We start from the raw sequence: 72,089 nt of genomic DNA, 5'->3' as shown, positions 1-72,089 counted from the left end.
GTGCCCAGATACTTGCGAACTAACGGATTTTGTTTCTGAAGACACCTTTTTACCTGCAATCATCAAGTTGTCTTCTAACTGGATTGCATTGGCAGTGACTGCTTCCCACGTTGTAAGACCTCTAATGACTAGGCCATTGTAAATGTCCTCGTGGCGCAATCCTCGGATGAATCTATCGAGGAGTTGGTTGTTATTGAAGCGTTCATCGGGAGTGCAGCGAGAATTTAGATGCTTCAATCGACTTATAAAGTCTCTCACTGACTCCCCTTCCTCACGTTCAGCTTTTTGGAGTTGAGATGCTACTCCCCAAAGCACGCCCTCACGTATGTATTCTTTCAAGAACAATCTCTTGAGAGTGGGGTAGTGAGTGCGCTCTTCAACCCTTAAGGTTCGATACCAATCTCCGGCCTTCCCACTCAAGGTTAAGCCTAGGGCTTTACACTTATGCAGCTCATTGTGCTCTTCCAAGGAATCACACACGTGTTCAAAGACTTCAATGTGCTTCCTAACATCTTCGTTACCACTGAAGTTTTGAGTGAGCTTAGCCACTTGTACTGCCTTGCTTCTAGGTTCTCTCTCAGGCATGCCTCGCATGTTTTCCGCAATGGATCGTCCGATCGTCTGAGCAAATGCTGCGAGATCACCTAAGTGAGCAGGCATAGTTGGTGGAGGCACTTCTGGGATAGCCTGGCTGATAGGAGTTGGCGTTGGTCTGAGTATGTTGGCAAACGACGTAGGATATGATATGTGACTAGGCCTAGCTCCTCTTGGATAATGGTTATGATAAGGTGGTCGTGGAGCATACGCCATTGGCATACTAAGAGGCGTAGGAGCTACATGAGCATGAGTAGCGATAGGTACATATGGTTGATAGGCACTGGTACGCACTGTTGTAGGTACTGTTCCACTAGGTAGTGGTGTCGTACTAACTACAGCGGTAACAGGTGCACTTTCAGCTATGCTCATCATTGGGGTAGGCATTGCGAATTCCCTAATGGAAAGTTGAGCCAAGGTTGGAAAGCTAAAGTTACTACTCGTGGGCTCAACCTGCATTGAGACTCCAGGCGAAACAACATATGAAGGGTCTATGGGACTCACCGAGGGAGTCTCCAATTGTGATAGGGTTGGTTGTTTGGCCTTGCCCGTATCCAAAAACCTCATAGGGCCAGTGGAAACTAGGTCCACTCCCCTATTTTGCCTCTCAATTTGGATAATTCTATGAATAACCTCACATATCATTTGTTGTTGCTCTTCTAGATTAGTGGCGCTAGATGTAGATCGTAGGACTTCTAACCAACCTACATGGTATGTGTAACCCGTGTATAGGTCCGTTAGAGTCTCTGTGTGTAGATCATATTCCCAATTTTCATTGAGAAATATCCCATCTAGACTTGGTGTGCCAAACGGTTCTCTTGAAGTGGACGCAATGTCACTTCTTATGGATTGGCTTCTAGGGACCTCTTCTTTAGGAAGAGCATCGGAATGTGGTAGCTTAGTAGGGCCCTCATTAAACGAAGTGGGTAGAATATCCACATGGACACTCTTTGGGAGGGTAGGGTCTACATGAGATGTGAATGGCGAATCTACTACCCCTCCTTCCTCATTTACTTCGCTTGTCGCATGTTCAGAGCGTGTAGCTCTACTAAAGGTCTCTATTAGGCGACTAAACATGCTAGATCCGGGTTGTGGGTGTAAGATCCCTGTTCCCACCGAGCAACGGATTCGGGGTACTGGCACAGCGGAAGTAGCGCTTCTCGCGCGGGACAGGGGTCCCACACTCGGGGCCTCGCCCACGGATATCCGGATAAGAGACTAATCCGTCGGTTGTTCCAAAACCGAACCCGGAAAAACTTTCTTAACCGGAAGCACGGGCGATTCCACCAGGATAACTTTTTACTCTAACGTAGTCAAGATCATTTCTGATCGAGATGATCCAATTACATCTATAAGATACTTAGTCAGTTCAAGGAAGAAACTTGCACTTGGATCATTGGGATCAACGCTTTTTTCCCCATTCAAGAGGCACAGCCGTTGATTCCTATCCATAGAATAGTTACTGTCCGGGATTTTTTTTTTCTATCGTAAAAACAAAAGTTTGAGTCTCGATTTACGGATCCATCAGTCCAGCCTAACCCCATCCAGTCCCATGGGTTAGCCAACCGCCCAACCACTGTAGTGATGGGATCCAATTAAAAATTTGGTTAGGTTTTGTCCCGGGTACCAAGGAAAAGAGTTCCAAGGCCCCCTAGCCGGATGTTCATGCAAAATAAAACTAGTCACACCACTCACACACCCAATATGAAATTGCCTTTTCACAGATTCAACCAGTTTAAAACAATCCTTTAATAAAACCATGGTATCACTGATCACCATCTTCCAATTTATCCAGTTGATTCTTAATTTTTCCATCATTCCTTCATCAGAGTATCTATGGCATCATTGGCAACTAGGACGCTCACCACCTGTCCACTCAGGGGCCGTTTCTTAGTTCCTAGCCCTTAATACTCGGTAATATAATCACTTATCAAGATGGACTCTCGTTGAAGATCAGCAAGATCAACCAACGGATCCATATAAGGAGCCATGGACTCATCCATTGAAGACCAGCAAGGTCAATCAACCAGATCCATGCTCGATTTCAGAAAACAACTCCAACTCTGTTCCAATATCTTCCTCGATGCACGCGTGGGTATCCTAGGCGACCCAGAGCCCGAGCACCGTATGGTCAGCACCCTCTAGGATCCTTCGCAGGTGACCTAGCGCTTCACTCATAGGCCGCTTCCTTGGCCCCTCATCCACCGTACCGGAAGCTCACCATTTTAATCGCACCGAGGCTGGTCAAGACCTCGGCCGACCTTGCTACGTGAGACGTCCTTCATTGACTCTCCGTCAGCAGTTACAACATTATCAGTTAGGTCTCACGACCTTAATCATAAGATAGTCACAATGCTCCCCCAGCAATCTTGACATAAAACAGTCATTTACAAACAGCATTTACAAACAGTTTATAATACATTTTCTATTTTTACTTTCATTCTTCCACATTATCCCTCATCAATCCACATTACTTATTCCATATTCCATTTATATGTATACTCATCCCATCACATCATTTTCCATCTCAACACTTCATATTCCTTCACATCACATATCGTATATTCACATCCATACATATATCCACATCCACATCTACATCCACATTCACATCCACACATCCACATCTACATCCATACATCTAATTTCACATCCACATCTACATGCACATTCATGCATCCACATCCATACATCCACATCTACATGCACATTCACATCCATACATCCACATCTATATGCGTACATTCTCATCTACATGCATACATCCACATCTCTATGCATACATCCACATCCACATCCACTTCACATTCTCCTCATACATCTACATCTACATGCATACATCCACCTCCACATTCACATCCACATCTATACATCTACATCTACATGCATACATCCACCTCCACATCCACATCCACATCTACATCTACATGTATACATCCACCTCCACATCCACATCCACATCTATACATCTACATCTACATGCATACATCCACATCCACATCTATACATCTACATCTACATCCACATGCATACATCTACATCTCCATTCACATCCACATCTATACATCTACATCTACATGCATCCATCCACATCTCTATTTACATCCTCATCTATACATCTACTTCTACATGCATACATCCACCTCCACATTCATACTCACATCCATACATCTACATCTACATGCAACATCCACATCTCCATGTATAATAAAAAAAATTTAAATAATCTAGGATGATAGTTCCTAGAATATGGTAGGAAGTCCTCTTTTTATGCTTTGAAAGAATTTATTTTATGCGTAATTTCTGTAAAAATTTTGCCATAGCTCCGCTACTATGACTGATAAATCTCAATTTTTTTCTAAGGGATAAAGCTTATCATTAAGGATATAATTAGAATGGTCTCTAATTGGGTCATCAATCCATAAGGGATTGAATCATCAATATGCATAAACTAAAAGAATAGAAAAAAAAGTCATTAAGTTGGCCTCAAGCATAGCTTAATCTTGGATTAAGGAAAAGCTTTATGAAAAGCTTCATTTGGATTGAGAATGGGTCATAAGTATGACCATTTCTTGAGTGAGAGAGAGAAATTACATAAAAACCATTAGAATTTAAATATAAATGGAAATTAACTTCTATAGCATTTATTAAATTATGTAACTCTTCACTACTATTCACCAATTAACTTCAATAGCATTTAAAAAACCATACCAATTAAACTTCTCAAGCTTGAGAGGGGTTGAGAAGAGAGAATCATTGAGAAATTATAGAAAGATCAAAATTCAATATACTTACCTTATAATTTGCTTGATTCTTTATTCACGGTAGAGGCCCCCAACCAATCAATTGGTTTAGTATGTTGATGGAGCCACCAATGGGGATTGAAGAAAGAGAGAAGTATCAAAAACTAGTGAATTATTAAAGAATTCACAGCTCTTGGCTTAGGTAGAGTAGAGTAACAATGCATAAGACACTCTATATTTTGGCTTAGGTGGAGTAGAGTAACAAAGCATAAGACACTACATATTTTGGCTTAGGTGGAGTAGAGTAACAAAGCATAAGACACTATATGTTTGGCTTAGGTGGAGTAGAGTAACAAAGCATAAGACCTGTATGTTTGGCTTAGGTGGAGTAGAGTAACAAAGCATAAGACACTATATGTTTGGCTTAGGTGGAGTAGAGTAACAAAGCATAAGACCTATATGTTTGGCTTAGGTGGAGTAGAGTAACAAAGCATAAGACACAAGGGAAGGCTTCTATTTATAGGAAAATTTGAGCTCCTAACCAAACAAACTGATTCTAGAATTTTCCAAGTCAGTTTGGTCACTTTTTGACCATTTTTAGGTCAGTTAAGCTAACTTTTTGGAACTAGACTTGAATGAGGAGAGAGGAGAGATAAAATATCTCAATTTTTATGAGTTTAAAATTTATTCAAGCATGTGAAATATGCACCTCCTTTAAAGAATTCCCCTTCCTTACATATGTGTCATAATGGAATCATTTTAATATTGCTCATAGTTTTTTACTATTAAGCCTTGTACATTTTCAACTCTTCATCTTATGTGAGCATTTAAGGGACTCCCCTTCCTTACATATGTGTCATAATAAAATCATTATTCCCAAAATATCTCATATTTTTAATATTGCTCATAGTTTTTTATTAATAAACCTTGTACATTTTTAACTCTTCATCTTATGTGAAATATGCACCTCCTTTAAAGAACTCTCCTTCCTTACATATGTGTCATAATGGAATCATTTTAATATTGCTCATAGTTTTTTACTAATAAACCTTGTACATTTTCAACTCTTCATCTTATGTGAGCATTTAAGGGACTCCCCTTCCTTACATATGTGTCATAATAAAATCATTATTCCCAAAATATCTCATATTTTTAATATAGTTTTTTACTAATAAACCTTGTACATTTTCAACTCTTCACTTCATGTGAGCATTTACTCATTTTTGGGTATTTTCTTTTTACAATTTGGATTTATCTCCTCCCTACACATGGATTGATGCTATTGGCCCATAGGAACCTTAATTGGACCATAGTCTAAAGATTTATGAAAATCTAGACCCTTAGGCTAAGGTTCTTTATACCTATTTCCAATTAATTCCAATTGCACATTGGAAAATTCTTTTTAAATTTCTGTTTCAGGGGAACTCATCTGAATTATAAGAGATATTTTTCTATCCAGAAATATTCAAAATCTGAATATTCTCTCTCTAGAATATTTTCTCTCTCTAGGTTAAAACAGTCACAAACAAGATCTCTTATATTTCAGAAAAGGAATTGATTACAGGGGAATATACTAGACGTCAAAAGGGGTTGGGGGAGGAATCTTACAGTGGGGCCCACACTGGCATGTTTTGTCTTGTCTCCTCAGGATTCTTGGTAGGGTGCCCTTCCATGGCTTCTGAGTCGTCAGAGGATGAGTCACTATCCACTATTCGTGGATCTTGGGCTGCACTCCCTTGGGTTCCAGCCGAAGGCCAAGATGCTAACGTGGAGGGATGGTGTGAGCCTGCGTAAACTAAAACACTTTCTAGTGGTTCAGGCTCTAGCACCCGACCAGAACGTAGATGCATGTGACGTGGGTACCCTATGTGCGTTGGTGACTACCCTTGAAACTCACACAAGTGGTTTCTTAGGTGTTTCGCACCCCGTTTTTACTTGTTTTTAGATTGTTTTTAACCCGTTTTTGACCCCCTTACTTACGGTCGAACCTGGACTAGGGCGTGTGATAGCTCAAAACGAGCGTATCGTTCAAAGGGTCCTAGTGTGCTTTACAGCACCGTGTTCACCTATCTAGAGCTCCTTTAGTCCTCAAAACAGTCCGTTTCCCTTGGGGGGAAGGGGCAAAAGCCTATTTGCTTGTGGAGGAAAGGGTGAGGGCTTTATCCCACATGCTCACTTTACTCCTTGGGGAGTGGGCTACATATAGGGCACAACTTCTCGTAAGCTCTCACTTGAAAGAAAGCTATGGAGGCTCACTCTCCTATATATATATATCAAAAGACCGAGTCCGAGGCCGGGGCTGGGGCCGGGGCCGGGGCCGGGGCCGGGGCCGGGGTCGTGGGTCAATTGGGGTTCTTTCTTTTCAAAAAAATTTTCTCCAATTAGAAAAGCTTTCCTCTCCACACGTTTGGTTCTTTCTTTAAAAATAAAATTTAATTTTTTATTTTTTATTTTTTTCTGGATTTTTATTTTCTATTTTTTTTAAGATAAGTTTTCTAGGGTTTCTTTAGTGTTCAACCTTGGCCGCGACGCAGTTCGCATACGCACACAGCTGGGGATTCAGAAATCCCCCTGCACTCAGATAACCAGATAACAGAACGCACGCCCACGGGAAAAATAACAAAAGGAACAGAAATGCGGAAGACAAATTACAAAAGACAGATTGCAAAACACAGAAACAACAAACACACAGTCTCTTTTCTGCAGTGTAGATTAAACTTCACTCAGCAGCCGAGCTGCAAACTGGAGCTTGGTGCAGGGCAACTCCCCGGCAGCGGTGCCAAAAATGTGCGCTTTTGCCGCACAGGTCATGGCTGGGGACTTGCCGAACACCGTATGCGAGCCACGAATGGCTGCAAGCATACAACCAGGGAAGGCAAGCTCAAACAGAATGCAAAAGGTGTGTCACTCACCGCTTGACTGCCGCCTTGAAGGATTCCCGCGTCGCAGCCGCGAAGGAGGAGCCGCCGTCGCGCCGCTCTACCGCCTCGCCACCGCCGCCGTGCCGCTACACAGTGCGCTCGATCGCTCTCTCACTCTCTCTCTCTCTCTCTCTCTCTCACACGCAGGAGAAGGAAACCAAGGAGATAAGGCAAGAGCACTCTTGTATTCACAACACATGAGAATGAGGATTTTAGGGTTACATTTGACTCTTATAGCTGACTTGGCCGTTCACACTTGGGCGCCCATACATGGCCGGTCGATCCTAACCCTTATCCTACTGATATTCAAGGTGCGCCTCTCATTGGCAATCACCCAATCCCTTCATCCTTAACATATGGTGCCGACAAGCCCGGCCCATGACTCAGAATATTTAAATTAATGACGTAAAACATAATACGTCTCAATGTCCGTCATCATAGGTTAACAATCACTTACTATTCTCCCGGGTAGGCTATGCAATCTGAAGATTTCTTTGAGGAACACTCTGGCCACATCCACTGCAGTGTAGGTTTCTTTTACTGGGATCAGATGGGCAACTTTGGTTAGTTTGTCTCAACTACCACAAAAATGGAGTTGTAACCTGATTGCACTGAAGGTAATCCAGTAATAAAGTCCATACTGATACATTCCCACTTCATCTGGGGGATGTCTAATGGATGTAACTTCTCAAGCATTTTTACTCTTTCAGCTTTGACTTTCTGGCCTGTCAGACATTGACGTACATGATTCAGTGCATCCTTTTTTAGACCAAGCCAAAAGAAGCTTTTCTTTACAAACATATAGGTCTTGATAAAACCTGGATGTCCTGCAATAAGGCTGTCATGGGCTTCTTTCAGAATTTGGTCCTTGGTTCCCTCATCATTGGGAATGCATAGCCTACGATTATAATACATAATGCCATCATCCAGGCTGTACCCTTGAACTCTGTTCAACTCCTGAGAGGAGTTTTGCTTTCCTGCATAAGTAGGGTAGCAATAGGGCCAAAGAATCTATCCTGTATGATCTTCTCTCTTGCTTCAATAATCAAAAGATTTGACACTACAGTAATTGCCATTTCAAAATCAAATTCATGCAGGGTCTGCATCCACCTTCTTTGGCGCATGTTGAGATCCTTCAGAGTGAAGATCCACTTTAAGCTCTGATGAGTGATCAGTCACATCAAAGTGAATCTCTGACCCAGTAGGTAATGTCTCCACAATTTCAGAGCATATACTACTGAAAGTAGTTCCAAGTCGTGGACAGCATAATTCCTTTCATGCGTTCTGAGTTTTCGGGATTCATAGGCCACTGCATGACCTTCCTACATGAGTGCACCTCCCAGGGCAAAACCACTAGCATCAGTTCCTACCTCAAAGGGTAGAGAGAAATCTGGCAGCTTCATAACGGGATTGGTTACCAAGGCAGTCTTTAGCTTATCAAAAGCCCTCTGGCACTTGGCAGACCATTGAAACGGAATATTCTTCTTGAGAAAATTAGTCAGGGGGGAAGCTATGAGAGCATACTTTGGTATATAAATTCTATACTAACCAGTCAATCCCAAGAATCCTCTGACTTCTTTCACTGTCTTTGGTTCAGGCCAATCTATGACTGCTTGGACTTTTGCAGAATCTGGAGAAATTTCATCTTTTGATACCAGAAAGCCCAAGTATTCAACATGGTCGACAGAAAAAGTGCATTTGCTCTTTTTGGCAAAGAGTTGGTGGTTCCTTAGAATCTCAAGAACTTTTCTGACATGAGCTTCATGGTCAGCTGCATTCTTTGAGTAAATCAGAATATCATCAAAGAAAACAAGAACAAAATCATCCAAGTATTCTCTGAGAATGTCCTGCATTAAGCGATTGAATGTAGCTGGGGCATTTGTCAATCCAAACAGCATGACAATGAATTCATAATGCTGCCCATATCGAGTATTGATGGCTGTCTTCGGGATATCTTGCTCATTAATCCTGATCTGATAATACCCCAATTCGAGATCTATCTTTGTGAAGATCTGGGCTTCACTTAGCCTGTCCAGAAGCTCATCAATTCTGGGGATAGGGTACTTATTCTTAACTGTCAGTTGATTTAGACCTCTGTAGTCCACACAGAGTCTTAGCATTCCATCTTTATTTTTCTGAAAAAGAACTGGCACACCCCAAGGTGAAACACTGGGTCTTACAAACCCTTGTTCCAACAGTTGTCTAAGCTGTTCCTTGAGTTTGATGGCTTCAGGAAGAACTGGCATTTTGTACGTGCGCAGGGCTACTTGGCTGAGCTCTTGGGGTCAATTCTATCACATGATCTACTTCCCGTATTGGAGGCATCTCTGCTCTGCTGGGAATAAATCATCATATTCACTTAACCATTCAGGTTCTTTAGCTTTTAACTTTAAGTCTACTGAATTCATTTTGACAAGATAAATGCACTATTTCTTTCTAAGTCCTTTTAGTAACTTAGAAGCCTTTACTAACTGCAGACTTGGGGATCTTGAAATTCTGGTTCCTTGAACTTTGTTTCCGTGAAGGTCACGGAAGGAAATGGTTCCATTATGACAGTGAATGTCAGCTTGATTTTTGTGGAGCCAATCCATTCCAAGGATCCTATCAAAAACTCCCAAAGATATAACTCTGAACTGACAGCAGTCAGTTAAATTCCCATCTAGATGAAACTGAATACGATCTGTCTCAAGGTGAGTGAAAAGAATCTTCCCACTTGCCAATTCAACTTGCATAGATTTCCCTGATTTCTGATCTAAGACTAGCTTACGCAAGCATCCAGGGGAAATGAAAGAATGAGTACTGCCTGAATCAATCAAAAGCTTAAAAGGCTTACCCTGATACTCAGCTGGAGTATTGATGATGGAGAATTGACGGTTTGGCCCTTGATTTTCAATTGTTGCATAAATCTGGCCTCTTTCTTCTTCCACTACTTCTGCTATTGTGACTGCTCTGTCTGCTGCACTGTTATATGTACATTATGTGTGCTATGTTATATACACATTATGTGTGCATATACTAGGAGGCTAACCCACATTAGGCTTGTGAGCATGGGAGCATGGGAACAAGCTCTAGTGGAGCATGGGTTAGGACTAACCTTAAGGTTTAAGGTTAGGGTCAGGCATCCAAGGGTCACACATGAGGAATGGAAAGTCAAGAGTCACTTGAGGACCCTCCTATATAATAGGGGCATGGGGCACACTCAAGGGAGCTTGGGGGCTTGGAGGCTAGGAAGCTTGAGGCTTATGCTATGGTCTCTTGTGTAGAGATCCATATCTACTCTTCTACCATTTCACACTATAGCTACATGCTATTGGATCGGAGTTATACCTCTTGATGGTATGGGACATCAAGGTAGAGGTATGATGTATTTCATTCATTATTCATGTGTGCATCCCTTGGGCTCGGGGGTGGTTGGGTGGTTGAGTTTATGCCTGATTTATGCATGTTTATGCATAACAATTATCTAGAGAGATCTTAGGGTTTTAACAGTGGTATCAGAGCAATCTCTATTTAATTGTTGTTGATTTTTTTTAGTAAATTTTAATATTTACTAATAAAATGTTATTTTTTGTTGATTTGTGTTGATGAATTGCACATGGATCATCGATTTGGTGATTGGAACATGTGTTACTACAATTCAATGGACGAATCGACATTGCGGGGGAATACCGTGAGTTAATGCTATTTTTCTCTATTCTTTATGGTTAAAATCAAGCATTAATGGAATTTTTTTCAAAAATACCATAAATTTTATGGTGGATATTTTTGAGAGAATGGATTCCCTGGATTTTTTTAACATTAATCATAATTATGATTAAGATATGTTAATTAAAAAGCTTAATTAAAGATTAAGCTAATCTCTCTCTGATTAACAGAGAGAGAGAAGAGATTGGAGGAGAGATGGAAATGGAGAGGAAAGGGAGGAGAGAGGGGAGAAGAGAGAATCCATCTCTCTCTTCTCCATGCGCAGGCGACGGGAGGGGGGGGCTGCGCACAGCAACCGGCGGAAAAAAACGCCCCCCCCTAAAAAAATCAAATAGGTGATAAGCTATAAAAGCTTATTTTTCATTTTTTTTAAAATGAGTTTTTTATTAAAAAAAAGGCTTTTGAATATATTTCAGAAAAAAGCTTGAAAATAGCCTGGAAAATACTGAAAAATAGGGGATTTGAGAAAAAAATCTCTAAAAATTCTCTGAAAATGTTTTCTTAAAATTTCTTGGCTTTTCATCTTCCGGAAAACCTTTGGCTTTCCGTTTTCCCAAAACCTTTTGGCTTTCCGAATTCCGGAAAAACTTTTGACCTTCCGTATTCCGGAAACCTTTGACCTTTCACATTCCGAATTTTTTTTGTCTTTTCATTTTCCCAAAACTTTTGGCTTTCCGTATTCCGAGAAAACCGTTGGAATTCCGAAATTTTTTGACCGTTTGTATTCAAATGCGTTCGGGGTAATTTAAAAATTTCAAAAAATTCCTGAAAATTAGACAAAGGTTATTTTAAATTTCGGGAAAATGTGGGGTTGGTGTTTGGCATGTGGTGTGTCCATTCGGGCGCCCATGACCATTCCCCCCAGACATTTGTGGGCGAGGCCCTGAGTGAGAAACCTTGCCCCGCGTATGAGGGGGCTGCTCTCGTTGTCAGCTACCGGGAGTCCGCCGGTGCGTGGAGGGGGCAGAGTGATCTCACAGTTGGTATCAGAGCGCTATTGTAAAATTTACGTAACAATAGCATAAATTGCTTAAAATTTTGAGAAATAATGTTTTTCGCTTGCTAATAGTATGTTGAATAAACTTCAAAAAAATTAAAAACTTATAAATTGAATTGGAAATTATAGATGGAAGTTCCATACTTATCCGGTATTCCTGACCTCACCCAGTCACAAGATATGGTTGCGTTCGCCTTCAAGCATCTCATCTCTTCCGCTTCTACTCGAACAAGCCGAGCAAGACTCGCAAGCCATTTCAAGGAATTATATTTTCCTGACCCAGCGGAGAGACGACAGCATAAGTGGTTTATAGGGTAGTATGTCCACGCCTCTTGTGACCGGCGTGCAATGTTAAGGTAGAACCTCTCATTGGCAATGATTCTGTTAAAGCTGAAAATGGTGCGTGGTGTCATTCTATATCATTCGATGCCTCAAAATTTCAGACTTTCATGTCAAGTCTACAGACTCTTTAGTTGCTTTATTCCTAAGTGGAAGATAATAGCTCCCTTGTCAGTAAGTGGACGTTTGTATCAGGGCATGGCTATGGCCCAGTACCATCGTCATATGCGTCTACCGAGGAGATTTTGAATTCTAGAGCCGAGCTGCTCTATGTACATATTGCAACTTATATATAAATAAAGAAATGTTTTCTGGAGAAAAAAATCCCTGTTGTATAAGTGATTGTTTATAGACGATCTAATAAAGAAAAATCTGTTATCAGACATATGTCATAGATCTCCAATAAGATCATTGTCTTGTTTAAGAAATTGATTTCCGAATCTCTTAAGTCTTAGGATCTCACGACGATATCAATATAAAAATTTAATAATATATAATTTTTGGCAGAGTCATGAGATGAGGAAACCGTGGCCGTCAGCCAGATCCTCTCTCTGAAGATGATGAGCTTGACCCTGATGTTTGTAAGGCTCAGCCAGGACCCTTCAAAGGAGAAGGGGAGAACCTAGGCGAGGCTGTGGAGAAATGGGTGGAAGCCATGGAAGAATATTTTGATGTCACAGGTTACAATGAGCGGAGCAAAATGGCTCTTGCCAGGCTGAAAATAGTGGAAACAGCCCGGGTAGCATGGAGGAACCACTGTGACACCAACCGTCTGGACAGAAATACTCAGTCCTGGACCGACCTAAAAACCTATTTGAGAAAGAGATTTTGTCCCCCTGGATTTTTGGAAACCGAAATGAACGAATTCTTAGAGCTAAAGCAGGGGAGCAAAACCATCAAGGAATATCACCAGGCCTTTGCTCTTCTACTCAAATATTTACCACCTCTTGATGAAGAGCAACTCATGGCAAGGTTCATTCGGGGAATGAACAAACCCTTGGACACATTGGTCAAAAATGCCAAGCCAGTGTCCATGGCTGAAGCTGTCAGAATGGCAAAGGACTTTGCCAAAGCCTTCATCGTAAAAGTCCCGCCAAAGCCAGCTCCCTCATCCTTCAAGAGATTTCAAACCCCAGGAACTTCTTTCAACTTTCCGCCTCCAAAGAGACTCCAAGGTCCTAACCAGAATGTGGAGACAGGAAGCTTTAGAAATGAAGGGAGACCTTTCCCCCCTGAAGTACATTCTCCGGAACTCCGGCTCTCTCCAAAATGCAAAGAGAAGACCTTCGAAGCAAGAACAGATGCTTCGGATGTCAAGGTCTTGGGCACCAGCTCAAGGACTACCCATCTCCTTCTGTGGGCTAAGGAAGCCAAGTCCGAGAGTTCCGAGACAGACTCCTTCTTATCAGTCCAATTAGGGTCCCCCATGCCAGAATCAGGGAAATATGAGGAGAACTCCACGTCAGCCATCTGCCTCTGTCCAGAGTAGCCTCAGAACTCCTTCCCAGAACTGGGGCAACCAAAGAGAAAGAGCTCCGCCTCAGAGTGCATGTTAAAACCCTAATATCTCTCTAGATAATTGTTATGCATAAACATGCATAAATCAGGCATAAACTCAACCACCCAACCACCCCCGAGCCCAAGGGATGCACACATGAATAATGAATGAAATACATCATACATCTACCTTGATGTCCCATACCATCAAGAGGTATAACTCCAATCCAATAGCATGTAGCTATAGTGTGAAATGGTAGAAGAGTAGATATGGAACTCTACACAAGAGACCATAGCATAAGCCTCAAGCTTCCTAGCCTCCAAGTCCCCAAGCTCCCTTGAGTGTGCCCCATGCCCCTATTATATAGGAGGGCCCTCAAGTGACTCTTGACTTTCCATTCCTCATGTGTGACCCTTGGATGCCTGACCCTAACCTTAAACCTTAAGGTTAGTCCTAACCCATGCTCCACTAGAGCTTGTTCCCATGCTCCCATGCTCACAAGCCTAATGTGGGTTAGCCTCCTAGTATATGCACACATAATGTGTATATAACATAGCACACATAATGTACATATAACATACTTCCCCTCTCTCAAAACATTGCACTCTTGCAATGAAAAGAAGGAGAACTACGTTGAACAATCTCAACCGACTCCCAAGTCGAATTCTAATTTTAACCTCAGGGATTAGTCAACTACAAACTTTCCTTTCCCTGAATTCAAGTACCTTATCAGGTTCATGTGGAACATAGGATAATTCATCGACTTGAACGAGTTCTTGAGGAGTGACTGTGTCATCCTCACCTCCCAGTTTCCCTTTCGATCTATCGATATGAAAGACTGGATGAACTCTAACAATTGGAGATAGTTTTAGTTCATATAACAATTGGAGATAGTTTTAGTTCATACGCAACCGTGCCAATCCGATATATAACTCGAAATGGACCACAATATCTAGGAGATAAATTCGAGCATTTTTCCATTGACAAAGTCTGAGAATCTTTAGGAACATTAAAATAAACCAACACTCCTGGTTCAAAAGACCGAGATGAGCGTCCCCTATCAGCATAAAATCGTGCGCTATCATGAGCACTCCTGATAGCATCCCGAGCTCCGGTCAGCATTTCCTGCATATTTCGCAAGAAATCCCACGATGCATCAAGCTCGATGTCCTTAAGACCGACATCAATAGGTGCCCTGGGTTAATACCCATAATAAGTATGCACGGACTAAAATAATAGCCGTAAATTTAAAACTATTATAGGAAAATTCCATCATTGGAAGATATTTTTCCCAATATGATGATTTTCTAGAGACATATACATGAAGCATATACTCTACAATCTGATTCATACACTCTGTTTGCCCATCAGAGTGCGGATGATCAGAGCAATTCACATTCAAAGTAACTTCCTTGTTGTAAACCATTCGGAATAAAGTAGGAAAACATGGCATTATAACAGCAGAAACCAGGGATTCATCGGCGCCCCGACATACCCACATCTGCATATGGAATAATCGACGTCTCGAGTTACCCATATCAACATAGAGAGTCATCAACGTCTCGATGAGACACATATGTCCATCCATAAACCTATCAGGTTGATTGTCTAAATCACCTAAAGTACGAAACTAGAGAAAGAAATGCCAACAAAGGAAGAATCCAAATTTTCTTATCCGAACACAACAAGATAAACTTGTTTGAACTTTAAAGAAAGAGATTTCAACAAGTGAAAATGTCGACGAGATTACCCTCATCAAAATATTCAGGCTATAGATAAAAGAAGTTTATCTAGAGAATGCCCACACTATAACTTCTAGTGAATTTAGAAAATAAGATTGTCTTTGAATGTTGAGGTCAACATGCTAAGTGATGTAAGCAAAGCAACAATCTTGAGCCCAAATTATCCCATAAGATAATATATGTGAGGGATCACTAGCGTCCCATACCACCATGATACCACCCATACATACCTTAACAATTTGAAACTCCCTAGTATGCCGTCTAGAAAAATATGAACAAATTCTTATATAAAAGGAATAAGATGGCCTTATCCAGACTTTCACATACTAAACCTGTCTCTATATACTTGAGACTACATCAAGGAATAACTCCTTCCGAGTACATCATTTAGAAAAGAAATTGAATTATTGGCGCCTTTCTAATGATAACTACCCAAAACACAATAAAGTTAGGGTAGAAAAATAACTCACCTAGATATATAAGCAACTAGGTATCCGAGTTAGAATATATACAAGAGTATAAGAAATATACTCCAAAATTATGTGCAAAAAACTAAGGCAAATGCTACCTTCAAGGCACATAGAATTATCCAAAAGATCAAAAGATCCTTATAAAACCATGGATAAAAGCATAGAAGCTCCTTAAATCCATAAAGACCATAGTTGATCATAAAAATCAATGCATACCATCTAATGGACATTAATCATGCCAAAAGAAGCATTAAAATTGGTGGCCAACTCATCAATCCGGAGTATATGAACGTTGTGTTGTTCAAATAAGACTCCAAAGTAAGAAAGTGAAACACATGTGTGTAGCACTCAATAAGAAAACCCTAGACATAAGTGATCTAGGCAGAACCTGATGAGTCCATATAAAACTTGGAAAACATCCAATAAAATCCACCAAAACAAACCGATCAACTGACCCATGATAGAATTTATCTTAGGCTTAAGAAATTAAGCACAATCCACACTTAAATAAGTGCAAAATAAATGATCATGAAAAAGTGTCAAAGGTGAAACACACTTTGAACATAAATTATAGCCATCAAAAGAAATTAAGGAACATGTCCAAAAAGAATTTCTAAACAATGGTAAAAAATCATGAATACATCGTTTAGAATTAATCCAAACATAAATATCCATTAATACGAGGTATAATCGTATTAATAAAATATGTGAATAACTCGCATCTATCTAATGTCAGTACGAGAAAACGTACTTCAACATTAAATAACCCTCGAAAATATTAAATTCTCGAGAAAAAGAATTATCATGATTTTTTTCTAATTTTTCCTAATTTTTAGGGCCTCAAAATATAATAATTTTGAATTCCACCAAACCTATCTTATGGCATTTCAAACCTATATTTTTCTAGAAAATTTTTAGCAATTAATTTTGCCAAAATATCATTGATATTTTAAAAAAATACCAATTATTAGGATTTCTAAAAATAATATCTAGAATATTCCTAATTTTACCCGAGAATCCCATCGTTCACGAAATTTTCAATTCCGCCCGACAATTCTCAAATCCAATGAAAATTTTTAATTTTAATGGATTTTTCTAATTTTTTGGATCAATAAGAAATAGGAAGTGATAGGAGGGTAGTGGGATTTGTGAGAAAATATGAGTGGGATTACACACTTTCATTTTCAAAATCAAGAGCCTTACTTTGGCCAACCATTTCCACACATGAATAAAAAATCTAGACCTTCTTTCTCTTTGGCTCCTTAAGTGAGGTGTGAGTTCTAGAGTCGAGATTCTCAAAGGTGGGATATATCATCAGTTAAAGAGTAAGAAGTAGAGTGAAGCTAATATGATTTGGGGTAGATAGCATCAAAGTGTTAACACCCATCCCTTATTAAAGCACTAGTTCTTCTAGGTGATAGACATGAAAGGGAGGAATGGGTCATGTCAGCACCCCATAAGACACCTTTTGCCTTGTCCATCCACACCATAATAGCATCAAAGTGTTAACACCCATCCCTTATTATACTACTAGTTCTTCTACTACTAGTTCTTCTAGAGTCGAGATTCTCAAAGGTGGGATATATCATCAGTTAAAGAGTAAGAAGTAGAGTGAAGCTAATATGATTTGGGGTAGATAGCATCAAAGTGTTAACACCCATCCCTTATTAAAGCACTAGTTCTTCTAGGTGATAGACACGAAAGGGAGGAATGGGTCATGTCAGCACCCCATAAGACACCTTTTGCCTTGTCCATCCACACCATAATAGCATCAAAGTGTTAGCACCCATCCCTTATTATACTACTAGTTCTTCTAGGTGATACATACGAAAGGGAGGATTGGGTCATGTCAGCACCCCATAAGACACCTTTTGCCTTGTCCATCCACACCATAATAGTGCATACTACTTTACCTAAAAAGAAAAATAAATTTGTGCTTTCATAAACATGAGTGGGTTAACAAACTTGACTATGACTTGAAGACACCATCTTATAAAAAGGCTAAAGTTAAACCATACCAATGATCCATATATTTCCTATTAAATTAAAAGACAACAAAAGTATTAAACACGTAGTTCCTTGAAACTAATAGTGTTTCTAAATAATAATCTAGGTGTTAAATTTTTGTTTGAAAAATGTGTGTCATCAAGTCTCAATGGTGTCAAACCTTATTGTTTAGGATTAAAACCTAAATAAAACTTCCTTTAATAAGTTGCTTTGTGGAATCCCTGGGTTGGGTTCCTCAATTGGAGGAGTAAATGGTGGAATCCCTTGCTTGGAGAAAGGGAGTTGGGTTCCTCAATTGGAGGAATAAATGGAGGAATTCTTGGCTCAAGATGCTTTTTTGAGAGGGGCCTATAAATAAGATTTTATAATTACCTTTTAATTGATGTAATTGAGTAAAATTATGTGTTTTATTTGTGCAAATTATTTGGACCATTGTCTTTATTGTAGTATGAACATTCTCTCATTGTTTTGCATTAATTTATGATTGATTTTGTGCTCTTCTTCTTCTTTAAAAGTTATTGGTTCTTAAGTTGGTATCAAAGCCTCCCTTCCTTAGAAGTTCTTTGATCATGGTTGAGTGTAGTATCTTCTTTGTGCTTAAGGTTTATCTTCTTTGTGGGTAAGGTTCATCTTCTATGCGAGAGTTTAGTGGAACCTAGTTGTCTTTTCTTTGTATTATGAGAGAGCTCTTCTTTGTGTGTGTGTGTGTGTGTGGAGAGAGAGAGAAAAAGAGAGAGAGAGCTTAGTGGTTTTAGAAGAAAAATAATGCTTATGTGGATACCTTTTTGAGAAGCATCAAACTATGTTAACAATATGCGGTTTGCATGTAAGTCTTCGCATGACAAAGAAGAAATAGTGGCCATCATTTATATGGAAGGTGAAAATTCTTTGTGTGGCATCTATTTAGGCAATTTTTCCAATATTTCATATCTGTGGGAAGGGTGGCATTGCTACAATGTGGAAGATAGAAAATGTGTGGATCTCTTAGTATCGGCGGATAAGCCTAATATTTTTTATGTTTACATATAAGTGACATTAACGGAAATTCGGACTCAAAGTAGGCCCTTTAAGGATTTCTACACATTCTCTCTCTACAAAAATGGGCACATGGTGAAATTTTTACAAATCAACTCAGAGGTGATCAGAGTTGAGACATTTCAAATATACTCTTCGAGACCTTTCCAATTATATATATAGCATGATGGGTAATTTTGCATATTCAAGAAATCCCCAAATTTGGTGATGACATGGCATGTAACATACCACATCATCACCAAATTTGGTCTCAAATATGCAAAATTTCCCATCATACTATATATTATTGGAAAGGTCTCAAAGAGTAGATTCCAAATGTCCAAACTCTGCTCACTTCTGAGTAGTTAACTGGCAAAAATTTCAACGTGCACCCATTTTTGTAGAGAGAGAATGTGTAGTAATCCTTAAAGGGCCCAATTTGAGTCCAAATTTCACGTAATGTATGCTAAGGTTACTTTCATAGGCATAGAAAATATATATTTTCCATGCCACCTATACTTCAACCATGATAATAGACTCTTATATTACACTAGAGTGAACTGTAAAAAGCATCACAAAGCAATGAAAAGCAAGAGAAATAATTTGCAAAGTAAGATAATACATGTGAGGCCCATTAAAAAAGTAGAGAAATTAAGTTACATACAAGTGGATAGTATAAGTTATGGGCCGTTCACACTTGCTATTGTGCTAAAGCCATCTTAAGCCTTAGTTTAATTTTTATTTTACTTATTTCTTATTGTTTATGTACAATTATTATAGCCTAGGCTCCTCTTAGCGTATACCTTAGCACCATCATGGGCTCCAATTATAAAGACAAAATGGGTTTTTATCATGCATTGTAGTTCCATAAATTTGGAATCATAAAATAATCATTGGTAGTTGTGGTTGCTTGATTCACATTAGCTTTTATGGATCTGCAATGTGAACCCTTCCGAGGTGCATGATGCCAACTTTTTGTGATGTACAATGATTCACATTAACTTTGATGGATCTGTAATGTGAAACCTTTTGAGGTGTGTGCCCAGTTTGTACAATTATTTATGTATAATTATTATAGCCTAGGCTCCTCTTAGCATATACCCTAGTGCCATCATGGGCTCTAATTATAAAGACAAAATGGGTTTTTATCATGCATTGTAGCTCCATAAATTTGGAATCATAAAATAATCCTTGGTAGTTGTGGGTGCTTGATTCACATTATCTTTATGGATTTGCGATGTGAAACCTTCTGAGGTGCATGCTAAATTTGTATGATGGTGCCTACATGCTCAAAAAATCAATATCATATGATGTTAAAATTAGCCCAAATGTTAACCATGAACTAACCTTAGCATTGCAAATACTGGGTGGTGGATAGTAAGAAAGTTGTCAAGATGTAGAAGTAGCACCACGTGGTACATGCCATTGGGGTTGTCCACACCAAGGTTCCTCCAACAAAATTTAAGGTTGAATGCTTGCTTGAATAATTTTCTTGGATTCTTTACCTTGAAACCACGTGGAACCCAAGTCTATGGGCAAATCTTGCAAATGAGCCAACTCCCGATTATAGCACATCCAATCATTTTCTATACTTATACAATGTCGACAAAGCTCCTTGCATGCCTTAGCCATGACACCAATCCTCCCTGCAAAGCAATCCAGTACTAATTCCTCTTCCATTGTGAAAGTACCAAAAAGGAGCCACTTGCCAAAATGAAGAAAAACTTAAGATCAATGTCTTACATTATATTGAATCATTACCAATAAAAAATGTGTAGTGTTTATTCTATACCTTGTAGTATCAACGGGTCGCTTAGCTACACCCCGTAGTGGTTGATTATTTGTCCCTCTAATACTTGTGGACAAAGTGTTTAGGTTATATAGGTAGTAGAAAGTGTGATTGCATGATTGTAGGATGTGAAAAAGGTGTACTTGCACCATCATTTTTTTCAACAAGGTCCCATGTTGCAGGGATAACTAGTCAAATGATGTGGTTTTGCAATAATAACATCATGCATACATGGGTTGTGGACAAGAACATTGACCATCCCCCACACAATGTGCCTATTATATGGCCAGTGGTGGCTGAAGGCACAAATTTGATAGTTGAGGAGGTAAATGCATTGGTTCTTGAAAGGTATAACTTACAGAGTAAGCCATTGGGAAGGGAGCAACAAACTCCATTGAGCTCAAGTTAACCAGAAGTGCCTAGAAGAGAGGCAAACACATTCAAAAATGAAAATATGTTTAGAGATGGTCATTGCACAAGATACAAAACAGGCATTTCAGAGAAGAAGTTGCAAAAAGGATCAAGGAAGCACTAGACATAAATGCACAAGTTAGACAAGTGTAGGTGTTTCAATCTTCCGAACATGAGGCTTTCACCCCATTGAGACTTTTGGATAAGGTTCTCATGTGGAAAGTTATGATGTGTAGATCAAAATGCATCCATTATGCTTATGTCCAAATTTTTTGGGAAGGGTCAACCAGCAAAAACCCTACTTAGCATGTAAGCACTTGTACTTTGTGTACATTAGAGTCATGGGATTGAGACAAAATGAAAATATGTTTATTCACCAACCAATTTTGATAGAAAGGGAGAGAACAAACCTACCCTGAATTGGTTTAGTGGAAAACTCATGTTCCTAATTTAACTTCAGAATGTATGGGATGTGCAAAATTGTTTTGGGGTGCATTTTATTGGAACAATTTCAATGGAGTAAATTTATTTGAGCTTGTATTGGAGTAATTTTATTTTGCTATTGACACAGACTCAGAGAGATAGATAAGAGAGACAAAAATAGAGAGAGAGAGAGAGAGAGAGAGAGACAAAGAGAGAAGGAGAAAGAGAGAGAGATGGATTTTGTATTCAATGTCAGATAGAGATATATATATATATATATATATATATAAAGAGATAGAGAGAGAGAGAGAGAGATAAAACAGAGAGAAAGAGAAAGAGAGAGAGACAGATACAGAGAGAGAATAGATCGAGAGCCCCCCATTATTAAAAAATTGTTCGCCATATTTGGGTTTATGCTCACCTGTAATTGCTTGCCAAAAAAATCCCCCACACACCTCAAATAGAGCTTAATTATAGATATGATCACACTAGGCTAAGAAAGGATCAAACTTTAGCACCTATCTATCCAGCAAACTCACATAGAATGTAAACCAATTATGATTTTACCACTCACTTTTAAATATTCTTCCCAACATACACACGCACATTTATTAACCACTCAAAGAAATAACATTTAAAAATAACACGTTATTTCAAATCCAACAATAACAAACATAAATTTCAAATACACCTTTTGTCATGTCTTTTGCTCTTTTGCTCCAACTTATCGTCATTCATAAATACTACGCAATGTATTCTCTCTCAAAACAATGGGAAATTTCCTTCATTCTTTATCTGTTGACTTTCCCCTCCTAATTCCCTTCATTCATAACTCTCTATTTCATCATGGGAGCGCTCTCACATAGCCTTTATTGACTACTAACTCTTGGGAGCGCTCTCACATAGCCTTTATTGACTACTAACTCTTGGGTATGACATATATGCTCTTACACAATAATCTCGTCTATTTCCCTTAAATCCTCTTCTAAAAGTATTATCTCTTCTCAATGATGCTCATCTATTCTCTTACTAAATCCTAATTATGTCGAGCTTCTAGTAAAGCCTCTCCTTTTTCTATCTCCAATTTTGAAATCTTAGCAAGTGCATCCCTCTCTCTACTATCTCTGTTGTGGACCTCTCCTACTCTAATTGTTGATAACAAAGTTTCCTAACCATTTGTGCATTCATATTTCCTATATTTTCTTCTACTAACATTTCTTTTCCATCATTCGCAACATAATCTTCCTTTAATAAAGTACTCTTACTCTCCACACCACAAATTTGACTCTTTGCTTAACTCTTGCTTTCATTAGTGCATATTTAGCTACTAACTTCTCCTATTCTAGCTCATCACACAACTCCTTAAACATGTTTACATTATAACTCTCGACTGTGCCACTTTCTATTTCATCCACAACATCCCCTATTCCTTTTACAACATTGACTCTTTGATTCTACCCATCTGTGTACCCTATTATAGGATTTTCACTATAGTTTATCTTCACTATACACTCATCTTTCTCCAAGGTTTACACTTCTTGCGATTCACAATCCTCCCCACAACCGTCAAATGGACTCCTCGCATCTCTTGTACCCACTAATATTTACTTTTCTTCTTGCTTACACTCTCTAACTTACTCCCCATCAACAATTTCTAAATCTTCCACTTCACTCTCACTATTTTCAACTACACTTTCTATCATCAAACAATTAGTATTCCATTCTTCTAATGTGGATAACCAATTAGTGATATCACTATTTGAATCATTCCTTGATGAGTAATGCACTTCATATTCACCTAATCCCTTTTGTTTTACATAATTTTGCTAGTGAACTGTATTAACTTCCACTTTATCTTCCAAAAGAGATACACTACAGCCCTTATCACCCAACCATCAATATGGTGATTTACCTTTAGAGATCCTATCCTCACTTGTGCTTGCTACCTCTTCTTTAGAGACATCCCCACCATAACCTGTGGTATCCTCCTTGATAATATCATTAAGCCACTACTTATACACCGCTCTTACTTTAACTCGGTCATCTCAAGGATCAATTGTTATCAAACCCTTATGCCAACTTTGGTCATAATGGTCTTGTAAAAATCACGATCATCCCAGTATCTAATAGGATATGATGTAACATGAGAAGTGTGATTTACCAAATAAGAGAATAATCCTAAAGTCAAGTCACAACATGGGCTTGTAAAAGCCATGATCATCTTAGTAGAATAGGATATGACATGACATGAGAAGTGAGATGTACCACTAAGAAACTAGTCTTGAATTCAACGCCCGCAATAATGGTATTTATGGTTCGCAACACCCTTAAGGGTGGTTTGAGTCTATGTTGATCAGCCAACTGCAAAACTAAGTTAGTAGGCTCTAAAATCTTTGATCCTAACTCTTCCATAGTTTTCTCTATCATTAGATTGACATCTGATCCACCATTTAATTGTGCTCTAGGAATTGACACATTACCTATGGTTACATCTATAATAGGGGCTTATATGTCTAGGAAAAGATCCATTATACGCATATCTTTTGCCTCCCTTGGCTTAGGGTTTAATCTATCAATTTCCCCTCTAACTCTACGTGCTCTTCTTCTTACCATTTTTTGGTAGAGCTATTATCTGGAAGACCTTTAGCCTTGATCATACTTCTTGCCATCTCAACAATCACCCTGTTTTTACGTTCAGCAACTCCATTTTGTTGAGGTGTATGGGATATAGTAAGCTATCGCTTAATCCCATGGCTCTTGCAATACTCTGCAAATTCACCTGCTGATGTGAATTCTCCTCCTCTGTCTAATCTGAGTTTCTTCAGCTTCTTGCCAACTTCATTCTCCACCAAGGCATGCCATTCTTTAAAATTCACAAAAGCTTGGTCTTTACTCTTCAGGAAATATACCCATATCCCCCTACTCCACCTCAGCTTGAGCATTGTTGCTTGACTCCTTTGTTGAAGTAGAGGACTTCAACGTTCCATTCTTCTCATCTGTAGCCTTCTTTCGACATTCTGTTTGAATGTGACCAGGCTTCTTACAGTAGAAGCACTTTATCTTCTTCTTCTTATCCTTTGTAGAAGAAGAGGGGCTACTAGAGTCTTTACCTTTTCCTTTCTTTGAACCTGCAGAGAGAAGGCGGAATCATCTCCTTGCAACCTCTTCTTTCGTAGCTCTTCCTCTTGTAGCATCGCACAAAAATCCTCAAAATTGAGTGGAGGAACTCTCACCTGAGTATTCAGAGAAGTTGCCAAACTATCATACTTTGGAGGAAGAATGCGAATACACCATCTAGCAAGATCTTCACTCTTGATAGCAACACCAATTGCTGCCATCTGATCTCTCAAGTTCTTCACCCTTGTAATGAATTGCTCCACAGACTCTGTCTCGGACAATTTCTCATTCGCCAGTTGATTTTCAAGATTCTGCTTTCTTGTTTCATTGGTTGTCTCATACTGGTGTTTGAGAATTGTCCACGCTTCTACAGTAGTATCCACATGCTGAATTAACGTCAAAACATTATCTTTGACGCTTGTGACAATTGAGCATAAGGTGTCTGCATCCCTTCGACTCCAGGCTTGGACTTCAGCCGGATCAGGTTGAATGATTTGACTAGGGTCATTAAGATCTAGCATAGGAACAGGCTTCTGATCTGCTCTAGTAGTAGTATCCCAAAGCTCATAAGCATTGAGAATCGCTTTCATCTTGAACCTCCATAGAGTATAGTTAGATCCATCTAACTTTCCTTCAGTACCCCATGCTGGGAGCCGCACACGTGAAGGTGCGTTTGCTGCGGGTTGAGCCATCTCTCCTAATCTCCTTAGACAAAACCTTCTTGTCTAGAGCCTATGCTCTGATACCATGTAAGAAATTACGAAACAATAGAAGCCAAGATCTTTGTAGTAGACAAGAGAAAACACAGAGATATGGAGAATCAAAAATTTTTGATTACTGTATGCAATTACAATAGATAGCTACCGCTTCCCAGCCATGTGCTTCGGTGAAGAAGCTTTGATAGCTGACTGGCGAAGGCTATATGCAAAAAGCGTGGGTGAAGAGTGATTTTAGTGGAAAAGACCGTCTCACTAAATAGGCTTTGCGTGCATGATTTTTCATCATGCAATCATAAATGACCACCGAATCTATATTCCGGTTGGCCTGCAAAGTCTGCATGGAGTTTAGCGTAAACGGCCCTTCGGGCCCGGGGGGAGTCATCTCCCCCCCGGACTCCCTGCAGAGAGGCGCCCTTGCCCCCCTCCGCACCTTCCCCCAAGTAGGCTGGTGTGAAACTGTGCGCCGCAACGGACCGAAAATTTATAGCCCATATGTAGTATGTGTATAATAACTCAGGGCATATGCATGTAGCCTAGTTGGCAGTGTGCCAACCTTCTCCAGAATCGTCTCATGCTATCTAGCCACAATCGGCCACCATCCGATGTTTAAACCGGGACCTACTAGTAGGCGACCCGTGCTACTCATAAATGCCTTCTCCTCATATAGGGGGGCTCACAGAGTAGAGTTAGTCGGTGCGCCTGCGTAGTTACCTGAGGGAAGAGCACTAATATCCAACACCCCCCCTCAATGTCCAAGGTGAACTACCATTGCAGCCCAATGCCGAGTTGTTGTAGATGTCGCTCAGGGTCTTTCTCCCAAAAGCCTTAGTGAAGATGTCACTCCAGGGTCTTTCTCCCAAGCGCCTCAGTGAAGATGTCTGCACAATTGTCCTCTGTTGGACAATAAACCAAATCCACCACTTCATCCATGATAAGCTCTCGCACAAAGTGATACCTGAACTTCAATATGTTTTGTACGAGCATGAAACACAGGATTTCGTGCAATCGCCATGCAACTCTGGTTGTCACATAGTAACTCTGTAGGTTGCTCCTGGACTGCTCCTATGTCTGCCAAAAGCCTCCTCATGCCTCACATGAGGCAAAACATGCTGCTTTGTATTTAGCCTCCTCAACCATAATGCCTCACATGAGGTAAAACATAATGCTTTGTATTTAGCCTTAGTAGAAGAAAGAGCAACAGTAGGTTGCTTCTTACTAATCCATGAGATAACTCCAGATCCAAGTGAAAAACAATAGCCTATCACTGATCTCCTGCTATCTATGTCTCTTGCCGAATCTGAATCACAATATCCTATCAAGGTGGTTTCTCTGCCTCTCCTGTAAGTGATTCCATAATCCAAAGTACCACTGATGTACTTTAGAACACGCTTACCTTCTTTCCAATGGCTTTCTCGAGGCTTATTAGAAAACCTGCTTAACTAGCTTCACAAATGTCAGGGCGAAGCTTCAAGTTAACTTCAAAAGGAGTACTTACGGACTTACACTCAGACATACCAAATGCTTTTAGTAATTCAATGGCATACTTCTTCTGTGAGAGATGAAGATTCTATCTAACTTCTGCCAAACTTCAATTCCCAAACAAAAGTGCATAAGTCTGAGATCTGTCATCTCAAACTCCATACATAATGCTGACTTTGTTTGAGCAATCTTCTCTTCATGATCTCCAGTAAGAGTAAGAACATCCACATAAACAGCAATCAACATGTACCTGCCATTCTCTTCAAAAATGTACAAACTTGCATCAGAAAGACTTCTTTTAAAACTGATACTTATCAAGTACCTGTCAATCCGCTGATTCCATGCACGTGGGGCTTGCTTTCGCCTGTACAATGCTTTCTTGAGTCTGCAAACTTTATCTTCTGAGCCTGGGACCTCAAAGCCTTCCGGTTGTTCCACATACACCTCTTCCTTGAGGTAACCATTCAGAAAAGTGGATTTCACATCCATTTGCATGACTGACCATCCTCTCTATGCTGCTAATGCTAGGATGGTGCGGATAATAGTCAATCAGGCTGTGGGAGCAAAAGTGTCCTTGTAATCAAAACCTTCTACCTATGCAAACCCTTTAGCTAATACAAGTCGAGCCTTGTACTTATCCAATGAACCATCAGATTTGTACTTAGCTTTATACACCCACTTGGATCCAATTACCTTGCGTTTCTTTGGACGATCCACAAGATCCCAAGTGTGGTTACGCATTATGGAATCATACTCTGTTTGCATGGCTTCCATCCACTTTGCATCTATTTCAGCTTCTTTAAAGCTGGTGGGCTCCTGAACTTTCTGCAACTCTGCCATAAGAGCATAATTAACAAGATGCTCCTAAGCCCTCCTTTGCTCCTCTATTCTCTTGGAACAGCGAATTTCAGAAGGCCCCTCATCAATGGCTGGAGGCTCATTGCCGTCCAAAAGTTGTGTCACCCATTTAGGCAATGGCTTCTTCCTGTTGGGTTCTTCAGGCTCATCCTCATCTTTTTCATCATGTTGAACTTCTTGTGGTCTCCTGGTGGTCGTGGTTGATGGGCAGGGGTTTCTTGGTTATCTGAAGAAGGACCCTCCTCCTCCATTTGATGCGGTTGCTCCACAAATACCACATCTCGACTCACAATGATCTTCTTATGAACAGGATCATAGAGTCGGTAACCCTTCGACTCTTCACTATATCCCACAAAGATACATTTCTGGCTTTTGAAGTCCCACTTGGTTTTGGAAGCATCTGGCACATGCACAAAACAATCACATCCGAAAATTCTGAAATGTGCAACTGAAGGCTTCTTACCAGAAAAGGCTTGTTGAGGGGTCACCCCTTTCACTGCTTTGGTGTAGCTTCGATTCAAGATGTACACAGCAGTGTTTACTACTTCAGCCCAAAAAATATGTGGAAGACCTTTAGCCTTGATCATACTTCTTGCCATCTCAACAATCACCCTGTTTTTACGTTCAACAACTTCATTTTGTTGAGGTGTATGGGATGTAGTAAGCTGTCGCTTAATCCCATGGCTCTTGCAATACTCTGCAAATTCACCTGATGTGAATTCTCCTCCTCTGTCTGATCGAAGTTTCTTCAGCTTCTTGCCAACTTCATTCTCCACCAATGCATGCCATTCTTTAAACTTCACAAAAGCTTGGTCTTTACTCTTCAGGAAATATACCCATATCCTTCTACTGTAGTTGTCGACTCGATCAGCGTCATGAAGTAAGAGGAACCACACCCAGTGCTGTCATGTTCATCTTTCCGTAGAGATCTGTGTGGACGAGTTGAAGAGGAGCTTGTGCTTTGCTTGCTTCTTGGAAAGGGTTGCCGATGCTACTTGCCCATCATACAAGCTTCACATGCATCTGGCAAATCACTTAAAAACTGTAGATCTGCCACCATCTCAGATTTGCACATCTCTTTCAAGAGAACAAGACTAAGGTGACCAAATCTTTCATGCCATAGCATACTTGTATTCACATTACCAACTGCTGTTGTGAAAGCTGTAAGCTGATATAGGTTGTTGCTTCTAGTTTTGCCGACAAGTGTACCATCAAAATTCAGAATTTCTGCACCACTCTTGTCAAAGTGAACCTTCAGATCACGATCTGTCATGGCCGCAACTAATAACAGATTCCTTTTGATATCTGGCACATAAAGCACATCTGACAGCACCATCATTTGACAAAAAAGAAATAGTACCTGAACCTTTTGCTGGGCATTTGGCATCATTCCCAAGTGCTACCGTGATGTCATCTCCCACTGGTTGTAGGGAGGAATACCAATCTTTATGTTGACTGGTCATGTGTCGGGTCGCACCACTATCGATGATCCAATGATCATCAGTTCTAGTTGTATGAGTTGCACAGATTTCTTGAATAGCAACCCATAACTCCACCTCAGCTTAAGCATTGTTGCTTGACTCCTTTGTTGAAGTAGAGGACTTCAACGTTCCATTCTTCTCATCTACAGTCTTCTTCCAACATTTTGTTTGAATGTGACCAGGCTTCTTGCAATAGAAGCACTTTATCTTCTTCTTCTTTTTATCCTCTGCAGAGAAGAAGAGGGTTACTAGAGTCTTTAGCTTTTCCTTTCTTTGAACCTGCAGAGAAGGCAGAATCCTCTCCTTGCAACCTCTTCTTTCGCAGCTCTTCCTCTTGTAGCATGGCACAAAAATCCTCAAAACTAAGTGGAGGAACTCTCACATGAGTATTCAGAGAAGTTGCCAAACTGTCATACTTCGGAGGAAGAATGTAAATACACTGTCTAGCAAGATCTTCACTCTTGATAGCAACACCAATTGCTACCATCTGATCTCTCAAGTTCTTCACCCTTGTGATGAACTGCTCTACAGACTCTGTCTCGGACAATTTCTCATTCGCCAGTTGATTTTCAAGATTCTACTTTCTTGTTTCATTGGTTGTCTCATACTGGTTTTTAAGAATTGTCCACGCTTCTACAGCAGTATCCACATGCTGAATTAACGTCAAAACATTATCTTTGATGCTTGTGACAATTGAGCATAGGGTGTGCATCCCTTCGACTCCAGGCTTGGACTTCAGCCGGATCAAGTTGAATGATTTGACTGGGGTCATTAAGATCTAGCATAGGAACAAGCTTCTGATTTGCTCCAGTAGCAGTATCCCAAAGCTCATAAGCATTGAGAATCGCTTTCATCTTGAACCTCCATAGAGTATAGTTAGATCCATCTAACTTTCCTTCAGTACCCCATGTTGGGAGCCACACACGTGAAGGTGCGTTTGCTGTGGGTTGAGCCATCTCTCCTAATCTCCTTAAATCTTCTTGTCTAGAGCCTATGCTCTGATACCATGTAAGAAATTACGAAACAATAGAAGCCAAGATCTTTGTAGACAAAAGAAAACACAGAGATATGGAGAATCAAAAATTTGTGATCTGTATGCAATTACAATAGATAGCTATCGCTTCCCAGCCGTGTGCTTCGGTGAAGAAGCTTTGATAGCTGACTGGAAGAAGTGAGAGCGAAGGCTATATGCAAAAAGCATGGGTGAAGAGTGATTTTAGTGGAAAAGACCGTCTCGCTAAATAGAGCTTTGCGTGCATGATTTTTCATCATGCAATCATAAATGACCACCGAATCTATATTCCGGTTGGCCCGCAAAGTCTGGATGGACTTTAGCGACATAAACGGCCCTTCGAGCCGGGGGGAGTCATCTTCCCCCCGGACTCCCTACAGAGAGGGGCTCACGCCCCCCTCCGCACCTTCCCCCAAGTAGGCTGGTGTGAAACTGCGTGCCGCACAACGGGCCCAAAATTTACAACCCATATACAGTATGTCTATAATAACTCACCGCATATGGCAGTGTGCCGACCTTCTCCAAAATCATCTCATGCTATCTGGCCACAATCGGCCACCATCCGGTGTTTAAAGCGGGACCTACTAGGTGACCCGTGCTACTCATAAATGCCTTCTCCTCATATAGGGGGGATCACAAAGTAGAGTTAGCCGGTGCCTGCGTAGTTACCCTCCTGAGGGAGGAGCAGTGATATCCAACACCCCCCGAAGGTGAACTACCATTTCCGCCCAATGCCGAGTTGTTGTAGATGTCGCTCCAGGCTCTTTCTCCCAAGCGCCTTAGTAAAGATGTCTGCACAATCGTCCTTTGTTAGACAATAAACCAAATCCACCACTTCATCCATAATAAGCTCTCGCACAAAGTGATACTGAACTTCAATATGTTTTGTACGAGCATGAAACACAGGATTTCGTGCAATCGCCATGCAACTCTGGTTGTCACATAGTAACTTTGTAGGTTGCTCCTGGACTACTCCTATGTCTGCCAAACGCCTCCTCAACCATAATGCCTCACATGAGGCAAAACATGCTGCTTTGTATTCAGCCTCGGTAGTAGAAGAAAGAGCAATAGTAGGTTGCTTCTTACTAATCCATGAGATAACTCCAGATCCAAGTGAAAAACAATAGCCTATTTCACTGATCTCCTGCTATCTCTGTCTCTTGCCCAATCTGAATCATAATATCCTGTCAAGGTGGTTTCTCCACCTCTCCTGTAAGTGATTCCATAATCCAAAGTACCACTGATGTACTTTAGAACACGCTTACCTTCTTTCCAATGGCTTTCCTGAGGCTTATTGGAAAACCTGCTTAGAACTAGCTTCACAAATGTCAGGACGAGTGTTACACAAGTAGATAAGACCTCCCATAAGTCTCATGTACAATTCTACCAATGCAGATGCATCTTCCTTTGAAAGCTTCAAGTTAACTTCAAAAGGAGTACTTACGGACTTACACTCAGACATACCAAATGCTTTTAGTAATTCAATGGCATACTTCTTATGTGAGATGAAGATTCTATCTGACTCCTACCAAACTTCAATTCCCAAACAAAAGTGCATAAGTCGGAGATCTATCATCTCAAACTCCATACATAATGCTGACTTTGTTTGAGCAATCTTCTCTTCATGATCTCCAGTAAGAGTAAGATCATCCACATAAATAGCAATCAACATGTACCTGCCATTCTCTTCAAAAATGTACAAACTTGCATCAGAAAGACTTCTTTTAAAATTGATACTTGTCAATCCACTAATTCCATGCACGTGGGGCTTGCTTCTGCGCATACAATGCTTTTCTGAGTCAAAAAACTTTATCTTCTGAGCCTGGGACCTCAAAGCCTTCTGGTTGTTCCACATACACCTCCTCTTCCTTGAGGTAACCCTTCAGAAAAGTGGATTTCACATCCATTTGCGTGACTGACCATCCTCTCTATGTTGCTAATGCTAGGATGGTGCGAATAGTAGTCAATCTGGCTGTGGGAGCAAAAGTGTCCTTGTAATCAAAACCTTCTACTTGTGCAAACCCTTTAGCTACAAGTCGAGCCTTGTACTTATTCAATGAACCATCAGATTTGTACTTAGCTTTATACACCCACTTGGATCCAATTACCTTGCATTTCTTTGGATGATCCACAAGATCCCAAGTGTGGGTACACATGATGGAATCATACTCTGTTTGCATGGCTTCCATCCACTTTGCATCTATTTCAGCTTCTTTAAAGCTGGTGGGCTCCTAAACTTTCTGCAACTCTGCCATAAGAGCATAATTAACAAGATGCTCCTGAGCCCTCCTTTGCTCCTCTATTCTCTTGGAACGGCGAATTTCAAAAGGCCCCTCATCAATGGCTGGAGGCTCATTCCCGTCCAAAAGTTGTGTCACCCATTTAGGTAATGGCTTCTTCCTGTTGGGTTCTTCAGGCTCATCCTCATCTTTTTCATCACCATGTTGAACTTCTTGTGGTCTCCTCATCGCTGCAGGGACCGGTTGAACTGCTACTACTGGTGGTCGTGGTTGATGGGCAGGGGTTTCTTGGTTATCTGAAGAAGGACCCTCCTCCTCCATTTGATGGGGTTGCTCCACAAATACCACATCTCAACTCATAATGATCTTCTTATGAGAACAGGATCATAGAGTCGGTAACCCTTCGACTCTTCACTATATCCCACAAAGATACATTTCTGGCTTTTGGAGTCCCACTTGGTTCTTGAAGCATCTGGCACATGCACAAAACAATCACATCCAAAAATTCTGAAATGTGCAACTGAAGGCTTCTTACCAGAAAAGGCTTGTAGAGGGGTCATCCCTTTCACTGCTTTGGTGTAGCTTTGATTCAAGATATACACATCAGTGTTTACTGCTTCAGCGCCCAAAAAGTATCTGGAAGACCTTTAGCCTTGATCATACTTCTTACCATCTCAACAATCACCCTATTTTTACGTTCAGCAACTCATTTTGTTGAGGTGTATGGGATGTAGTAATCTATCGTCATTGAAGGCTTGCACAGTTATAAATCACCCCCTTAGCATAATTTAACAATCCAAGTTATGGATATCTTTAATTGCCTGCCAATGCTTAGTTCCTAGGCAATGCATGAACTTTAAAAGTTGTGACACACCATATTGGATGTCTGGCTGTGAGTAACATAAATAGATTAGGCATTTAAAAGCTTAATTGTAAGTGGTTATTGTTGAATGGTTCACTAGCATCCTATAGACTAAGCTTTACACTAGGTTCCATTGGTGTAGAGATTAGTTTGCAACTTTGCATATTTAACCTCTTGAGCAATGCCTTGATGTGAGTAGTAGTGCAAAAGACCAACATCTCAAATCTCAAAATTTAAGGCAAGGTCAGCCTTGAAAGCTATAATAAAATCCTCATTGGTGCTTGTCTCACCAGCATGTCACCTACATAGAGAATGACAAAAAGAAAATCATGCTTGTCCTTCTTCACATACAAAGTGCTTTTGCGCAGAATTGTTTTGAAATCCTTATCCAATTAAGTAGGTATGAATCTTCTGGTATACCAAGCTCTAGGAGCTTGTTTCAAACCATATAAAGCTTTATTAAGCTTGAATATCTTCTTGACTAGGCTAGGCAAAACCATTGGTTGAATCACATAAACTTCTTTCTACAAGTCACCATTCAAGAACGCTATTTTGATGTGTAATTAGTGCCCTTTCCATCCATGATGGGGTTGCCAAAGCAATAACGAATTGAATAGTGGTCATTTGAGAAGTGGGAGCAAAAATTTAATCATAATCAATCCTGTTCTACTGGTCATAACCTTTTGCAACAATTCTGGCCTTGAATCTATCAACGGATTCATCTTCCTTTCTTTTGATTTTGAAAACCCACTTAGTACCAATAGCTTTCTTGCAAAGTGGTAGATCCACTAAATCTAAGTACCATTTTCTAAATGGTATTAATTTCTTCTTACATGGCTTTCACCTTATTTAGATCTTCTTGAGCCTCTTCAAAAGACTCAAGTTTATCTATATCATGTAGAGAAATAAGAAACACAAAGTCAACAATATCTGTTGAAGAAGTGGTTCTAGCATCGAATCAGGTTCTACTCTACAACGAAGTAGACAATTTTCTATCCTACAAAGTGCTTTTAACCCATTAGACATAAGCCTAGATTCAATGATTCATTAATGAAGTTGGTGCATTAAATCCTTGAGCATTCCCCCCTTTCAACAAGCAAGGATCAACAGATGTAGTACTACTATATATCTAACAATCTAAATGGAAAGGGTAAGTTGTTGAACCTCCTAGTTAAATGCACTTATGGCCGAAATCATCTAGAAAGTATGACACTTAAGGAATGGGGGTATTAATTTATTCCAACAAGAGATCATCACATAGAGACGAAAGAAATACAACACACGACTACTTTTAAGCAAAATATCATAGAGTTGCGATTTATTCAGTGTAATGATCTTTGACTGATTCCCAATCAACACTAGCAGAATGGTGAAGATAGCTAAGAAGCCTAGAAAGGAGGGAAAAAATATCACAGATTAGGGGGTAAGATAGGAAAAGGTCCACTTCAAGCCAAAAGTAGCTCTTGGGCAAGCTAGTCAAACAAATTATCATGCAAGAAGCTTGTTGCGCATGATCGTAATATTTGACCATTGTATGATTTGAGTTGGCTAGTCATACATTGTCAATTTAGCAACTATTGGATAAAAAAATGAAGAACACACCAAAAGAGGAATCTTAACTTTATAGAGCCTATTTTTAATGCTTTTAGAGGCCCTTTTGGATTCTTGTGAGAAAAAGTAACAAGTTGTAACATCTTGATTTGACAACTTCAAAGAGAAGTACCTTTTTTTTGGCATAATGTATATACATGCTAAAAAAAGGTTAAAACAAAATGTTATGTAAACTTTGAATTACTTTGCCATTGTAATTTCATGAAAGAACTCAATGGTGTTGGTCGTTTGCCAAGTGTTTTGCAACTCGGTAGCATGTGAGAACTGATTTCATAGATGTTCATTGCCTAGGGAAGATGTGGAACCCACTCGGCATGCCGTAATGGACAAGTAAATTGTCCATACACTATTTATAAGCGCAACGTTGTGCACCATTCACAAACACAACCTTCATATTATCGTGCACTTTTGGTAACAAATGCTTGTTGGCCACTGTAATTTTTTGGAATTGGTAGTGTCTAGTGTGAGTTTGATTTTTGTAAAAGTTACCTTTTCTTAAAGTGTCCGCCTTGACGACAGTTGAGGTAAGCCAATGCTCACAATATTAAATGTTGTCTATGAATTGGAAATTTTGCATATTGACTCATGGGTGGGTGGCTTCTTTGTGAATGCTCACCTCGTGTATTGGCTCTAATTTTCTAATTAGAGACGTGAACTCAAGAGGTAGGTTTGGAAGAGTGCCCGATTGTGAAGAAATGAGCCTTTGACAAACCAACCTCCACGTGTTGCTTGCCAGACCATCATCACAACTTTTGTGGGACTTAAGAGCGTGTCCCCATAACAAGATGATCTAAGAGCGTGTCCCCATAGCAAGACGATCTAGGGGATGTAGAGAGTCGGCACCGTCCCCATAGGCATGCGCTCGAGCTTCGAGGCGTCCTCATGTGTGATTGATAGGAGGAGGCAAAGTCAATGTAGATGCTTACGAGGGGTACACTATGTTTAACTGCATGCCTGCCAAACCGTCGGTGATAGCCGTCCTTCTAATTCATGGTGCAGGCCAGAAAAACAAGACCAATTTATTGCAAGGAGGTTTTTTTAAATTAAAATTCTAATGTCTACAATGCAGGCAAGACGGATACACCCCAAATAACGTGGTGGAAGATGTGCTACAAGCGGTTTCAGGCGTCAATCACTATGGGGACAAGATGAAGTGCACGGAGTCGTTTCTTGCTAGCGTTGTTGTGAAGGTGATCGATCTAGTGGTTCATGGGAAGACATACTCTAGCACCAACTTTTGTTTTGAAGTTGGAACTTGAACCGTGCATGTGTGCTTCTAGGTGCCAATGTCCATGTACTTAAGCACTCATGTTTTGGGGACAGTGAAAATTGTGAGTGGACGAGAAGTGACAGTTATTAGTTTGTAATTAAGCCTCTTTCCTTTTCATGACGATGACTAACGCGGACGCGAAATGAGTATGAAATGCGGTTAATTTATTCACTACAGCGAGCCTCAGCGGACGGAGAAAAAGATCAATACACAATAGTCTGTAGCGTCGTCTCTACATTTCGCCATAGTCAGCACTGAGCAGAGCTTCACATTCCACCATAGCCAGCAGAGCTTCGCCATGTCCAAGCCATGGGGCATCGGCGCCTGGGCCGCCGAGGCGGAGCGCGCAGAAGCAGAGGAGAAAGAGGCCGCCGCTGCTTCCGCCGCCGCCGCCGCCGCTGCAGCTCCGTCGGAGGCCTTCCCTACCCTAGTCGAGGCGGCCGTAAAGCCCAAGAAAAAGAAGCAGCATCAAACCTTATCCTACGCCGAGTATACCCTTGGCCAGTCCGTGGCCCCCGGAAGCAAGTTGCGTTCCATGTCGGATTCGCGCGGTCTCACTACCGAAGAAATGATGATGCTGCCGACGGGGCCACGGGACAGATCTGGCGAGGAGGAGCAACGGGGCGGCCTGGGCGGAGCCTTTCGGGACTACAGAGGGGGTTCGGATCGGTTCGATCGCGAGCGGGATCGGGGCAGCTTCGGCGTGGGCTACGAGCGGGACAGAGAAGCGGGAGGCTTCCTGCGAGATAGAGAGAGGGATGAGCCGTCCCGTGCAGACGATAGCAGCAACTGGAGCTCGTCGAAGAAGACTACGTTTTCAGGAGCAAGAGGAGGAGGTTATGATGGTGAAAGAAGGGGATCTCGCCTGGCTGACCGAGACCTGCTCCCCTCCCGTGCAGATGAGGTTGATAACTGGGGTTTAGTAAAGAAATCCCTACCCCTGGCCCCTGCGGATGCACGTTCAAGCGGAAGAAGAGAGACCTTTGATGAAAGCCGACAACATTTTCGTGCAGATGAAGAGGATAATTGGGTCTCATCCAAGAAAACCCTACCACCGCCACCAGTTGCAGCACCAGGGCATGATGCTGTGCATGTGCATTCACGTGCGGATGAAGTAGATAACTGGTCCTCCTCCAAGAGAACCCTAGCAGGTTCGCACATGCAGGAGGTGAGTGCAGAAGCTGAAGGCCGTTGGGGAAGAAGGCAAGCGAATCAGCAGCAGCAACCTATGGAAGAGCTGCAGAGAAGACGCCTTGTTTTAGCACGACGAAGCGGGCCTCCTAGTTCCTCCCCCCCTCCAGGGGTCAGAGGTGATGGTGCAGATGCATCAGACGCTTTGCCTCCTCCGGGGCCAAGGCCCAAGGCCAATCCATTTGGCTCTGCACGACCCCGAGAGGATGTGCTTGCTGACAGAGGATCAGATTGGCAAAGGCCTGAGAATGAACATGGTGTGAAAGAGCGAGATAGCAGGCCCTCCAGCAGCCATTCCAGCAGGCCTGACACCCCTGAAGTTTCAGCAGAACCCACTGTCAGGCCCAGGCCCAAAGTCAACCCATTTGGCAATGCTAAACCTCGAGAGGTTCTTCTGCAAGAGAGAGGCAAAGACTGGCGCAAGCTTGACTTTGATCTTGAGCACCGTGGAGTTGATAGGTACTCTCTTGCCCTTTTTACCTAGGATTTGGTGTGATTGTCAAGTCATGTGTGGCTGGCCGCTGTCATAGCTAGTGTTTATAAAAAAGCACATTTAGCCATGTTTGGTTTTCTTTCTAACAGCAATGCTTTCCATGTTGGCACTTAGGCAGTTGTTCTATCTAGGCCTCTGTTTTCTTAGGGTCGCTTGTTTTATCCTCATGTGGCTTCTATGCCAAGGGAGCACACAAGTCAGCCAGGTGAGGCGTTTGTGGTCTATTTTCTCCTTTCTTCCCTGTTTGGAGACTGTCTATCTTGGCTTATTTCAGCTTGGTTTGGACCTACATCTAGTAATGGTGGGCAGTAACACTGTGACAGAAAATGTTGTGCAGAGAAGAGGACATTTCTTGTGGCCTTTTTGAAAGGCATGTAGGGCCAGCATAGTGTGCAGAGCGATCAATTGAAGTGGAGCCAAAAGACCAAAGATGATAGCATCTGCTGAACTATGGGTACACCATGTGTGCACTCAATTGCCTACTGGAATACCTACTTCTGACTAAAATTAGGGGTATTATGGGCAGACCAGCTTATACGCCTCACCTGGCCTGTCATGCCTTGCTGTGGTTTTCTTTTGCTGCTGTTCTCGGATTCCTGCTCAATGCTTTCTGCTGGGTCGTGCATCTTTTGCTCTGTTCTAAAGCTTCCCCCTAATTGAAGATATCATTGTTTGGCTAAAGCAGTTCAAAGCAGCAAGTGCACCAAATTTGCAGCTGATTATGATCCACTTTGCAGTTTGTAAGTGATAAATACCCCAGTGCCCCCCCCCCCCCTGCGCGGGCCCTTCTTCCTGCGAGCCCCTTCCTCCCTCTCCTAGATCACTCTGTAGTCACAATCTAATACTCGGCCAGCGGTGGCTTGGTCTTCCAGGTTGAAGGTGTTACAACCTGTACTAATGGGAGCCTGCTGGGATTTGAGCTTGCGTCCTCCCTTACCAAGTCACAAGGTCACACGGTTTCTTTTTCAGAATCTGTTCTTTTTGGTAGGTGGGAGTGCTTAGACATAACCCCCTCCTCCCTTCAAAAAAATAAGAAACACATCACCATGAGATGGATTGGATGGCGAGATGGACCGGGGACAGGCAAGGCTAGCATCCGGGTGGAGTTTGATTAGCATTTTGTTGCTCTCCGGTTCAAAGCAACGGGCCAGATTGTTTGGGAAGGCGGAGTGGAGAATGGGATTTACAACTCTCAGCACTCTCTTCTCTAATAGGCACTCAGCTCGGTGATTTGTGGCATTTCCATTTTGGCCACTTGAATGTGGATGCGTTGCGGTGGGCTTTATGGGACCATATGGTGGATGGCTTGCTAGATGTAGGCTGATAGCAGTCTCGAGGCCCGTGAGGGTAGCGCTGTGGCGGTATGGGACGTCATGGAGTAGAGATTGGTCGGTGCGTCTTGCTAGTTAGCTCAGCTTGTGGCTCGGTGGGGACAACCAAGTCTTGTGGGTTTTACCCATGGCTGTCATGGTTGGGTGGTGAGTTAGGTTTGCATCCCCTTCAGGTTCTATGGCTTTGTTTTGCAGGTTCAAAGTCATGTTTGAGGATTGCTCTACGAGGAGACCCTTGGGGATTTGACAGTGGCTACGACTGTCCATACCTTATACCGATCTCCGACGACTTCAATACCTAAGATGACTCCATATGAGGCTTATTTTGGCAGGAAACCAGATGTCTCCCATTTTCGTGTGTTTGGGAGTGATGCCTACGTTCACATTACAAAGAAGCAAAGGGGGAAGCTTGACTCAAAGTCCTAGATGCTTGTATTTGTGGGATATAACTCTCTTTCCAAAGGCTATAGGTTATATGACCCAGAGCGGAACAAGGTGGTTGTTAGCAGGGATGTTATCTTTGATGAGCATGTTCCAACCTCCATTGTTGATGAGCCACCATTTCTTCGAGAACCAGATGAGTCTGAGAATGACTCCCAAGCGATTGTTCTTGCTAGATAGCCTTAGTTAGTTGTAGAGGTTGAGCCCGAGGTTGGAGATGAGCCCCCGTAGCAGCAGGAGGCTCCACGTTCTGTTCGAGTACCAAAGTGACTGTTGGACACCATTTGGGAGTCAAGTGTTATAGAGTATCCCTCCGAGTGGACCACAGAGGATGGACCTAGAAGATCGCACAGAGTTCGTGATAAAAGTCAATTAGAGGAGCTGTTAGAGGTGAACTATGCTTTTATGTCTTGTAGCATTCGGGACAAAGAGCGCACTTCCGAGGCCGCCAAAACGGTCCGTCATTGGTGTCAAGTGGGTCTATAAGACCAAGTAGACTTTTGATAGGCCGGTGGACAAGCACAAGGCCAGACTTGTGGCTAAGGGCGATGCTTAGCGGCCATCGACTATGAGGAATGCATTGACAGCGAGGATGACCACGATTCGTACAGTTCTTGCCCTTGCCTCTTCTCAGCGGCAGTCTCTGGTATAATAAATGGATGTAAACTTTGCGTTCCTTAATGGTGACTTGCAGGAGGAGGTGTATGTTGAGCAACCTCCAGGCTTTGAGGTTTTGGGATCAAAGGGGATGGTTTATAGGTTACGGAAGGCCTTGTATGGTCTTAAGCAGGCTCTTAGGACTTGGAATCAGAAGATTGATTCCTTCTTTCTACGGATAGGTTTTTAGAGATGAGTTGTTGCAGATCCTAACTTGCATCGCTTTCGGGACCGCGGTATGGCCACGTTGATTATCCTTTATGTGGATGATCTCATTCTCACTGGCGGTCATGAGCTATGACGAAGGTTGCCTTGTCAAAGGAGTTTGAGATGACCGACTTAGGCTTACTCCATTTCTTTTTGGGATTGGAGATTTGGCAAATCCAGAGGGGGTTCTTTGTTTCTAAGCAACAATATGTTCATGAGTTACTGGAGACCTTTGGGATGGAGAACTGCAAGCTTATTTCTTCACTGATGGACCCGAACACCAAACTTACTATCAAATCCCCACCGGATCTCCTCGTGATCGTTCCTGGTACGAGACTCCAAACCTGCAAACAAACAAACAAACAACAAGGGGGTGCAGGCCTGACTCACCTCCCAACCATGATAGCCGTGGGCAAGCCCACAGTCTTGGCTGTTCCCACCGAGCCACGAGCTGAGCTAACTAGGTTGACGTACCGACCAATCTCCCCCATACCGCCACGAAGCTACCCTCGTGGGCCTCGAGATTGCTGCCGGCCTCGGCTGCATAAAGCAGGTGCACGTGTGCACTAGATCCAGGCTCCAAGACCATAGAGCTCTCACAAACTCGCGAGACTCTCTATATCCCAATAACTAACCTTGGCCACCCTTTTATAGGCTCTTGGCCGGTCATTTGGCGTCCACACTTGGACGCCCGCTCGTCCATACTTGGGTGCCCGCTCGTTAGTCTATCCCTAACTCAGCTCGCCAATCAGCCTGCCTAGCTCCAAGCTTCCCCAAACCTCGAAGCTAGTCTTGTGTGCGTGTAGCACACGGTAGATACACACTGTGCACATGACATACTCCCCTTCCTCTAAGAGCTCACTAAAAAGCCAGGGTAATCTCTCTAAAGAGTAGTCAATGTCTCCCATGTAGCGTCCTCCTCAACACGATCCTTCCACTTGATCTTGTATTCCGTGATAAGCGTGTAACGCAATCTTCTTTCACGAAATCCAAGAATCTTTTCAGGTTCGTGCGGAACAAATGTCATGTCCTCGACATCTATAATTTCTTGAGGAGTAACTAACTGGTCTGCTCCACCCAGTACTTCCCTAAGTCTACTGACATGAAATACAAGATGAACTTTCACATGAGAAGGCAAATCCAATTCATATGCAACTGAACCAATCCGTCGTGTAGTATCTAGGGGATAATTTCGGAGATCGACCTGTCCGTAAAGTCTCGGAATCTTTCGGAACCTGCAAATACACCATTTTTCCTTCAGAGAACTCTCTGGGTGAAGATGTCTATTAGAATAAAATCTGTCTCGGTCTTAAGCACTTCTAATAGATTCCTTAGCAACTTGTAACATTTCCTGCATATCTTGCAAAAAATTACGTGTTGCATCATGCTGAAGTCCTGAGAATCCTACTGTAACAGGTGATCTAGGTTAAAAACCATACATAAGCACGAAAGGAGTAAAACCTGTACACGTATGCTTAGTACTGTTATATGCAAATTCTAACATAGGAAGATAATCCTCCCATGAACTCTGTCTTTTGGATACATATGCTCGAAGTATATCCTTCAAAATCTGATTCACTCTTTCAGTCTGGCCATCAGATTGAGGATGATAAGAGGAACTCAAATTCAAAGTTGTTTCCAACTTCTCAAAAACAAGTTTCCAAAAGTACTTAAGAGAAATCGATTAGCAGGAGCGAAATATTTCACGAAGATAGATTTACGTATTGGTTATCACCAGATACGTATTCATGAAAGGCATGTCGAACGAACCGCCTTTCGGACCAAGTAGGCCATTACGAGTTTCTCGTATTACCTTTTGGGTTAACCAATGCTCCAGCCACTTTCCAGCAAATGATGAACGATCTTTTTCGTGAACATTTGGGGAAATTTGTGATGGTGTTCCTGGATGATATTTTGATATATAGTCGTACTCTTGAGGATCATGTCAGACACCTCACGGTTGTCTTATCTATTTTACGACAGAATCGACTATATGCTAAGTTAAGTAAATGTGAGTTCTTTATGACCGACATCATTTACTTGGGACACAAGATCACTAGAGATGGATTGAGCATTGACTATGACCGAGTTCAGAAGGTTCTGGACTGGCCTATACCGCGAACAGTGAAACGATTTGGTTCTTTTCTCGGTTTTGTAGTTTTTCTTCGGAAATCTGTACGGGAGTACTCTCAGCTCACACTACCGATGACCGACTTATTGAAAGGTCGTGGACGTAAGTCAAATCAGCCTATCACTTGGAATAACGATTTGGATATGGCCTTCAGACTTTTGAAAGATAAAGTCAAGGAAGCACCTATCTTAGCATTACCTGATCCTAGTCGGCCTTATGTTCTTGAAACTGATGCCAGTGACTATGCTATCGGGGCTGCTTTATTTCAAGATGGTAGATCGGTTGCTTTTGAAAGTAAAAAGCTAGATGACACTCAATCTCGTTGGCCAACCCTTGAGAAGGAGCTTTATGCTGTGATTCATGCTCTCAAGGTTTGGAGACATTATTTATATGGCTCCAAGTTTGTGGTATGATCATCAGTCAATCAAGTATACGTGTGATGCGGATGATTTGAGAGGTAGGAAAGCTCGTTGGACAGAGTTAATGCAAGATTTTGATTTTGAGATCCGTTATCGGAAAGGGTCCATGAATAGTATTGCAGATGCGCTTAGTCGGATTAGAGAGGTGAATACTTTGTCGTTCACCGAGATTTCTACTGACTTATTTCAGTCATTGAGAGGACTTTGCAAGACTGAGAGTTATTTTGGTCCATTTTGGCAGAAGATCCAGGATGGGAGCTCATTGATCGACCAAGACTCGATGACTGAGTAGTCTACTATTCAGGTTGCAGGAGTCCAGTGGATGATTCGGAATGGTTTGCTATTCCATAATGACAAAATTTGTGTATCACAAATCTCGGACATTAGGTCGAAGATTCTTAAGGAGTGTCACGACGCTCCTTCTGCTGGACACCCTGGGGTACACAGGACACTATCATTAGTGAAACACACTTTTTATTGGCAAAAGATGAAAGGGTGTGTAGACGATTATGTTCTTAAGTGTCAAATTTGTCAGACAAATAAAGCTGAACGCTTTAGACAGGCTGGGTTGTTGCATCCTTTTGCAAATCCTAGGTAATAAATGGGAAAGTATTTCCATGGATTTTATTAGTGGATTGCCAAGAACACATCAAGGCCACGATTCTATTTGGGTTGTGGTAGATCGCTTGACAAAAATGGCTAGATTTTTACTGACCCGGAAGACTATTACAGCTACGCAATTAGCACGGCAGTTTATCGAGCAATTGTTTAGACTGTACGGGTTACCGCAGGACATAGTAAGTGATAGGGACTCTAAGTTTACGAGTGATTTTTGGAAACTTGTTTTTGAGAAGTTGGAAACAACTTTGAATTTGAGTTCCTCAGATCATCCTCAATCTGATGGCCAGACTGAAAGAGTGAATCAAATTTTGGAGGATATGCTTCGAGCATATGTATCCAAAGACAGAGTTCATGGGAGGATTATCTTTCTGTAACACGCGGAAGCTCTGGGTAGTCTTCTTTCAGCCCTAAACACTCTTGGAAGCCTTCTGATGCAAAAACGCACCATCTGATGCAAAAAGGCAAGTAGAGAGAGAGTAGAGAGAGAGAGAGAGAGAAGTGCTGGAAATTCAATATATACTATGGTACAAAAAGGGTACATGTTTGCAGCCATGGGCTGCCTTCATAAAAAGGTGGTTAACACCAAAATCTGTCCCCTATGGGACCTCTAAGGATCCAAACCCCTAGTGGGATTGAATGATTTCATTGATGAGCACTTGGGCCTATTTATAGGTCCCTTGGACAATGTAGGAGATGGCCGACTGCTGGTCGGCCAATTCAGAATTCTTTTAATGCTCCTTTTAGCAAATCCGAATGGATCTACTCCTGGCTCATGATGCGCATGCTGCTGCCCGACTGGACTCCAGTCCACACACTCTAGCGCCTGCAGCCGACTGATGTTTTTACCATCTTCTGATGCGTTTCAGCCGCCTGGTTCTGTGAGCATCCTTTTGGTTCTTCTTGCTCCAAGTCCTGCTCCAGTTTACACTGTCATCAGTGTTCTGTGCTCTATCATCCTGGTTCTACTCTTTATCTGGCTGCCTCTTCTGGATCTAGCCCTGAGAATGTCCATGGCATCTATGATGCACATGACATCCCCCTCTGCTAAACTTGATGACGGGAATCCAACCTGCTCTTGGATGATTGTCATCATCCCAATCCTGTCCCGAAGTCCCTCTGTCATCATCCATTCCTGGCAACCCTTTTTCTCTGAAAATCCGGTCTGTTCTCCAAACCACTCTGTCTCTTATGAAGATCTATGCATCTGGTTCCTCTAGTCCACCATCCCTTCCTGCCCTGACTCTGAACACCGTCTTGGTCTTCATTCCTGGAACTGAGTCTGGCACTCTCACATCACCCTTGGAGGATCAACCTCCCTTGGGACCGTTACCTGAGAACCTATCTGGCTCACGGAACTGCCATCCCCATCTGGCATTGTGGAACACCACCAACAAACCTCCTGGGAGTTCTTCCCGCTTCTGTGCTCCTCGCCTTGGGCTTCGAATCCGTGTACTTTCTTGTACCTTGGACCTGTACACCATCATCTGGGACTGAATCAGTGTTTAGCTTTGCTGAGCCTGATGCTCTGATACCAATGTAACACGCGGAAGCTCTGGGACTCTTCTTTCAGCCCTAAACACTCTTGGAAGCCTTCTGATGCAAAAACGCACCATCTGATGCAAAAACGCAAGTAGAGAGAGAGTAGAGAGAGAGAGAGAGAAGTGCTAGAAATTCAGTATATACTATGGTACAAAAAGGGTACATGTCTGCAGCCATGGGCTGCCTTCATAAAAAGGTGGTTAACACCAAAATCTGTCCCCTATGGGACCTCTAAGGATCCAAACCCCTAGTGGGATTGAATGATTTCATTGATGAGCACTTGGGCCTATTTATAGGTCCCTTGGACAATGTAGGAGATGGCCGACTGCTGGTCGGCCAGTTCAGAATTCTTTTAATGCTCCTTTTAGCAAATCCGACTGGATCTACTCCTGGCTCATGATGCGCATGCTGCTGCCCGACTGGACTCCAGTCCACACACTCTAGCGCCTGCAGCCGACTGATGTTTTTACCATCTTCTGATGCGTTTCAGCCGCCTGGTTCTGTGAGCATCCTTTTGGTTCTTCTTGCTCCAAGTCCTGCTCCAATTTACACTGTCTTCAATGTTCTGTGCTCTATCATCCTGGTTCTACTCTTTATCTGGCTGCCTCTTCTGGATCTAGCCCTGAGAATGTCCATGGCATCTATGATGCACATGACATCCCCCTTTGCTAAACTTGATGATGGGAATCCAACCTGCTCTTGGATGACTGTCATCATCCCAATCCTGTCCCGAAGTCCCTCTGTCATCATCCATTCCTGGCAACCCTTTTTCTTTGAAAATCCGGTCTGTTCTCCAAACCACTCTGTCTCTTATGAAGATCTATGCATTTGGTTCCTCTAGTCCACCATCCCTTCCTGCCCTGACTCTGAACACCGTCTTGGTCTTCATTCCTGGAACTAAGTCTGGCACTCTCACATCACCCTTGGAGGATCAACCTCCCTTGGGACCATTACTTGAGAACCTTTCTAGCTCACGGAACTGCCATGCCCATCTGGCACTGTGGAACACCACCAACAAACCTCCTGGGAGTTCTTCCCGCTTCTGTGCTCCTCGCCTTGGGCTTCAAATCCGTGTACTTTCCTGTACCTTGGACCTGTACACCATCATCTAGGACTGAATCAGTGTTTAGCTTTGCTGAGCCTGATGCTCTGATACCAATGTAACACGCAGAAGCTTTGGGACTCTTCTTTCAGCCCTAAACACTCTTGGAAGCCTTTTGATGCAAAAACGCACCATCTTGCAAAAACGCAGGTAGAGAGAGAGAGAGAGAAGTGCTGGAAATTCAGTATACACTATGGTACAAAAAGGGTACATGTCTGCAGCCATGGGCTGCCTTCATAAAAAGGTGGTTTGTCATGGCCCTGTGAAAATGGAACAGTACAAGTGTGGGCATGGTGGTTGCAGAGTCAGAATATTTTATGATTCACATGGGGGGGGTGCCCGGACAGAGTTTAAGATGTGTGGACATCCCTAGGTGTGAAGGGGGGAACTAGAAACATTAAGCTTTAATGTTTATTAAAGTTTGCCCCTAGGCCTTAGTGGCCCTAGGAACTTATTAAAGTTTGGGGCCCTAGGGATTAATTTGGGGGAGGAGTGTTTCTCTCTCCTCTCTCTCTCTCTTCCCTTTTTGGGGAGTCGTGTAGCAAAAGTGGAGGAGTTTCTCTAGCGCATGAAGACAAGCGTGGAAAAGCACAAGAGAAGGAAGGCGGCTGCTGTTTTCTGTGTACTGCTGCTGTTTTTCTTCTGCATGAACAGTTGCACTTCCCACGTGTGCAGTCCGTACAGTGCAAGTACAGTTGGCTGCTGATTTCTGCTGCAAACGTTGTGTTCCCTCTGCTGGATACTCTGCGCACAGGCCCAGTACAGGCTGTACCAGCAAGTACACAGCCCGTACCATACTGTACGACTGCCGTACAGTGTACGGACAGTCAGGTACAGCAAGTGCAACTGCTGTAGGCGGCGTAAACTGATGCTGGACAGGACTGTGAACTCAGATACAGGCAGGTAGACCGTAGAAGAGTGGACAGTGGACTGTTTGTGCAAGTACAACTCTTGGCACGTATCTCGAGGCGGTACAGACGGGTACAGTGCTGATTTTCAGATCTGTATTTTCAAGGACAGCATAAGAGTGAACATCAGGAGGAGGATACAGGCAAGTACAAGCACACGTGTGAAGCAGGGGTGTGGATACAAGTGCCTGCAAGTACAGATTGGTGCTGTTGCTTCCTCCAGTGTTGTTTCACGAGCTGAACTTGGTAAGCTCTGTTTCTGTTCATCTATCTCTCTTTCTACTGCTTGATGTCTGTTGCAGATATGTGTTATCTGGCCCCTTGTGAGAGGAGGGGTATGGCAGATTGACAAGGGTTGAGACAGAGTTTGGACAGCACATGTATGTTTGAGCTGAGAAGATGTATCAAGCACTTGAGTTATGCCAGATGTATGCCCATGGCTGGCCTGCTTAGTGATCTTGGCTGATCAGAGGGAGGCACAGTGTGTTGTTTGAAGACACAGATCTGTGTGCATAGATCCTCTGTGCTGAGAAGGATTTGTGGGCCGTCAGATTGGACTTACAGGTGTAAACCCTTGGCTGGTCTTTGTGTTGTACTCGGCCATTCATTTTATTATAATTGAATAAAGAAATACCGCAAGGGGCGCCAAGCTTTGGGGCCAACAGGTGTCGCTGTGCTTTCAGATTTGGGCACTCTAGCTCCAATCTGTTGTGTTTTATCATCTAGACTACAAGTGGACGGGTGATTGCTAATCTACCGCACTCTGGTTTTCTATCAGAGGCCGGTTTCAAGGTTCCGTCCCCGGGACCAATCATCAACTTTCTGAAGGGGGTGAGCTCGTGGTTGCTTTGAAGAAAGCCATCGCTGAAAATTCAGCAATCATGTCTGATACAGAGGAAGAGTACTTCTATCATGAAGAAGAAGAGCAAGAGACTTCTCCTGAAAGAGATGTATCTGAGGATATTTTTGCAGGAGAACAGGCTGCAGATGTTGAGCCTTATGAAGATGTAACACAGCCAGAAGATGTGCATGGTAAAGAGGATGATGATGCTCGGTTCAAAGATCGCTTGGCTAGTGTTATGGATACTTTTATGCAGCTCACACAAAGCGAGAGATTTCCTGAATTTTTGAGATCTCGCACAGAGCCCCAAAAAAAGAAGAAGAAGGTTCGTTCGAAGAATCTTCCTCAGGGTCATAGTGGTGCCATCCCACAGGAACCATCTTTTGGCCAGTTTCCGAATATGCAGCATGCTTATGGAGCAAACTCTCAGAGTTCCTTCTATGGACAGCCACCTATTTCTCAGCAGAACATGCATCCAGGTTATTTTGGTGGTGGCTCGGTGTTCCAATCCATGACTGGGGGTTACCCTCAGGGAGGCATGGGTATGTATGGGCCTTTTGGAGCCAATTTTCAGCTTGGCATGCAGGGGAATATGTATGGTGGTATGCAGTCCGGTATGGCTGGAAATATGTTTGCAGGCATGCAACCTGGGATGCAAGGCAATATGTTTGGTGGTATGCAGCCAGGTATGCATAATGGAATGTATGGAAACATGGCTGGAATGTATGGTATGCCTGGCATGGGAATGGGAAATGTTGACCCTATGATGGGTATGAATGTTGGGGGCAGCAATCTTACGAAACCACTTCCATATGATAATCTAACGCCTATGGGAAAGGCGAAGGATTACAAGGAAGGGGGAGCTGCAGTGAAGTTTGACACTTTCAGTGGAGCCAAGGATAAATTGAAGGCACTTACCTTTTTACAGCAGTTTGATGCTGCTTTTTCTGGTGGAAATTACACAGAGTCCTCGAAGGTGAGGAAAGCTGCCACTTTTCTCAAGGGCAATGCTTTGCAGTGGTGGTCTACTCTTCTTTTGCAGGGCATAGCACCCACTACATGGGTCCAATTCAAACAGGTTTTCTCTTCCGTATGGCTCACATCTACATTTGAGGTGGATGTTATGACCGCATGGCACAAGCTGGATGCTTCAAAGTGTGATAGTTTGGAGGATTATAACAAGAAGTTTTGGGAAGCTCTACTCCCAGTGACTTCTTACCGTGCCGTGCCATTATCTGAGCAGGTAGAGAAGTATTGTTGTGGGCTGCCCAAGGAGGTACGAGATTATTGTATAAAGACGAGTAACGAACATGTCACAGATGATTGAAAATGCTATGACAGCTAATGCGTTACTCACAGGTGGTTCATCTGGGTTTAAAGGCAGTAAGAAATTGGGCAAGAAAGCTGAAAAATTTGGGCATGCTTCTCGTGATACTAAAGGGTCTTCAGAGACAAAGTATAAGAAGTTGCCAATGCCCAAGAGGACTTCTGAGGAAAGACAGGCTTTGAGAGATGCTCAAAAGTGTTTTTACTGTACTGAAGAGGGGCATATGTCATTCAATTGTCCCAAAAGAACGTCCAAAAAGGACGCTGACAATAAAGGAGAGCCCAAGCCAAAGAAACCAAAGCCTTCTGCAGGCTTAGTTCCTGATCTTGTGGGGGAGCAGCTAGGTGGTGAAGCTACAGAGTTGTGCAGGGCATGGGGCAAAGTGAGAGATCAGAATGCTTTGATCTTCTTTGACACAGGTGCTAGAGCCAACTTCATTTCACCAGATTTGGCTGGCCGATTGGGGATTCGTGCAGAGGAGATGGGGCCGTTACATGAGGCTAATATGGCTTGTCCAGGGTATGCAGAACCCGTTACTCCTATTATTGGGAAGCTTCGGCTTCATTTGCAGGGTTATGTGGACAGCGAAGAGTTCTTCATCATGCCTTTGGATGGCTGTGATGTTTTGTTGGGGATGCCATGGTGCCACAGGGTACATGCGGTGGTGGATACTTACAATAGGACAATTACTCTAACTCATAGAGGGAAAGAGCATGTATTGGATGTAAAACTCAAAGGGGAATCTGTTCCTATTGTATCCGCTTCGGCGATTTCATCAGTAATGAAAAAGCATCTTTCCGCGTACTTGATTTATGTAAAGGATGCACAGGATGATGAGTCTAAGTCTAATTTGTCAATGTTAGATAAGGACAGGGCTGATTGCTTAAGTGGGTTTCAAGACTGTTTTTCCGAGTCATTGCCAGGAGAATTACCTCCTGAGAGGCCAGAAGATCATGCCATAGATCTGATTCCTGGTAGTACTCCACCGAATAGACCGTCGTACCGTGTTAGTGCAGCCCAACAGGAAGAGATTATGAGTCAGGTGCAGGAGCTATTGAATAAGGGGTTGATTCAGCCTAGCTCATCACCCTTTTGCTCACCTGTGCTCTTAGTGCAGAAAAAGGATGGTTCTTGGCGCATGTGTATTGATTACAGGGCGCTGAACAAGAATACCATCAAGAATCGATTCCCCATACCGAGGATCGATGACATCTTGGACCGCTTACAGGGCTCCACAGTTTTTAGTCGTATTGACTTGAAAAGCGGGTATCATCAGATACGCATTAGACCCGAGGATGTGCATAAGACAGCATTCCGAACCACGTTTGGGTTATATGAGTTCTTGGTTATGCCCTTTGGTTTGACAAATGCGCCTGCCACATTTAACAGAATGATGGACAGGATTTTCAGGCCTCATAGAGAGTTTGTGGGCACATTCTTTGATGATATGATTGTGCATTCACAAACTGAGGAAGAGCATAGAAGGCATTTGGCCATTGTGTTTGCAGAACTCAGAAACCATAGATTGGTGGTTAATGGCAAGAAGGGTGAGTTCTTTTTGCAGGAGATACATTTCTTGGGGCATATTGTGTCTGGTCATGGAGTCCGAATGGATCCAGCAAAGGTGGAAGCAATACTTAATTGGCCAGCTTTGAGGACCGTGCATGATGTACGCAGCTTTCTAGGATTGTGTTCCTATTACAGGCGTTACATACGGCACTTTGCTGAAATTGCTTCGCCTCTTCATGCTTTGACGAAGAAAGCAACTCCGTTTAGATGGGCTGATCGGGAAATTACAGCATTCAAAAAGCTCAAAGAAAAGCTTACTTCGGACCCAGTATTGGTGTTACCAGACCTCCGAAAGGCTTTTGTTGTCCAGTGTGATGCATGTGGAAGTAGCATTGGTGCAGTTCTCATGCAAGAGGGACATGTGATAGCCTATGAGAGTAGAGTTTTGCAAGATGCTGAGAAGCATTTACAGGTGTATGAGAAAGAGATGTTGGCTGTAATTCACGCTCTTTCTACATGGAAACACTACTTGCTTGGGGCTGATTTCACTGTACAGACAGATCATCAGACCTTGCGATATTTCCTCACGCAGACTAAGCTTTCAGAGAAGCATATGCGTTGGGCAAACTTTTTGTCAATGTTTCACTTCCAGATTGTGCATGTGGAAGGCAAAAAGAATGTAGTGGCAGATGCTTTGTCACGCAAGCCACAGGTCTCTGCAGTTTCACTTGCTTATCATCATGAAATGAAAGAGCAGTATGCCCATGATGAGGACTTTGAAAGGTTGTATGATCAGATGTCTGAGGGTCAGCGGCATGAGCATTATACTCTCAGAGACGGGTTTTTATTGATGCATGGCAGACTGTGTGTTACCAGGCCATTGCGACTCAAGGTTATGATTGAAAGTCATGCTCCACCGTATGCAGGTCATAGAGGTATTGACGCCACGGTCAAAGCAGTGGAGACTTTCTTTTATTGGCCAACCTTGAGAAAAGATGTTGATGCCTTTGTGAGGCAATGCATCGTATGTCAGAAGGTAAAGTTTGACCGTCAGAAGACACCAGGGTTATTACAGCCTTTACCTATTCCGGATAGACCTTGGGAGAGCATTGCCATGGATTTTGTATTTGATCTTCCACGGACACAAACGGGAAATGATGGCATCTGGACTATCATATGCAAGTTCAGTAAGCAGGCACATTTCATTCTCGTGAGGAAGACAATGAAAGTGGATCATATGGTGAAGTTGTTCATGGTGAACATCTTCAAGTATCATGGCTTGCCTACGTCTATCATTAATGATCGTGATCCACGGATGACGAGTTTGTTTTGGAGAGGGTTGTTTGACAACATGGGTACAACTCTCAAGTTTTCATCGTCATTTCATCCACAGACAGATGATCAGTCAGAAGAGGCTAACTCTACAGTGTTGGATCTTCTCAAGTGTTATGTGTCAGAGGCTAGAGCACAAGCAACAATGGGAAAAGTATCTTCCTCTAGTGGAGTTTGCATATAACAACACTGTACATAGCTCGACAGGCAAGGCGCCTTTTGAGATTGTAGAAGGAGGGAAGAAAGTACCACCCATTTTGCATACAAAGGATAAGATCTTTGAGGCTGATCAGTATGTGGAGAGCTTGGATGAAGCTTATCGGAGAGTTAAGTTGGCCCTCCAGAAAACTCAGCAGAAGCAAAAGAAAGCCGCAGACCGTCACAGACGTGATTTACAGTTTGCATTGGGTGATTGGGTTCTTTTGCGCTTTGAAAAGGCTAGGCTCAAGAAGATGAAGGGTAAAGAGCGCTTATTCCCTAAGTTGAGCATGCGATATTATGGGCCTTTTCAGGTTTTGGAAAAGATTGGTGAGGTAACCTATCGTTTGAAGTTACCAGATCACTGGAGGATTCACAATGCTTTTCACGTGAGTCTTCTTAGACCTTTCCGTGGGGATGTGCCTGAGGATGTATCAGATGAGGCTCAGCCGGAAGTTGAGGAACTTGATGAGGTTCTGATTCCAGAGCAGATACTGGCACATAAAGAAAGGAAGGTACGAGGTAAAGTTTCCCGTCGCTATCTTGTGAAGTTCAAGAACTATTCACTGATGGATGCGAAGTGGATGGAGGAAGGTGACTTAACAGATTCACCTCAGGTTTTGCAGCTTTATCTCGATGCCTTTGAGTTAGAGCCGACTCTTATTGTGGCTCATTCAGGTTCAGCAGAGCATGGGTCTGGAGCATTACCTGATGCTCAAGAGGGGGGTAGCACCTCCACTCCCTTGATACAGACAGGCTCAGATGACATCTAGAGGTCGCTTGGTGCAGTTTTTATCTCACCCGAAGGTACTGAGGCTGACAATACATCTGTTTATGGGACTTCTATGATAAATGTGTACTAGTCACATGGAAATTTTTGTGGATATGTATGGTTCACAGTGGTATACAACTTGGACTATTACTATGTCATTGGATTGCAGTGAATGTTGATACATGTATATGGCTTAGAGAGATTGGGACGCTGATCTTGCCATATTGTATATTTCACTTTGGATATTTTGATGCATCACCAGAATGCAATCGAGGACGCTTGCCATTTTTCAAGAGGGGGGTTTGTCATGGCCCTGTGAAAATGGAACAGTACAAGTGTGGGCATGGTGGTTGCAGAGTCAGAATATTTTATGATTCACATGGGGGGGGGTGCCCGGACAGAGTTTAAGATGTGTGGACATCCCTAGGTGTGAAGGGGGGAACTAGAAACATTAAGCTTTAATGTTTATTAAAGTTTGCCCCTAGGCCTTAGTGGCCCTAGGAACTTATTAAAGTTTGGGGCCCTAGGGATTAATTTGGGGGAGGAGTGTTTCTCTCTCCTCTCTCTCTCTCTTCCCTTTTTGGGGAGTCGTGTAGCAAAAGTGGAGGAGTTTCTCTAGCGCATGAAGACAAGCGTGGAAAAGCACAAGAGAAGGAAGGCGGCTGCTGTTTTCTGTGTACTGCTGCTGTTTTTCTTCTGCATGAACAGTTGCACTTCCCACGTGTGCAGTCCGTACAGTGCAAGTACAGGTGGCTGCTGATTTCTGCTGCAAACGTTGTGTTCCCTCTGCTGGATACTCTGCGCACAGGCCCAGTACAGGCTGTACCAGCAAGTACACAGCCCGTACCATACTGTACGACTGCCGTACAGTGTACGGACAGTCAGGTACAGCAAGTGCAACTGCTGTAGGCGGCGTAAACTGATGCTGGACAGGACTGTGAACTCAGATACAGGCAGGTAGACCGTAGAAGAGTGGACAGTGGACTGTTTGTGCAAGTACAACTCTTGGCACGTATCTCGAGGCGGTACAGACGGGTACAGTGCTGATTTTCAGATCTGTATTTTCAAGGACAGCATAAGAGTGAACATCAGGAGGAGGATACAGGCAAGTACAAGCACACGTGTGAAGCAGGGGTGTGGATACAAGTGCCTGCAAGTACAGATTGGTGCTGTTGCTTCCTCCAGTGTTGTTTCACGAGCTGAACTTGGTAAGCTCTGTTTCTGTTCATCTATCTCTCTTTCTACTGCTTGACGTCTGTTGCAGATATGTGTTATCTGGCCCCTTGTGAGAGGAGGGGTATGGCAGATTGACAAGGGTTGAGACAGAGTTTGGACAGCACATGTATGTTTGAGCTGAGAAGATGTATCAAGCACTTGAGTTATGCCAGATGTATGCCCATGGCTGGCCTGCTTAGTGATCTTGGCTGATCAGAGGGAGGCACAGTGTGTTGTTTGAAGACACAGATCTGTGTGCATAGATCCTCTGTGCTGAGAAGGATTTGTGGGCCGTCAGATTGGACTTACAGGTGTAAACCCTTGGCTGGTCTTTGTGTTGTACTCAGCCATTCATTTTATTATAATTGAATAAAGAAATACCGCAAGGGGCCCCAAGCTTTGGGGCCAACAGGTGTCGCTGTGCTTTCAGATTTGGGCACTCTAGCTCCAATCTGCTTTGTTTTATCATCTAGACTACAAGTGGACGGGTGATTGCTAATCTACCGCACTCTGGTTTTCTATCAGAGGCCGGTTTCATGGTTAACACCAAAATCTGTCCCCTATGGGACCTCTAAGGATCCAAACCCCTAGTGGGATTGAATGATTTCATTGATGAGCACTTGGGTCTATTTATAGGTCCCTTGGACATGGCCGACTGCTGGTCGGCCAGTTCAGACAGCAGTCGGCCAGTTCAGAATTCTTTTAATGCTCCTTTTGTTAAAAGTAGTATCTCATGTGGGAACGAGTCTTAACAAAGGACATAAGTTATTATTTAATTTGTGCTACATGAGTCGGCCATTTCCATTGTGAGGGTATAAATACCCATGCCCACCCATTGTAATTACCATCTTATTCATTGCTAATAAAGTTCAAGCTGTTCGTCAACTCTTCTCTCTCTCTCTCTGCGTCAACTTCTCTCTCTCTCTCACTGCGTGTGTTAAGCTTCCGCATACACGATTCTGACATGGTATCAGAGCTGAGCTCTTGATCCTTGGCTGTACGCAAGGAGCAGTAGGCGCTCGTGATCCTCGGCTATGCACTCCGCATGAAGAAGAAGGTGAAGGCTGGGAATAGCGAGCATCTGCAGCAGCCAACCAAAGTGAGCAAGGAGGCGGCTGGAGCTAGGTGTGTAGTCTAGCGCAAGGGCAGCTGTGTTGAAAGGGCCTGCGTTTTTGTAGGCAGAGCACACAAGCGTTTTTTCTTGCAAGCAGCAGCCAGCATAGCCGAACAAAGAGTAAAGCAGTGCTTGGGTGAATACCACAAGCGGCTACAAGGTAGCGCCGGTGGTGATGCGCAGAGGAAGGCAGTAAGGAGCAAGGCGAGCAGACCGGGTCGACTGAGAAGAGGTGGACGGAGTTTTCGAGATGGGACTCCCGTGTTCGAGCAAGGACGACAAATTGAATGGCGACAATTATGTGCATTGGAACTTGATCATGAGGCTATGGTTTAGCAGAAAAGGCTTATGGGACATTGTTGATGGCTCGGAGGAACGTCCCCGAAGGGATAGCAATCGGTTCACACGTCTTCAGGAGGAGGAGTTTCTCAAATCTCTTGTGGATTGGGATGCTCACAATGCGAAGGCGATGTCGGCGATTGCAGAATCTCTCACCAAGGAAATTTCCCCTGCCATTCAGACTTTAAAGACTGCCAAGGAAATGTGGTCAAAGCTTGCAGGAATGTTTGATCGAGACTCAACAATGCGAGCAGTAACCCTTCTCGGCCAGTTGTTTTCCATCAAGTTTGAAGCCGGGACCTCTATGCAGTCATTTCTAATGAAGGCAAAGGTTATCCATGATCAGTTATCGGCTATGAATAGTGCGTTAACTAGTACCCAGTTAGCTGCCTTGGTTCTTACGAAGTTGCCTGAGGAGTACGAGATGGTCTCGAGGGCATTACGCTTACAAGTCACGAAGGAAAAGCTGGAATTTGATGATCTCAGCTCTTTTCTCATTGAGGAGGAAGCAGTGCTCATTTCCCAAGGCAAGATTCGAGTTCCGAAGGACGTAGAATTGGCACATGCTGCATCGGAATCCAATAAGAAGTCTAGGAGCCGTTGTTATAAGTGCGGAAAGCGAGGGCATTTGGCTCGGGATTGCAAATCCAAAGCTAAAGCTCAAGGCTCGACGAATGACAAAGGCAAAGGCAAAGCTGACGAGGATGACAGTGACAGTGATTCTACCAGAGATGCTACGGCGTCTGCCGGTGTGGCAAGGACTACACTGGCACATGCTCCAGCATTCTAGCTTGGTGGATGGATGCTACCACGTGCTTCAGCCAGAGAGAGGCATGTGAGTGGCAGAGAGGGGGACTAACCTAAGCTCCCATCAGGTGCATTGGAATCGTGTGTCAGCATTCAAAGCACAGGCATCTGGCAAGGAACAAGCTTGATAATCTATGGACATGATGTGTTCACAGTGCATTGGTAGCAGACTATGGACGGGATGAGTTCCTAATTCATTGTGTAGCAGAATTTTGGGCGTCGTGTGTCGACAGTTCAAGGTTCAGAGGATTTTTTGAACGTGACGCAGTTCAACGAATGGGGGATCATGAATGTGGAGTTGTCTGCAATTCATTATTCTATGTGGCAGCTGAAGCTCAAGATGGCATTCCTTGAGGAGACATGTTGTTTGGTGCATTTTCCAAGGTGTACTTGGTATCCGGCCAGTACTGAGGTGTCCATGGTTGCATCTGCATCGACTTGGTTTCTTCATCTATGCCCACTATGAGCTACAGAGAGGGTGTTAAAAGTAGTATCTCATGTGGGAACGAGTCTTAACAAAGGACATAAGTTATTATTTAATTTGTGCTACATGAGTCGGCCATTTCCATTGTGAGGGTATAAATACCCATGCCCACCCATTGTAATTACCATCTTATTCATTGCTAATAAAGTTCAAGCTGTTCGTCAACTCTTCTCTCTCTCTCTCTCTGCGTCAACTTCTCTCTCTCTCTCTCACTGCGTGTGTTAAGCTTCCGCATACACGATTCTTACACCTTTTAGCAAATCCGACTGGATCTACTCCTGGCTCATGATGCGCATGCTGCTGCCCGACTGGACTCCAGTCCACACACTCTAGCGCCTGCAGCCGACTGATGTTTTTACCATCTTCTGATGCGTTTCAGCCGCTTGGTTCTGTGAGCATCCTTTTGGTTCTTCTTGCTCCAAGTCCTGCTCCAGTTTACACTGTCATCAGTGTTCTGTGCTCTATCATCCTGGTTCTACTCTTTATCTGGCTACCTCTTCTGGATCTAGCCCTGAGAATGTCCATGGCATCTATGATGCACATGACACTTTCTATGTTAGAATTTGCATATAACAATACTAAGCATACGAGTACAGGGTTTAGTTCTTTCATGCTTATGTATGGTTTTCAATCTAGATCACCTGTTACAATAGGATTCTCAGGACTGTTGGGGTAAAGGCATAATGCCCACCCTTATAGTGTGTACAAGCCCATAAGTTATAGTACATAGTACACTTAGTACTTTTAATGTACTAAGTGCACTATGTGTACTAGTGCAATATACATGTGTGATAGGGGAGTCACACACTCATGCTTTTCATGAGTTGACTTATCCCCACAACTCTCTCTCTCTCTCTCCCTTGCTTCTCTGTGTATGTCTCCCATGAATGAACTCTAAACCCTAATTCTAGTTTCTCCCCACTAACTGGTATCAGAGCAGGTGTCCTTCGAATCTCTGACGCAGGCAGGCAGCCAGCAGCTCGACTCTCCAGCAGCTGCTTTGCCACAGTAGCACACAGTCGAGAGGAGAAGAAGGCGAATACAGGACTGTCGACTTCAGGCTGGGCGAGCACGTGGCACAAGGCAGCATTCGCAGTCTAGGCGAAGCGTGAGCGAAAGCAGGCTTGAGCGCTAGGCGAGTGAAGCGAAGGCGCATAGCCAGGCGAAACGTAAGCGAATACGTGAAGCGTCCGGCGCTGAGCGTTGGCGTAGAAGGCGAACTGGTCCGCGTACCTGTGCGAAGGCGACACGCCTACGTGGCTGGAAGAAAGCAACTTCGCGTGTGTTCGCCACCTTGAGGCGTTGCAGCCGACTGAGCGTAAAAGCCAGACGTACGTGTGAAGCACTCTTCAGAATCAATTTGCCACGTGCGTGCATGCGAACTAAAAGGCAGTGGCAAGCTTCACGACAAGAAACCCATCATCGCTTTCATGAGCATGGAAAATTAGGGTTTTCTGAGCAGTTCTGTGAGCTTTCTTTTCATTCAAGGTGATGATGGCTGATTCAAGCTACAAAACACAGAGGTGCATGGAGCATCAGCAGCAGCATCATTTATACAGCAGCGCCTGAGGAGTCCCCCTTTCTGCCCTCTTTTCCTGCAACAGCCTGCAAATTGAAGAGAAAAATCAGAAATTTGAAAGGTATTTTGCTTCAATTTTTTTTTTTGGGACTTGCAATTGAGCAGGTACAATTATCAATTGAGCAGGTACAGGTGCCCAATTGCTCAATTTTTGAGCAAAATTGGCAAAATTGGGTGACATTGGTCACAATCAGGATCAATTTGCAGGAAATTGGTCAAATCAGGATCAATTTGCAGGAAATTGGATGTCGAAATTTGGGGCTTTTGATGTAATTGTGCAATTAAGCACTCATACATGCTGTATGATGTGAAAAATTGCACATTTGGGCAAAATTGCAGCAAATTGCAGCAAATTGCAGTGCAAATCAAGGGGCTTTTGTGCCGATTTGGTTGATTTGCATGCAGGCAATCGCATTTGATGCTGTGGTTAATGTGCTGATGCCTTACAAGCACTCAATGTGCCTGTAAATCAAGGGGCTTTCATGTATTTGATGTATATGTGGCCAGGGGGAAGCATCGTGAACACTCTGGATGCCTTCATGTGCGCCAATGTACCATGCATGATCAGAAATTGATCTCAAATCAAGGGGCTTTTCAAGTTTGTATGCTTGTTGAGCTTGGCAAAGCAGCAGGCAAGACATTTATGCCTTGAATCCTCAAAAATCAGCTTGCAGTCAAGGGGCTTTTGCCCAATTTCTGTTCGGGACTGTTGTATGCAGTGTACGGGACTGTAAAAGTCTGATTTTCACTCATTTGGACAGCCAGGAGAGCATTTATTGCTATTGTACCTGCTGGTACAGATTTGGCACAGCTTTGTGCATGTTTTGGCATGGCTGTACACTGTTTTGAGTGATCAAAAGGTTCAAATTCAGCTGCTGAAATTGCCGGTACAGGTTTGGTACATCATTGGTGAGCGCTTAGTACTGCTGTACAGTACTTTGGAAGGGCAAAAGAGCACATTTGAGGTGCTGTCCAAAATCTGCAGCAACCAGATTTTGGTGTTTTCATCACAAAAAGTGGGAGAAAAGTTGCATTCTTGCTTCCGCAGTGGGAGATAAAGCTTGGGAGAACATTTGTGAGCACTTTGTGTGCTTTGGGTGCAGTGTTTGCACATCTTTTGGTGCAGTGTTTGCACATTTGCAGGGAGTCAGAGCTCTTCATTGCTTCACATCAAGAAGCTTGAAGGCTCGCATAATTATGATATTTGGCAAACCCAGTGCTACAATGTGTTGCTTCAGAAAAAGCAGCACAAGCCTATCAAAGAAAGGGGTGTGATGCCCGCTTCTCTTACTGCTGAAGAGTGGGAAGATATGGATGAGCTGGGAAGATCTACTATCATGTTGTCTGTGTCAGACTCATTACTTTTCAGCATTCGTGAAGAGAAGACAGCTTGGGGAATGTGGCAGAGATTGCAGGACTTGTATGCCCAACAAAGTGCCTCAAGCAAAGTGTATTGGTTGAAGAAACTCATAGGTCTTCAGATGAAGGAAGGGGCGTCTATGACAGCCCATTTAAATGAGTTTAATGGTATTGTCAGCCAGGTTATCAATCAAAAGTTGGCAATGGACGATGAGTTCAAAGCCACTTTTTTGTTATGCACTTTGCCAGAGAGTTGGGACACATTCAGGACAGCCACTAGCAATTCGAATGCTATGCTGTCATATGCAGATGTTGAGGGTGCTCTTCTTCAAGAAGAGATGAACAGGAAAAACAACTCTGTTGGCAAGTCCAATGCAATGAATGCACGTGGGAGATCCCAGCAAAGGGGAAAAAGCCAAGAAAGAGGAAGGAGCAAGTCTCGCTCCAAAAAGGATTTGGAATGCCATTATTGTGGCAAGAAGGGACACATTAAAAAGCAATGCTACAAATGGAAAAATGATCAAAAAGAAAAGGGAAAAGGCAAAGACAAAGATAAAGATGAAGCCAAAGATGTAAAGCCAAAGGGCAAAAGTGGAGTCAAGATCGAAGAAATCAATGTGTCACATGCAGGTGGCAGTGAGGATGAGGTCCTCTTTACGTCTTCACTTGATGCCCATTCACTTCTTACAGGTGGTCATGGTATGCACTCATGGATCATTGATTCAGGTGCCTCCTTTCATGTCACAGGTTGCAGAGACTTGTTTGTCAGGTACACTGCTGGCAATGAAGGAGTGGTTTATTTGGGTGATAACCATGCATGCAAAATTCTTGGCAGAGGTGATGTGAGGCTTGTATTTTCAGATGGCTCACAGCTTATGCTCCATGATGTCAGGCATGTGCCTGAGATCAAAAAGAATCTGCTTTCTACTGGACAGCTTGATGATGCTGATTATGTTACCACATTTGGTAGTGGAAAGTGGAAGATTAGTAAGGGCTCACTGGTTGTTGCCAGAGGCTCTAAGGTGGACACTCTTTATTTCATGCATGCAGGTGTTTGTCACCATGCTAATGTAAATGCAACCGAGCTGCCGGAAATTTCTATGTGGCATAGCCGGTTGGGACACATGAGTGTCAAGGGAATGGAGCAATTGTCTCGTTTGGGTTACTTGCCTTCTCTAAAGTTTTCAAGTTTTCAGTTTTGTGAGCATTGTATATATGGCAGGCAACTGCAGTGCCCCCACAAGAAAGCTCTTGGACAGAAAGATGCTCAGTTAGAGCTTGTGCATACAGATGTATGTGAGATGCCTCAGCTTTCTTTGGGAGGGGCAAAATATTTTGTGTCTTTTATAGATGATGCCACACGCAAGGTGTGGGTTTATCCTCTTCGTTTGAAGAGTGATACATTCTCAGTGTTTCAGAAGTTTGTTGCTCATGTTGAGAATCAAACTGGCAAAACACTGAAGGCTTTGCGTTCCGACAATGGTGGAGAGTATATGTCCAAACAGTTTCAGGACTTTTGTGATGCTAAAGGCATCAAGAGGGAGCTCTCTACTCCTTATGATCCTCCACAAAACGGGACAGCAGAGAGGATGAACAGGACCATTCAGGAGAAGGTCCGTTCTATGTTGTCACATGCTGCATTACCTCATGGTTTTTGGGCTGAAGCTGTTATGACAGCCGTTCACCTTATAAACAGGTCACCTAACAGGAGGCTTGGTGGGAAAGTGCCAGAAGAAGTATGGACAGGGAAGCCTCCGTCATACAAGCACTTGAGAGTGTTTGGTTGCGTTGCGTACGTGCACATACGCAGGGAAATGCGCACCAAACTTGATCCTAAGTCTCACAAATGCATATTCCTAGGATATGGTGACAGAGGTGAAATGGGGTATAGACTTTGGGATCCCATGAATAGAAAGATCATACGCAGCAATGATGTCATTTTTGATGAAACATGCATGTATAAGGAGCCTGCAAGGCAACAGGAGCCTGGCAGAGTCATCTTTGATGATGATGGACATCATGGACAACAACAAAGGGCTGTAAATCAGCCATTACAGCAAGAAAACCAGCCCTTAAATGGTGCTGAAAATGGTCCAAATGGACAGCCAGATATGGCAGAAGATATCCCTATGGATATACCACAGTTGGAGGAGATACCGGGCATGATTTTTCAGCCTTATGGCATGGAACAGGAGCCACCAATGGGTGATATGCAGGCTGGACAGCAACCTGCAAATGATGGTCATTGGGTACGGAGGTCCACAAGACCCTCCAGAGCCCCTGACAGGTTTGTTCCAGGGGTTGACTATTTGATGCTTACTGACTGTGGGGAGCCCTCATGTTATAAAGAGGCTTTACAGAGGGCAGACAAAGCTCTATGGGAGCGTGCCATGAAGTCAGAGATGGATTCTCTGCATAAAAATGGAACTTGGAAGTTGGTGCCTTTGCCTGCAGGCAAGAAGGTTTTGCCATGCAAGTGGGTATACAGGCTCAAAGTTGCACCAGATGCTAAGCCGAGATACAAAGCCAGGTTAGTGGCTAAGGGCTTTAAGCAGGAATATGGTGTGGACTTTGAGGAGATCTTCTCTCCAGTGGTCAAAATGACCACACTTAGAGCTGTGTTGGCTTTGGTTGCGCATGATGATCTGGACTTGATTCAGATGGATGTGAAGACTGCTTTTCTTCACGGTGATCTCCATGAGGAGATATATATGCAGCAGCCAGAGGGTTATGCAGTAAGTGGAAAGGAGAAGCTTGTATGCAAGCTGAAAAAGAGTCTTTATGGACTCAAACAGGCACCAAGAGAATGGTATCATAAATTTGATACATTCATGAAATCTCAGAAATTCAGGAGAAGTGACATAGATCACTGCTTGTACACCAAGAAAGCTTTGGATGGCAGTCTCTTGATTCTCATTTTGTATGTTGATGATATGTTGATTGCCGGGAAATCTCGTAAAGAGATGGATGCCTTGAAGCAGAGGCTGCATCAAACCTTTGATATGAAGGATTTGGGTGATGCAAATCACATCTTGGGTATGCGGATACTTCGGGACAGAAATCAGCATGTGTTGTATTTGTCTCAGAAGGAATACATTGGCAAAGTCTTGCAGAGGTTCAATATGGACGGGGGGAAGAAAGCTAGTACTCCTTTGCCTCCATATGTGAAACTCAGTGCTATGGACAGCCCACAGTCGGATAGTGACAGGGCTGATATGGCCAAGATTCCGTATGCTTCAGCTTGTGGCAGTCTCATGTATGCCATGGTTGCTACTAGGCCGGACATTGCATTTGCAGTGGGAGTGGTTTCTAGATACATGGCCAACCCTGGCAAGAAGCATTGGGAAGCAGTGAAAGGTGTCATGAGATACCTGAAGGGCACACAGGATTTGTGCATTTGCTTTGGCAAACAGGATGCATTAGTGCATGGTTACACGGATTCGGATTATGCCGGTCATCCAGATAACCGGAAGTCTACTACCGGTTATGTGTTTACATTCACAGGAGGTGCTGTGTCATGGATATCCAGGATGCAGAAGTGCACAGCCTTATCTACTACAGAGGCCGAGTATATTGCAGCCACAGAGGCTTGCAAGGAGGCATTATGGCTATCTCGGTTAGTGGTTGATTTGGGCTATACAGGGGATATTCCATTGTTGCATTGTGACAGTCAGAGTGCCATCCAGTTGGCAAAGAACCCTGTCTTTCATGCAAAGACGAAGCATGTGGATGTGAAGTATCACTTCATCAGAGAGGTGATAGAGAACAAGCAAATTCAGCTTGTTAAGATTCATACGGATGACAACCCGGCTGATCTGTTGACGAAGAGTTTGCCTCCGGAGCGGTTTGCTCATTGCAGACACTTGATGGGCATTGGATGAGGCCATTTTCAGCCTTGATATGGTCTTGTATATTATCATGTACATGCTGATTTTTTCTTTTCCTTTACTTAAGGGCACTTTGCCTTTAAGTGGGAGGTTGTTGGGGTAAAGGCATAATGCCCACCCTTATAGTGTGTACAAGCCCATAAGTTATAGTACATAGTACACTTAGTACTTTTAATGTACTAAGTGCACTATGTGTACTAGTGCAATATACATGTGTGATAGGGGAGTCACACACTCATGCTTTTCATGAGTTGACTTATCCCCACAACTCTCTCTCTCTCTCTCCCTTGCTTCTCTGTGTATGTCTCCCATGAATGAACTCTAAACCCTAATTCTAGTTTCTCCCCACTAAGGACTTCGGCATGATGCAGCACGTAATTTTTTGCAAGATATACAGGAAGTGTTACAAGTTGTGAAGGAATCTATTAGAAGTGCTCAAGACCGAGACATGTTTTATTCTAATAGACATCGTTCACCCAGAGAGTTCTCTGAAGGAACGATGGTGTATTTGCGAGTTTCGAAAGATTCCGAGACTTTACGGACAGGTAGATCTCCGAAATTATCCCCTAGATACTGTGGACCATTTCGTGTTACACGACGGATTGGTTCAGTTGCATATGAATTGGATTTGCCTTCTCATGTGAAAGTTCATCTTGTATTTCATGTCAGTAGACTTAAGGAAGTACTGGGTGGAACAGATCAGTTAGTTACTCCTCAAGAAATTATAGATGTCGAGGACATGCCATTTGTTCCGCACGAACCTGAAAAGATTCTTGGATTTCGTGAAAGAAAATTACGTAATACGCTTATCACGGAATTCAAGATCAAGTGGAAGGATCGTGTTGAGGAGGACGCTACATGGGAGACATTGACTACTCTTCAGAGAGATTACCCTGGCTTTTTAGTGAGCTCAGGAGTGAGCTCTTAGAGGAAGGGGAGTATGTCATGTGCACAGTGTGTATCTACCGTGTGCTACACGCACGCAAGACTAGTTTCGAGGCTTGGGGAAGCTTGGAACTAGGTAGGCTGATTGACGAGCTGAGTTAGGGAAATACTAACGGGCGGGCACCCAAGTATGGACGAGCGGGCGCCCAAGTGTGGACGCCCGATAACCGGCCAAGAGCCTATAAAAGGGTGGCCAAGGTTAGTTATTGGGATATAGAGAGTCTCGCGAGTTTGTGAGAGCTCTATGGTCTTGGAACCTGGATCTAGTGCTGCAGACATGCACCTGCTTTACGCAGCTGAGGCCGGCAGCAATCTCGAGGCCCGTGAGGGCAGCTTCGTGGCGGTATGGGACGTTGCGAGGAGGAGATTGGTCGGTACGTCAACCTAGTTAGCTCAGCTCGTGGCTCTGTGGGGACAGCCAAGACTGGGGGCTTGCCCACGGCTGTCATGGTTGGGAGGTGAGTCAGGCCTGCACCCCCTTGTTGTTTGTTTGTTCGTTTGTTTGCAGGTTTCGAGTCTCGAACCAAGGACGATCACGAGGAGATCCGTGGGGATTTGACAATCTTCTCTTCTCTTTCCCTTCCCTTTCCTTCCCTTCTCTTCTTCTTCCTTTTCTTCTCCTCCCTTCCCTTTTCCTTCTCCTTTTGTTCTCTTCTCCTTCCCTTTTCTTCTCCTTCCTTTGAAGCTCCATCTCCTATCTCGCAAGTCCCATCTCTCCAAATTCAACAATTCTGGGTCTCCCTGATACCTATTTTAATTTTAATTATGTTTTTTTCTTTGGTATTCCTATGCAATGTGCATTGTATATAATGGTCTCTAAATGCTCTAATACCTATTTTAATTTTAATTATGTTTTTTTCTTTGGTATTCCTATGCAATGTGCATTGTATATAATGGTCTCTAAATGCTATTAATATTTTAATTTTTCAAAACGTATTGGTATTTTTTTTTAAAATTGAGAGGAAACATTTCGACAAAAATCCCAATAACTCGAAACAAAAATATCTTGAATTGTTTCCTGTGACTATTTACCCGTTTTGCCATCTCCCCTAACACATGGAACACAAAGTCTACAATCACACTCCAGCTGCCTTTTTCATTGTCCAGATGTCATTTGGTAACTCTTCATAGAGGCATATAAATTTGGGCAACTTTTGTTGGACATCTTGTGATCGGGATATGTGCAACTTGTGGACATGCGGTACCCTTCTTATGTAGGCTATGAAGGGTATCAGCTTGCATCTAGTACCCTACATAGCATATACATGCTGCTTGTTTGCAACTTTTGTTGGACATCTTTGATCTGGATGAAGGAAGGAAATCCATTCTGATTCGTGACTTATGTTTTTTCACCTTTTGTCCCTTTTGTCTCAAAGTTTTACTTGATGAGTTATGGTTTGTTTAAACGTGATTGTATTTAATGGCTTATGTTTGTGGCACTGTTCTGTTGGCAATTCTTGTTTTTTAAAAATGTTTGTAGTATTCACAATTTTGTGTGAAACGTGCAGGCCTGAGACGGAGGAGGAAATAATGCTGAAGGAAGAAATAAAGACGCTCACAGAACTGAGCAAGCAGGAAATGGAAGCAGGTGCCCAGAGAATGAACGGAGTTGTTCCTGATCAAATTGTGGGTCAAGATGCTAAACCACATTCTACATCTGAGGAGTTGTGTATCAAAGAAAAGGAGCTGGAGCAACTCATCAGGGCTCTTGATGACAAAGTGCGGTTCTCCCAAAAAGTTGGTGACAGGCCAGGGTCTCGATCAGGACGCGGTGATGTTGGCAGGAGTTTTGATTTGCCAGAGAGACCCGGGTCTCGGCCAGGTAGCAGGCCAGGGTCTCGATCTGGACGTAGTGACACTGCCAGGATCTTTGATCCATTAGAGAGACCTGGTTCTCAGTCAGGAAGGAGAACTTTTGATTCATCTGAAAGGCCACGTTCGCACTCTGGCTATGGAGGTGGAAGAATTCTAGAGTCAGGTGACAGGTCGTGGTCACGGGCTGGACAGGTTGAAGGTGGTAGAAACCATGAAGCATTGGAGAGGATGGGATCCTGGGCTGGATCCAATGAAAGTGGAAGAAGTTTTGAATCTCTACAGAGATCACGGTGGCGCACTACAGAGGTGGGCGGTGTGTCCGAGTATCCTCCGGAGGTTGGTGGTCCAGATATCTGGACAAGATCCAACGAGGGTGGTCGTGATAGGCAAGGGAGCTGGGGAGAGCGCGAGAGGCTCAATGACAGGGCTGGGATGAGAAGGTATTGAGGAAATGTGGAACTGTCTTCTGGTACCCTGACAATGATCTGGACACGGGCATACACTTATTTTTGTCGACACTAAGGCTTGGAAAGCCTGTTTTTGCACTGTCGGGTTGTTGTTTTCTATACTATGTGCCAATTCTTTTTTGTTAGGCCTGGATTCTTACATTGATATTGATATAGGAAGAATACTGCATGTCCAGGAGCTTGTGCTGATTGAGAAGAGAAGAATTTTTCCTTGCGTTTTCAAGTGGACGAATTCTGTCCACAATAATGCCAATGTCTTTCCTGTAACACTGCTCAATGCCTATGTTATGTGCTATATTGGGAAGCCTGGCTTGTAAGCTTGATAAAACACTTGGGAGTAAAACTATTTGCAAATTTTCTCATAAAATTGGGTCTCAGCATGCTGTCATGGATGAGCTGGTTAGCTGGTTTTCATTTCAGTGACTTTTTAAGGCCCTTTGCTGACATGGTCACGCCCAAGCTTGTTTGCCCTTCTGGACTGCCCCCCAGCCTTGGACAGGGGATGGGAGGGGACTCGTTCCTTCTCCTTCTGTTCTCTTCTCCTTCCCTTTTCTTCTTGTTCCTTTGAAGCTCCGTCTGCTATCTTGCAAGTCCCATCTCTCCAAATTCAACAATTCTGGGTCTCCCTAATTCTTTGTTTTTTTTTGTTTTTTTTTTTTTGGGGGGGGGGGGGGTGGATAAACGGATTTTGCTTGGATACAGTTTGTCTTGTCAAGGTGTAAGGTAGTCAGCTTTGACAGTAAAATGTGAAGAGGCACTTTTTTTTTTGGGTAGGCTTAGCTTTGGATTGCACCAGGTTGGAGTCCCAATCAGCAGATAACCCGATGTTTCAGTGCCAAGACAAGATTTTGGAACCACATTACCAGAGGGTGACTTCAACAGATATGGACATAGCATGTGTGTAGCCATCTTTATTGATAGGCAGGTAGCAAGTATCTTATGGAGGACTTGCTTAGGGATGTTGAGAGTGTAGGTCAAAATTCACGGTTATCATGGAGAGGCCCTATATGACGTGAACAAATGATGGCACACATGAGATGGTGACATGTCGTACCAGAGTACACATTACAGGTCATGCCAAGCATGTGACATGATGAGTATCACATCAATGCAATTTCTTGAGAAATGTTTGACAACTGTATCATATCCATAGCATTCATTTTTTGCCAGGGAATTTTTTCAATTTGTGTCTGATTTCGAGGGAGCTTTGTTGAAACCTGCAAGACACATTCCCTCTATAATCTATTTTTTCTGATCATTGAAGCCTTTTAAATTTTTTATCCTCAAAGATCTAAGTGTAACATTGGAAATATTAGGTAAACTCTTATTTACTAAGGTTTTGAATCCCTCTTTTCATCCCTGTATTTCTCCCTTAAAAAAAAAATCACATCATCTAGGTAAATTGTTGAATTATAAGATGATTTTATTTCAGTGCATTTCTAAGTTCTTGGAAAAAAACAAGGCAAAAAATTTGATCAAACAGAATAGTCTTGCTCTTGGAATATACCTCAACCTTGTGGGCGAGGTCATATTTTGTAAGACAACAAAGAAAGGGGGCGTCATTGTTTCATTTATCTAAGCACCCAAATTTATATGGAAGACTAGATTGTAATGCCTTTTATATAAAAACCATTGATTTTTCCTTTTGCCAACTAAATCTCTCAATTTATTCAATAAATCAACTCACATAACTTTAATTTCACCTTAGGTTGTTATCATCTTACATGATGTGATCTAAAATCTCTTACATCTATGATTTTGAGCTAGGTGAAATTCTAATACAAAAGCAATATTTTTCTTCCTTAAAATGTACATCTTGATCATTTTTCTCTCTATTTTCTTGCAAACATCTACACAATCCATGATACTATATAATCTAAGAGTACAATCATATCAAATGTAGATAGAGTGTTCAAATAGAGTAGTCAAGCATGAGAACCCTATGGATGCCCAACCCAATGAGTTTACTCTCATTATTTGAGGCCTGAGGGCTCTCTCATTTTTTGAATTTCACGGTTTGTGAATAAATGCTTTCATTTGGTTTTTTTCTTGAAACTTTGACCTAACCTCTTCTCTTCAACTTTTTGTATATCACCTCTCCATTCCAACCACAGCTCTACAAGAAAAGAAAGCTACACCATTATGAAGATGGAGAGATATCCTTTGCCTCTTGTGGAGAAAATGGGGAAATCATGTCTCTTCTTCTTTGCCTCTCCAAACAATAAAAATCCTCCCACATTGATTGCTATATTGGGTAAAAGCCCTCAATCCACTAAAAGAGAGAAACCTTGTCCACATTTCACTTTGTTTCCATTAGGGATTCATTAATGGAATAATTTTTTAACACTACAAGGATCACATTTTTAGGGGACTATTATTATAGTGTTTTCTTTTAAACGACCACTGCTTTTGGGAAATTAAGGACCTTCTTGCACATATTATGCACAATACATCACATTTTTAGGAGACTATTATTATAGTGTTTTCTTTTCAATGACCACCGCTTTTGGGAAATTAAGGACCTTGCACCTATTATGCACAATACATCACTCTATAAGCCCTTATGAGAACTAAGAGGTAAATTCCCTTACGAAAAGTTATGACCAAAGAGGAAATAAATATATAAAGGTTGCTCAAAATTACGAATGCCTTCCAAAATAATTATTTATGCGCATTCACCTCAATTTTCCAAGTCCTTCTCACCTATAAAATATCCAAAAAATAATTTAGTAAATTCAACACATATTCCGTATGCAAACAAACCATCACTAAACACATGTTTTATAATGGAATCACCCATGATATTAACATAATTTGGCACGACGCAAAATACAATCCACGTGTCCCTATAAAAAGGGTGGACTAATAATTTTAAGATGGCTTGAAATACATTCTCAAAACATTTCTTCTTGCTTGAGTTTGCAATTGCTCTCAATTGTGGGTTTGCTAAAAAGAACGGAGGATCTCAAAGAAGATACGAAAATATTTCTCAGGCACCCATCTGGCATCTTCATAAGGATGAATTTTTAAGTCAATAAATATTTAATATACTGATTGCCAGTGCAGGTAGAGGTAATATTTAATTTATTGATTGCCAGTGCAAATAGATGTAATTTGTACGTCAATGATAGCATTGTGGAATCAAAACTCCTTCCTCACCTCAATAAGAGGTGGATCCTCATAAACAGGATGAGTGGAAAGTGATCTCCTAAAAGGTTTAAGAGAAGGCTTACATGAAATGAATTATGAATATGCCAATGAGAAGGTAATAAGCAACATCATTAATCTTTTAATCTCCCAAAACATTTAAGATAAGACTAACATGAAATGAATTATGAATTTGCCAATGTGAAGGTAATAAGCAACATCATTAACCTTGTGAATCACCTTAAGAGGTACCTTAAAATGTCCATAAAATCTTGGTGCAATTTTCATAGCTAGAAAATTTTCAACGCTCTTAAGTGTGCGTTTCTTGATTCTCAAAGGTACATAATCTCCTACTTCAAAAGATATAGCTTTACGTTTGTAGTTTTCTTTCAACGCTCTTAAGTGTGTGTTTCTCGATTCTCAAAGGTACATAATCTCCTACTTCAAAAGATATAGCTTTATGTTTGTAGTTTGCTTTCTTGACATATTTCTCTTGAGCTTTAGTAATGGAATCATGTATCTCACTCAAAATGTAAGTAAAGTGTATAGTAAATTGATCATATGGAAAATTCTTGTAGTTAGAATAGATAGAGCTTTACCATACATAATATTAAAAGGTACACAACTAGTAGAGCTGAATGAGGGGTATTGTTGTATGTAAACTATATAGATGAACGTACTTATCCTGTAAAGTTGGTTGTTGGGCAACATAGTCTCAAAGCAAATCCAAGATAACGCTATTAGTAATCTTAGTCTATCTATTCACTCCTAGATGGAAAGTTGTGGAGAAGTCTAACTTAGTCCCTAAGTTGGAGAAAAGAGAAATCCAAAAACTACTACAGAACCTAGAGTCTCTAACCATGATGCACATGAAGATGCAAGAAAGAGGTGGGAAGAGAGAAGATAAAGATGCACTCATCATAGGTAGTACCACATGTGCACTCTAGGGGAGTACCACCTTGCACTCACGAGGGAGTACCACCATGCACTCTAGGGGAGTACCACCATGCACTCACGAGACGAGGGAGTACCACCATGGAAGCTTGGGCATTAGAGTTCCAAGAACATGTAAAAATCATATGTCAAAAAAGGTACAATATCCATGTTCCCCCTACCTTTTATCCCCCAAATCCCTATGAACTCATATATGTAAATGTCCCTAAGCGCAAAGTGCCTAGGTCCATTCCCCGAAATCTCTACATTACAAACCATCCCATCTCACAATGACTTTGTCTTCAAAATCAATAGGTGGTCGTACACACAAGGTATACAAAGGCTATATGTACAAAGCCAACATCGGTCATGTGACCTCGTAGATGCACGTAGCCCACATGAATCGTAAATCATAATGGGTAGCTACCAATCCATGACCCCCATATAATAATCGATGTCACTTCTTGGATAAAATGGGAAATTGCATAGACGGACTCCCAAGTTGAAAAGCATAATTCAGCCTGGATCAAAACTTTGGTGTAGCCATGCATCCTCAATCATCACCCAATCTCCTAGATCAAATGGGAATCCCAAGAGCCCATGATCCATATGCACATTTGCATGACCACATGTCCCAAAAAAAGGGCCGTGCCATGATTCACCATCCATATGACCAC

General features: G+C 42.6%; 1 protein-coding gene across 1 annotated transcript; it reads left to right on the top strand.

Moving 5' to 3' along the window:
* Positions 1-36,485: 36,485 nt before the first annotated feature.
* Positions 36,486-67,699, top strand: LOC147610066 (eukaryotic translation initiation factor 4B2-like). Its single transcript, XM_086787372.1, has 2 exons — positions 36,486-37,952; positions 66,559-67,699. The coding sequence occupies exons 1-2, from the start codon at positions 36,601-36,603 to the stop codon at positions 67,310-67,312; spliced, it is 2,106 nt and encodes a 701-aa protein (XP_086643498.1). The 5' UTR covers positions 36,486-36,600; the 3' UTR covers positions 67,313-67,699.
* Positions 67,700-72,089: the final 4,390 nt, after the last annotated feature.

Source organism: Cibotium barometz, chromosome 50, assembly GCF_041138505.1.
Source record: "Cibotium barometz isolate CiBa-2024 chromosome 50, ASM4113850v1, whole genome shotgun sequence".
Lineage (NCBI taxonomy): Eukaryota > Viridiplantae > Streptophyta > Polypodiopsida > Cyatheales > Cibotiaceae > Cibotium > Cibotium barometz.
The sequence above is the reverse complement of the archived record's forward strand: the minus strand, read 5'-3'. Positions and strand labels throughout refer to the sequence as shown.

What these genes read in the sequence shown, in the direction of transcription:
- LOC147610066 (XM_086787372.1), top strand. Translation starts at nt 36,601, where the DNA reads ATGTCCAAGCCATGGGGCATCGGCGCCTGGGCCGCCGAGGCGGAGCGC. An exon ending in GAGCACCGTGGAGTTGATAG is followed by an intron (nt 37,953 to 66,558) that starts GTACTCTCTTGC and finishes TGAAACGTGCAG; the next exon opens with GCCTGAGACGGAGGAGGAAA.